Source organism: Molossus molossus, unplaced genomic scaffold (genome assembly GCF_014108415.1).
Source record: "Molossus molossus isolate mMolMol1 unplaced genomic scaffold, mMolMol1.p scaffold_m16_p_21, whole genome shotgun sequence".
NCBI lineage: Eukaryota > Metazoa > Chordata > Mammalia > Chiroptera > Molossidae > Molossus > Molossus molossus.
Window position 1 is genome coordinate 8,847,924 of NW_023425357.1, and position 69,947 is coordinate 8,917,870.

Sequence of the window (69,947 nt, forward strand, 5' to 3'; positions counted from 1 at the left end):
CTGAGCCACACCGCCGGGCTGGGAGAGCTCAGACTTAAATACAGGAATCTCTCCAGGGCCGGGCGGGCCAGGCAGCCTGGATGGGGTTCAGTGTTAGCCTGTGATGAAGAACACAGGGAGTGGCTGGGATACCTCCGTCTTCCTTGCAGAAGTGGGTGGAGTGTCTGCCTCATGTGATGCCAGAACCAAAGCCGGGCCTGCTGTGGACGCGTCTGCCCCGGACTGATGTAAGGACCAAAGCCGGGCCTGCCGTGGACGCGTCTGCCCCGGACTGATGTAAGGACCAAAGCCGGGCCTGCAGTGAACGGGTCTGCCCCGGACTGATGTAAGGACCAAAGCCGGGTCTGCTGTGAGCGGGTCTGCCCGGACTGATGTAAGGACCAAAGCCGGGCCTGCTGTGGACGGGTCTGCCCCGGACTGAGGCCAAGGGCAGCAGGGTGGCATCGAGCAGCCTCAGTCAAGACTTGCTGACAGGTTGACGAGGAAAGGAATTTCCAGCTTCCGCTCCGACCCGGCCCTGCCAGCCCCCTTCCCTGCGACCCTCTAAGGGCACAGAGTTTGTGACGGGCAGCAGAGCTCTGCCTCAAGAGCCTGCTGACAGGTGGACACGGAGCCGGTCAGCCCCACGCCCTGCTGGACAGCTCCGGGGAGCCTGAGAGGGATGGGAGAGGGAGCGGGACTTTGGCTCCCAGCCCTTGGAGGCCCTAACGAAGTGATCAGCCTAATCCGAGCAGCTCTGGCGGCTCTACCATCTGAGACAAGCTGACTTACAATAATGACTTTATTTTAACATATTTAATTACAGACATAAAATAGCTGGGGAGGGGTAGGCCCCAGCCTAGCCCCACCCCGGGGCTGCCAGGAGGAGGTACAGGCAAGGTCTCCCTGATGACCCTCCTTCCAGGGTCTTCCTATGGCAGGGCCCTATTGCTTTAGCAGGGGAGGGGCCATGCAAACAAGGGGGTGGGAAAGCCTCTGGGCCCCACCCCTCACCATGGCAGGCCTCCCCGAAATGCCCAACAGAGCCCCAACCCAGCCTCTCCACCTCCTTTGTCCAGGGAGCAGACCCTCTGGCCAGCCCCCCCACCCCCTCTGCAAACCTAAAGGGGAATAAATACAAACTTTACAAAGTAAAAGGGGTCCAATGTTGCCCTGGACGGGCCCGGGGTCAGGCGGGAGTGGGGCCTGCAGCGGGGCCTCACATCATCCCTAGCTGCAGCAGTGTGCTGGCGTAGGCCATGGGCTTGACGTCGGGGTGAGGCTGTGAACCAGACACAGGGACAGACTCAGAGGTGGGGCAGATGCAGACCCCCACCTGCCGTGCCCCCAGCCTGGGACCTCAGCCATTCCCCAGGCAGAACTGGGCCGAGGGTGACTCACCACTGCTGTGAACTGGTGGAACTGGGGCCGCAGGTCCGAGCCCCGGAGGTGGATGTAGGAGGCTTTGTTCCCCATCTGGTCACTGTGGGGACAGGGCCAGAGTGTCCAGTGAGGGCTTGGGCATGGCTGGGGGATGGAGAAGGGCTGGGCAGAGACGAAAGAGAGGGAGCCAGAGGTGGAGGGGCAGGAGATGGAGGGTCAGAGTCCCTGGCAGACACATGGAGAGACGCCGAGATGGAGTCAAGGACAGAGACAAGGTGGGAAAGGGAGAGGAATCCAGACAAAGGAAGAGGGCACTCGGAGGAGGGGAAAGGGGAACAAAGGGGCAAGTGAGACATGAGGGCTTAGGGGCAGGGAGGAGGGTGGCAGGATGGGCAGGGGTCACCCTCAGTCCCAGAAGACAGAGGAATGTGGTGACAGGCCTCGAGATTGGAGCACAGGCAACTTGGCAGGACAAGGGGCCTGGTTTTCAAGCAAAAACCAGCAAGGGACAGGGAATGCGAAGATGAGGAGACTGAAAATGTGGTCCTCGTTTGGGTCCCAAATCAACTGCAGAGACATTTGTGAGATATGGGGCAATGGCCCTCTGGCTGGGGTTGGTGACTTCGATGAGCACCCGACAGCAGTACTGGGGTTATGTACAGAAAAGGTCTTTCGGAAACACTGGGAAATCCGTGGGTGGGAGAGATGATGCCCGGGGCTTGCCTCCCAACAGCCCGCGGTGGGTGCAGTGGTGAGCGCCAGTGGCCCGGGCTGGTCCCGCGGAGCCTGGGGGATGGGCACGCAGGCCTTCACCACACTACTGCGTCCCCTCCTGGTGTCTTTGGGATTTTGTCATAGAAAGTAAAAACCAGTGGGCTGGGGAGAGGCTCTGATGTGTGGGGGCGACGGGGACGCACCAGTAGTTGGGGGCAGAAAAGACGGTGACGCAGCGGCCTCCATGTGCCACCTCGTAGCCCTCGGCCTTGACCTCATGGCTGCGGATGATGTAGTCCAGGTGGTTCTCCTCCAGAAAGGCCTTGGTGACATCGGGCCCAAACTGGCAGCTCACGCCCCGCTTACTGACCGAGCGCCCGTTCTGGGGATACAGGGAGCTTAGGGTGCCTGTCCACACCCCAAGCCCTTGCCCATACCTGCTGTCCATGGCCCCTGGGCAAACTGACCTGTGGCTGTGGGTCTGACCAGAGCAGGTCGCACATGGGACCTGGAGGGGATGTAGAGAGAACATCAGGGATCGGCCTGCCTGCCTGGGCCTGGGGGCTCCCAGCACAGTGTGCTGGGGGCTGGGCAGGGGGCTCTCCTGTGGATGGGCCTGGGGACTCAAAGGAGGGGATTCTGAGCCAGCTGCCCCAGCCTCCCCCAGACCCACTTCAGTCCACTACAGCCTCACAGCCAGGTGCTCTAACGTCGCACTTCACACAGGTCCCTCCTGCTCAAGGCCTCCCGTGACCCCGCCCCCGCTCTGGGAACGAAGACCAAGCTCCTCACCCAGGCCCGAGGCTCCACAGGCTCAGGCCTCATCAACCCCCTTAAAGCACTTCCCCCTCACCCCCAAACCACTGGCCTCCCGGCTGTCCCTCCCACTGCCCAGGCTTCCCCTGCCTTGGGACCCCGAGTTTGCTCAGATGCTCTCTGCGCAGCGGGCGCCCTCCTATCTTTCGTGTGGGCTGCAACGCGCATTTCCAGAGGCCTTCCTGGCCGCCTGGCACACCTCCCTACCCCGCCCTCCCGAGCACGTCCCATTGGTGCGTGCCCACACACGCGCGGGTGTGAATCCTCGGCTGTCTGCCCCAGTAGCTAGAATGGGGGGTCCCACTACATCACCACACGGACCAGGAGCTGAGCTCACAAGTAAACAAACGCCTGAGGCTGCCCTGGGCCGGGCCAGCGATGCCCTCACCAGCACGGCCCCACGACAGGTGTTCTGACCCGGGCTCAGGCTGCTGTCCTTGCCAAGGGCACAAAGCTCACCCAGGCAGGACCCTGGAGCAGCAGCTCAGATCTGAGCCAGGCTGCTTCCCTGCTGGAGACACCGAGGCCCCAGGAGAGAGTGGCTGTCACCCAGCCCACCCAGTCACCTGAGTCTGGGGGCTGCCGGTTCCGCTCAATCTTCCTGATGTCGTCCAGGGTGACACCGTCCTCACTGAACAAGCCGCCGTGCATGATCTGGGGTTCAGAATGGGAACAGCTGTGTGGGGGGAAGCACCAGACACATCCCAACCCCGCTCCCAGCTCACTTCCCCAGCACATCTGCCCATGTGTGGCCCGATGGGTGGTGGGTGGGGGAGGGAGCCCGTGGGGTCCCGGCTGCTGCCCTCACCAGCACTTTGCCGTTGATACACTGGGCCAGAGGGAGCCACTCAAACACCTCACTGAAGAGCTCATACATCTGGGCCGTGTACTTGGCCTTCACCTCGCCCTCGAAGCCATAGATCTGGTTCATGTTGTCTGTTTCATGGTTGCCTGGCCAATAGCAGGACGAAGAGAAGCCTCAGCCCCTGCCCCCAACCCAGACTCGGGCCAGGGGCTCAGGGGGCCTGTGTGGTGGCCCCAAGCCAATGGTGTTCACGCATCAGCTCCTTGGCTCCCTCCCAGAAGACGACGAGGTGCAGACACTGTTCTCAGCCCATTTTCTGGAGGCGTGCACGTGGGCACGAGGCCACGCGGGCACGAGGCCCACGCCTGCGGCAGTCACCATGGGCGTGGCCGATCCTCTTAGTCTCACAGTCATGTCCAGGAATGAGCTCCTCATCTCCGGGCCCACACACCCTGCTCTCTGTCTGTCTCCCGTCTGTCAGTGGCAGCCACAGGCCTCCAGGTGCCCCAGGCACAACCACTGCCTCTGCCCTGGCTGGCTTGGCTCAGCGGTTAGAGCATCAGCACAAGGATCGAAGAGTCGTGGGTTCAATTCCTGGTCAAGGGCACATAGCTCAGCTGCAGGTTCGATCCCCAGCCCCAGTCATGGTCATGCAGGAGGCGACCAACTGATGTGTCTCTATCATGTCAATGTTTCTCTCCCCCACCCTCTCCCTCCCCCTACTCTACTGAAAAATCAGTGGAAAATACCCGCGGGTGAGAATTAAGAAACCACCGCCCCTTCCCACCTCTGGGACGAGCGCCCCGTCTCCTGGCTTCCACCCCTGGCCTTGGTCCGTTCACCACATGGAGGCCAAGGGATCCTGTGAACACTTGGTCAGCCCGACCCTCCTCTGCTCAGCTCTCGCGTGACCGAGTCCTCAAGGCCACAGAGCTCCGTGCGCGATGCCGCCGTGAGGCGCACCAGCCGCCCGACCTTAGGGGGCAGCCCCGTGCACGAGCTCCACGCACACGGCACCACACAGCCGCACCCGTCTCCTGCTCCACGGAGAGAAAAGCCAGGGCCCTGCCAGGGCCCCACACCGACCCAGACGCCGCCGCCTCCCAGCTCACCTCGAAGTAGGTGAAAGTGCTCTGGGTACAGGAGCTTAAAGCCGAAAAGGGTGAGGATCACTTCTACGGAGAAAGAACCGCGGTCCACAAAGTCGCCATTAAATATCTGCTCTGCTAAGGAAAGCAATGTAGAAGCACCCCTCCTTCCCGTCTCTCCCTGCCCCCAGCTCCTGCCAACACCACCCCAGGAACCCGGATGTCAGCAATCGGGGCGCTTGCTTCTCTCCTCGCTGCGGCTCTGGCCCAGCCGCTTGGCCTCTCAGCCTTAGCAGGATATACCGAGGTCCCTACCTGACCTGTTTCTCAGGGAAACAGGGTAGGGGCACACACTAGGTGTTCAGTCTGCTTCAGCTCTCCCCCAAATACAGGCCCAAAGCCACAGGGGAAACGGGACACAGTTCCTCACACCCAACACTGCACAGGCCTGGTGGCCCTAACAGTGGCCATACATCAAGCAATTAGCATAAAAACATATAAATACTTAGGTAGCACTGACTGTGGGCCACTTAGCACTTCACATATATTAACTCCTTTACTCCTGTCAATATCCCATGAGGTAGGCCCTATTATCCCCCGTGTGCAAGTGAGGAAACTGAGGCACAACAGGTGAAGTGAGCTGCTATGCTCACACAGCTGGGAAGTGGCAAAGGCAGGAGGGAGCCCAGCGCAGGCAGCACCAGATGTTATATATGATCTTGTAGCAGCCCCTCTTCAAGATGAGAAGCTGGGGCCCAGAGACACTGTGCCACCTGCCCTGGTCACACAGCACATGGGACTGGTCCTGGCCTGCACTCCGCCCGCGTCCTGGTGCCAATTGTTCAGGTTTCTCCCTTCCCAGGTCCAGGCCTTTCCTTTTACTGGGGGCTCCTCTCCCATATCCAGGTTGGGGGGCCAGTTAGTTTGCTCTTCTGAGGAAGGATACATAGGGGTTGGTCTCCGAGGGTAAACCGTTTAGCTCAAATATGTTGAGGAGGTCATAGAACTGGCCATGGGTGTCCCCGCACACTGTAATCTTCTCTGTCTGGAAGAAAAGAGGCCACCGGAGAGGGAGGGGCCCAGAGAGAAATGTGGGGAGGGGGTACGGGGGAGGGGAGGGGCAAGAGGTCACGGCAGACCAAGAAGAACCATGCAAAGACACAGGCAGGGGACACAGATGTGAAGAGGGTGGATCAGAGACCGAGAGGCCAAGAGAAGAGGGACATCCAGGGGGACAGACACGGGGCGGGAGGGGAGGGAAGGCAGACCAAGCCAGGTGGGTCTGTGAGTTTCTGAGCTCCGTGGCCCCTCCCCAGCCAGGGAGCCCACACCCTTGGCCCACCCACACACTGCCCCACCGCGCGCACCTCTTTAAGCGTGGTCTCCACGAGCGTGCTCAGCTTGGAGAGGACCTCTTTGACCTGTACCAGAATCTGGAAGGCAGAGCGGCGGTCAGTGCAGCTGGCTGGAGGACCTGCCCTCACCTGGGCCCAGACAGCCTGGACTGACTAGGAGACCCGCTGGGCTGAGGGGGAGGGAGAAGTGAGGAGCAGAGAGGAACGGGCAGGGGAGGCCCAGACAAATGGGTGCTGCCTGGGGCCAGGGGTGACCCCTAACTATAACCGGAATGGCATCTATGGCATTTAAACATCAGAGGTATTTCATATGAAAATCAAGATTCTTGGTTTCTCTTAAAATAATCAGTATCATGAAACACACAGATGAATACAGATGTGGCACATTTTATAGACAACTGGCCTGGACACATCTAAATGACAGTTTCACTTAAGAGCCTCCCCAAAAGGCATGAGACTATTCTAAATGAAGAGAAGTAAAAGGCAGGTCATATGTAATATCCGATCCTCCAATGGATTCTGGATTTTAAAGAGACAGCTAAAAAGGATGTTTGGGGGAAAACTGAACATTTAAATGTTTGTGGAAATGCAGATACATTAGTTTTTACTAACTGAGATGACCTCGACAAGGTCACATGTATCTGACAATGTTTCCAGCTGGTACTGACGGTCTGTGGACCGTTTGTGATAATTAGCAGCATCACATAAAATGCTACGTTTCTAACTGAACTAGTCATGCAGGAGACTGTCCCGTTTTCAGGAGACACAGGTTATGATGCGACGTATCTTCGAATGTTTCAGAGAAAAAAAAAGTTAACATCTGGTAAATCCAGGTGAAGGGTACAAGGGTGTTAACTGTGCTGTTCTTCTGACCTCTGTAGGTCTGACAGTTTTCAAAATAAAAAGTTGCAGGAAAAAATGCAATGTTAAAAGTAGATGTGCACTCTGGTTGGAACATATAAAGTTATAAAAGACTATCACTCTCGCCCTGGCTGGTTTGGCATCGGCCTGCGGGGCAAAGAGTTACGGGTTTGATTCTGGCCAAAGGCATGTACCTCGGTTGCGGTTCACCCCCGACACTGGTCAGGGTCACGCAGGAGGCAACCAGTTGAAGTGTCTCTCTCACATCGATGTTTCTCTCTTTCCCTTTCTCTCTCTCACTCTGTCTGAAGAGTAATAGAAAAATATCCTCAGGTGAGGATTAAAAAACAAACAAAAAAAGACAGTCATTCTTGCCCTAATGATGAAAACAAGCCAAAATCCCAACAAAATAAAAATAAAAATAAAAAACATCTGAGAGCCAAAATGCAGAGACCTAACCGACCCAGCTGCAGACAGTGACAGCCCTTCCTTGGGGGAGGGGACACGCCCGCTCTCACCCTTGTCTCCTGGCAGTTCGGCAAAGGGCAAGTCCGCCGAGGGGGGTGAAGAGAGCAGAGAGTTCATGCCAGGCGAGGGCTGGTGTGTCAGATGAGAGCCCCAAGGAGCCCCAGCCCACACCACCTCTGCCCTCACTCGCCAACTCTCTCACTGGCTGTCCCAGAAAGCAAGGTGCAGCGCAGCATGGTGGGGAGAGACTTCCTGAGGCACAGAAGTGGGGGCGAGACTGGAGAGCAGAGAACTCCCCAGCAACCCGAAACCGGCAGCGGGCCTGGCAATCAGAGCTCCAGCTCTCCCAGTTCCAAAAGCTGGAGGCTTGAAAACATCAAGACATCAAGACATCGCTGGCGTCCCAAGCCCCGCCGGTGGTGTCTGACTCCACTCTAAAAACACCGAGCGCCAGTGGTTCACTTGATCCAACCACAGCTGGCCAGACTGCAGGTGGGACACAGCCCCTCATGCCAGCAGGCTGACAGGACGTCCTCCTGCCAGTCTCTGCCGACAAGTCTGATCTCATCTTTTACCCCGAATGTCTGGCACGCAGTAAAAACTGTGATGAGTGAAGAACAGACAGCAGGAGCAGACCCAGAGATGACCCAGAGGGTGGAATTACCAGACAGAGACTTAAAGCAGCTCTTATAAATGTGTGAAAGGGTCTAGTGGAAAAGGGAGACAACATGTGTGAACAGATGGGGCACAGAGATGAAAACTTAAAAAAGAACCAACTGGAAATGCTAAAAATAAAAGATACAGTGTCAGAAACAAAGAACTCACGATGGCCGCACACTGCCAGCTCAGCAAGCATGAAGCTACCACTACACCTCTCCTCGACCTGCTGTTTCAGCACGGCCCGCGCTGTGATGTCACCCTGCGGTCACAGCTGTGTGCAGCCCCTAACAGATGCATTACCTGATAGGCGCATTTCCGGTGCAATTTCTTCTGGTCCTTGTACCACTGCATGAGCTCCTTCATGAAGGTGATTGTCACCTTGCCGTCCTCCAGCTTGGGCCCACTGTACTCATCCTCGATAGCTGGTGTGGACAGGGGAACGAGTCAGTGGTCACAGCCACTGTGAGGGGTGGAAGTGGGGTGTGGCTCCTAGGTACCGAGCAGACACGGCTCTGAACACCCAGCTTAAGACGGGATGGAGAGAGGATTGCACTCCTCAGCCAGGCCCCTTATGGCCTGCTCCTCCCACTCAGCTCAGCTCAGCGGCCCTCTCCCTGACCTCCCGTTTAGTGTGCCCCCTCTCCCCTCTGCCTACTTGATTTGATAGCACTTAACACAATTAATTCATTTGTCAACTAGTTAATCATCTCTCTCCCCACTAGAACATCAGTTCCATGAGGGCAGAGACTGGTTCACAGCCGAAACCTCAGTGTCTAGAACAGTGTCAGGCCCATAGCAGGTGCACAGTAGTGTCTGTGGCACGAATGACTGAATGATCTGAGTGCCTAGAAGACCTAGAGACAAATCACACAGGAGGCCCTTGAGGAGTGGTGCTACTGCCAAGGAGCTGGGCCCGGGCAGGAGGAGGAGGGGCTCACCCGCACCTCCCAAACTGGGGAACTCAAACCCCAAATCTGGACTCTGGAGTCCCCAGGAAGGCAGGTAGGGAAGCAACAACAGTGGCCTGGGGTCGGGGACCAGAGGCCACCCCTGAGCCCCATCTCCCCACCCCAGTGTGCACAGGGAGAGGAGAGGACCAAGCAAGGATGTGGACTGTTCTGGGCGGGAGGGCGGCAGAAACCCGGGCATGGCTCACTCATGCTCTCGATGTCCAGTGAGTCCACGACGGAGCGCTTGTGCTCGTCACCCGCGATGGCCCGCTCGAAGGCCTTCTGCTTCACGACCTTGTTGCACTCCTGGTATTTCATTTTGGCATCTTTGTCGTGGGGCTTCACCTTCACTACCTGGGCAGGCAGGGGAAAGAGGGAGGGAAGGAAGGGGGAGGGAGGGAGAGAAGAAAGGAGAGGGAAGGAGGGAAGGAGGGAAGGAGGGAGGGAGGGAGGAAGGAAGGAAGGAAGCATCAAGGCTCAGACCAAGGAGGGGGCAGAGCAGTCAGGAGGTGGGGACGCCGCAGCTGCCCACGGTCTGCCTGGCCCATGACTGATGAGCCAGACCACCCAGGCCATTATGCATTAGTGGTGCAATTCCAGGCCAAGGTGTCTGAGTCCCCGAACTAGACTGCACAGGGCTGCTGTGAGGGGTAAACAGGGTAACCCACATGGTTACCTTAACAAATTTTAGCTCTATCATTAGAACTGCCCCATCAGAGGAGCAGCGGTTCAGCCTCAGGTTCCTCGTCGGAACCACAGCAGGCTGAGGCCCACTTTACTGCTGTTATTACGTCAACAGCAAGGTGTATGGATGGACAGGAAAGGATGTGCTGGATTTAAAGTCATGATTAATGGCCCAGACTCATCCGAAGGGCCAGTGACTTGCAGGATGACCCAGATTCCCTGAACCTCAGTTTCTTCATCTATAAAATGAGGGAGAGAGGCTCCACCTGCCAGGGCTGCTGGGCATAAGTAATGAATACAGGGCTTGGCAGGCACAGCGAGCGCTGAGTGGTATCATGTTCTCTGTTTGACCTTGGGCTGTTGGGGAGACCCAGGACAAATGAGTTCCCTCAGTTTCCCCTTCTGAAGGGAAGTGGGCCACAGATACAGGCTGCCTGGTTCAAATCCCATCTCCTCTCTGTGGCTCAGTTTCCTGCTCTGTAAGATGGGAGCGTACGAGAATCCACCTCTGAGGGCTGCTGAGGACTAACGAGGACACCACGCAGTGTGCAGCGGCGTCAGGCCCGTCACCCGTGTAAGCGTCAGCTGTTCCTCATGGCCACTTTCACGGGCTTCTGTGCTGAATAAACGGGTTCATACTCAAAAAGAACATGGCTTTGCTTTGGGACGCAATACGTTCTCCATAAAAGAGCCCATACTCTCCTCTTGCCCCACCTTCTGTCCCACTTCCTACTGATCCTCCAAGCTCAGAAGAGAGGGATGGATTCAGATTCCTGTTCTGCCATTTGCTTCTTGTGTGACCTTGAGCGAGTGGCTTCACCCGAGTCTCAGACAGTTAACTGTAAGTGTTACTGTCATTGTTATTGGTGGCCCTTACAGCTGGTGGAAGGCCCGGCAGTGAGTCAGAAGCCTGTGCAAAGGCTCGCTCACTCACCCAAGGGTCGGTGTGGCTCCTCCAGCCCGGGAATGGCTGTGTAGGGCAGGCATGTGGCAAAGCTGGGTTGTGGCTGGTGATGGCTTCCTCCCTGTCTGGACAGGCTCAGGCTAGGGCACCCTGCCAGGCAGCTCCACCTGGGGTACGGGTGTGGTGCAAGGCTCGGGAGGGAGGCAGAACCAGACATTCCCTGGAGTCCTTCCCAATGGGGAGAGGTTATGAGTCAACACCCCGGGATAAAGTCCAAACCACCACCTGGCCTGGCTCACAAGAACCCACTTTCTCTGTTTGCCCAGCACTGCTCAGCCAGACCAAACTCCCAAGTCCCCATATGCACCACCTCCTCTCACCCAGGCCTTATACAGGCTGCCCCTGGCCCAGAACACCTCATTCCCACCTCTAAGTCCTTTCTAGCCCCTCCTCCTCCAGGTCTCCCCTTCCCCCTCACTCCGGCTGGGTCAGGCACCCTCTCTGGACTCCCACAAGGCCCTGGATTGCCTGGTCGGCCCTGAGCGTTGCTGGACGGGGCGGTCTCCCCACTGGAAGGTGGCCTGTGAGGACGGGGCTGAGGTACATCCCAGCAGTGAATGAATGCACCCGAGTGGACAGATGAACCACTCAGCTTTTCCTCCGAGCCAGCCTCCTTTTCTCAGAGAACTCACAGGTAGAGGTGGAGGATGGGGACAAACCCTGACAACAGCAGAAGAAAAAGAGGAGCAGGGGCAGTAACAGAAGAAGCAAAAACATGGCTAACTTTCTGAGCACTTACTATGTGCCTGACATTGCTGTAAGCAAGTAACTTGCTTCTTTCATCCTCAACGTAGCTCTATGTGGTATTATCATAGTCCCATTTGATGGATGAGGCAACTGTGGACCAAAGAGGTATCACCGAGCCAGGATTCCGCTCTCTCCCTGTGGGGCTCCTAACTTCTACCACACACACTGAGGCGTTTTCCCTTCCCTGCCCAATGCCACCAGTCCCCACAGCACCCTGTACACCCTCCAGGAAGCGTGGGGTAATGGTGACGAGCACCTGCTCTGTGGTCCGGCCTCCAGGGTTAGAATCCAGGCCTTCCAGGGCAAGCAGCTCTGCCTCTAGGGCCTCCCTCAGATTCTAGAAAGTGGGGAGGGTCCCAGCAGCCCTGCGAAGGGTGGCGTGAAATTTAACATCAGGCCCATCACAGGGCCTACCAGCGAGCCAGGGCTCCTTCCGGGGACCTGCGGCGGCTGCTACTACTTACTGTTAGCCGACTCCTGGGGAAAAAGACCTGCCAGGCTTCTGCCCCTGGGGAAGGTCAGTGCTCCGGAGCAGAGGTGCCTGGCGGCTCCTTCAGGAGGTGAGGCCCACTGGGACAGAATGTAATGTTGGAGTCTTCCTTAAAAGTGGTATCTAGCCCTGGCTGGTTTTGCTCAGCGGTTAGAGCACTGGCCTGCAGTCCAGAGAGACCCGGGTTCAGTTCCCGCTAAGGGCATGTACCTTAGTTGCGGTTTGTCCCGGCCCTGGTTGGGGTTGTGCAGGAGGTGGCCACTCGATGTGTCCCTTTCACATTGATGTTTCTCTCTCTCTCTCTCCCTCCCACTCTATCTGAACAAAAATGAAAAAATGTCCTTGGGTGAGGATAAAAACAACAACAAAAAAAGTGGTATCTAGATTGTATCAAGGTCAGTCTCTGATTGTGATACTTATGTAGTTTATGTCACCGGGGAGCCTGGGAGAAGAGGATCTCTGCATTACTTCCTATAGCACTCTCAAAATAAAAAGGTGTTTTTAAACAGCGGTACCTGCAGCTGGGAGGGCTCACAGGCAATCATGTTCAAGTCAATGACATGACAACACAGCTTTGCAATCCCTAGCAGAAGCCGTGGGGACTGCCTGTGTTTGGGAACTGGGAAGTTTCTGGACTTTAGAAAGTTGACACAGTGCACACGCTCCATGTTATATGACACCCCAGCAAGTCTGAGTGGTACCTGGTCAGCACACATACTCCCGTTTCTGCAGCAAAGCCTCTAGTCACACCATGTGGGAGCAATCAAGACCATCAATAGCCTCTTACTCGTTCAGGTCAGATTTTGCTACCAAATGAGTCACCCAAACTTATTAGAACAACTGTGGTTTTCAGGACAGCTTAGGTTTGAACCGAGGGTGAAAGACTATAAACCGGCAGCAGGAGCCAGGCCCCACGCCAAGTGCTCCTGACCTCAGGGGACTTGCATGACAACACGTGATGGGCATTATGATCATTTATGGTGACACAAAGTTGGACATGACCCAGAGAGGCGCTGTGCCTGCCCGAGGCACAGACAGCCAGAAGAAAGCCAGGCTTCTTGGGCAGCCACTGAGCTGTGGTCTTAAGTATGACACCTCGGTTTTCAGCCCACAGGCTAAGACCCTCTAGTGAATCAATTCAGCCAACATTCTTCTTATAATAAAAGAGAAGAGAAAGACCATCAAAGTACACCGCTTGAGCTAAAGGCAAGTACTGTGCCAGGAAACTTTTGCCCATGGCAAACATCCAGTGTTCAGGAGCCTGACTCGGGTACCAGGTTGTCACCTCCTGGCTGTGAGACCTCAGGGGAGTGACCTACTCTCTGAGCCTTGGTTTCCTCATCTGTAAACCAGGGACAACAACAGACCCCACTGCACAGGGTTGCCATGAAGATCACAGGAGTTATCAGGGCATGAAGGTCCCAGCCAAGCCAGGCCCACAGTGAGTGCTATGACTATTCCTGTTACTATCACGTGTCCCTACCTCAGGTATAAACCAGAACATACTTTTACCTGACTGCACTGGTCTATGCTGTAGGAAACCCAAATGAAACCATATTACAAACCAAACCCAGCAAATACTAGAAAGGGGTGAGGGGTGCAGGAGTCCCCCGATCCAGCCTGGGACCACGAGACCACCTAAGTTCTACCACAGACAGGAAAGAACACAGGTGGGGTCTTCTGAAAAGAGGACTTAGTAAAGGGGCAGGAAATCCTGAAGCAAGGGTCCCTCTGAGAGGATTAACTTGGAGATGAGGGAGGTTGGGGAATGAGGGAATTCATTTGGACCTACGGAGAGGGGAGCTCGGTTCCTGCTGAGAGTCTGAGGCTTGACCCTGAGAGAAAGCAGAATGGAAACGCCACCAGCTCCCAGGCCCGACACAGCACTTCCTGTGGGCCTCAGGCTCCCCCTGCACCACCAGGAGAAAGCAGACCAGCCTAAGTGGGGGCAGGCCCCACCCTGAGTGTGCTCATCTCCTCTAACCCTCATGAGCACACTCGGAAGCAGGCCCTACTCTTCTCCTCTTCACAGACGAGGACACTGAGGCTGGGGCACGGAGCCCTCAGAGGGGCTCGGTCACAGCTGGGCACCCTGACCGTGGCGCTGGTGCCTCCGACCGCACTAGGGACCTGCAGACTCTCCGATCATGCCTCACAGTAAAAAATATGTATTTTATATTACACTCAACACACACCTAAATTCACGTAAATGAAATATTTTTCACAAAATTACATATACACAGCTTTCTCCAAATAATGAACTCTTTTCTTCTTTATTGTATTTGATTAAGACAAAGTGCTGGTCTCAAACCATTAAACTGACTTCACAGCCTTCTAACAGTTACAAGCACAGACTTGGGGTATAAGTCCCAGCTCCCCCACTTCTCTGCTGGGTGACCTTGGAGGAGGGGCTCCCCCTCTCTAGACCTGTTTCCTTCCTGTAAAATGAACTGACCTCATACATGCAAAGAGCGCGCCACAGAGCTAAGCCCACAGTGAGCATGCAGATGAGAAACTAGGGTTGAGGAAGGAAAGGCACTTCACCCAAGGGCCCAGGCAGAACCTCGGGCTTGTCTGTTCAACCAAGGTCACATCTTGGCTCCACCTTCAAGGATGCCGAGATGTAAGAGAGGCCCTTCATGAAATTAGCATGTCACGAGACAATTCTGGATGGTAGGAGGTAGAGACTCTGGATGGGAAGCTGCCCCAGGGCCAGGCCCTTCTGCCCTGCACCCACAGAGCCTGATGAAAGATGTCAGAATGAAGAAGGGTGACCAGCCTGCAGGCATGGCGGTGGCTGGCCAATGGTGGGCCAGGCCCAGGCCCAGGCAAGCAAGGACCCCAGGCTCACGTGGGGACTGTCCAATGCTGCTGGTAGGACCCCACAATTAAATGCTGGGTGTGGCCCCACCTCAGGTTGATTTGAAAAAGCCTGTGGAACACCTGCCCCCCTCAACAACAACGCCAGCCCTCCATGACATCCACAAGGCCGGGGATAAAGTTCAGATTTGGTGCACACCAGGATGGCTGGAACCGACCATCAGCCTCACGGAGTATGCAGGGTTAGGCCCCAATCTGGGCCAGAGCCATGGGAAGAACCCTGTTCCCTATCCCAGGAAAAGGCTTTCTTTCCTGCAACCCTGGGAGGGGTGAAGACGCTGTGGTCACATCTCTCCTCGTTTTTAAATGCCCGGTTCCCGGTCCCCCTTGAGGACCCCTCACCCCAACACGGAGTCCCAGGAAAGCCCTGCCTCCATCCACCCCCCACTGACCTGGGTTACTCATTACTGAGTCCTCCAGCCCCGATGACCTTTACTCACACCACTTCACCCGAGCCCACAGCCATTCCTCTCATCACCAGTCTCCAGATGAGCTCCCCAGGGACAAGGAAGAGTCTGACTGAGGAAAGGCCTGGGAGCCCAAGCTGCCAAGGACTCTGTTCTGCTGTTCCTTCCCCCATCCTCCTGAGTGTCACCCCAGTATCCTCTTCCATTTTGCCCGTCTCTAAATTACTCCACTGCACACCTCTGCCCCAGCCCTGACACAGCTGTCCTCTGGCCCGAGGCTTGGTTCAAGCTTCCACGGTGCCTGAAATGCACCCGAGGCCAGCGGCCAGTGGCCAGCCTGGGCAGTCTGACCTGGATCCTTCCATTGCATCCCATAGCTCTTAGGCCCCTGGCCGCCCCTCCCTACACAGCAGAAGCTGCTCAGTGTGTGCAGAGAGGAAATGAAAGGACGGAGTGAGAATGTGTATTGAGGGCAGAATAAGAATTCATTCAACAAACACTGACCAAGCCCCTGCTGGGCGGACACTGCCCCAATGAACAGAACAAACAAACCCCAACTCTCTGGAGCTAACTCTGACGTGGGAGAGACGGGCTGGTGGGCTGGGCTATCTGGGTTCAAATCCCAGCTCTGTCATCCTTCCAACTTGCAGCTGCATGTTGGTGGGCAGGTGACTTAACCCCTCTGGGCCGCAGTCTCATTTGTACAATGGGGGTAACCACAGTTCCCACCTCACAAAGCCACAATAATTCAGCCACTCAACGTGAAGGCTGTAGAAGGTACCCGGCATGAAGGCATGACCTCTGTAAGTCCTTATAACTATCATTGCTACTATTATCAGAGCAACTACAGCACTGGAGTGACAGATGAGAGAGGGGGTCCCCTCCCTCATCACCTCATTACAACACACGCCCCGTTTGCTGTCCCTCTAGAGCACATCACCCTATTCCATTTTCTCCCAGCATGTGTTCTTGTCTGCGCGGATTCTGTTTACATGCTCAATGACGAGGGTTTGTTTTCTGCCTCCTCCAAGCTATCAGCACCACTGGAAGAAAGGCTGTGGCTCTCGTTCACCACCACCAACAACAATAACCGTAACGGTTCACTGTTACAGAGCACTGTGCCAGGAGCTGTTCTAAACGTTTGAAAAGCAGAAACTCATTTATTCTTCACGGCAACCCACAGAGGCAGGTCTTGCTGCTCTCCCATTTCACAGATGCGGAAAAGAAGGCACAGAGGGCCAGGTAACCGAGAAAGTGACGGCAGGGCCAGGCTGTGAACCCAGGTAGTCTGCACCAGGACGAAGGGCCCCACAGGCATTTGCTGGATGAGCGGATGCTGGGTAACTGGTGAATGGCCTCCTCCCACCCTCCCTCTCCAGGCAAGCACACTGAGGCTATCCCTCCCCAGCCCACCCCATCGGCCCTCAGCATCCACCTGGCTCAGGGCGCTGGCCTACTCCCAGAGGCCTGGCTCACCGTCTCGTAGTCGCGCAGGGCAGCTCGGAACTTGCCCAGCGCCATGTTGCTGGCGGCCCGGCGGTAGTAGCCCTTAATGTACTTCTTGTCGATCTCAATGGCCCGTGTGGCATCAGCCAGTGCGTAGCCATAGCATTCAGTACGCAGGTAGGCCAGGCTGCGGTTGCCATAGTAGATGGCATTGCTGGGGTTCAGCTCAATGGCCTGGCTGTAAAACTTGATCGCGTTCTCGTAGTCCTTGGCTGTGGAGACAGAGGAGGAGGAGGCATGAGGCAGGGCTGCCACCACCCAGCAGGAACAAGCCCTAGGCTGGGTACTAGCTCAATCTCTCCATTCACAGATGGGGAAACTGAGGTTCAGACCTGAGCTCAGAAATGTCTCTTCAGCCTGTCCCTCTTCACTGTTCAGATTGTCCCACCTGTCCACCCTAGCACAGGCCCTCTCTCCTTGGGACCAAATCCCTAGGACCCAAGGTCATTTCCACACACCTGCCTACCCAACTATCAGTCCTCCAGGCCCCAGGCCAGGAGATGCTTCTTCCAGGACTTTCAGGAGGGTCTCACTGATCCTCCCCATGGCCTGGAAGGGACATGTTACTGAGCTATAAATTAGCAAATGTGAGTTTGCTCTGAGCCCCTCTACCATCCAGCCCCCAAAGCAAGGACACAAGCCCAAAGAGGGGGCCTAGAACAGGAAATGAGGAAGGAGAAGAAAGCTACTTAGGCCTCAATAAGAAGAGGATTTATCAGTCAAGACCCAAAGAAAGTGAAAAACCAGACTGAAGAAGAGCATTCACGACAGAAGGAATAGCAGGTATGAAGGCCCTGGGAGTGGGGGAATGAGAGGCTGGTGTGGCTGGGGCAGGGTGCAGATGAGGGCATGGAGGCTGGCAGGACAGGTCCTGAAGGTCACAGCCACAGTGTGCTCTGGACATTAATGTTCTAAGTGCGGGACGATAGGAAGTGACATCTGGCTAAGGGGAAAAGATCAATTTTATTTAAAATGAGCTATGGTGCCCTGGCTGGTTTGGCTCAGCAGTTAGAGCATCGGCCTGCAGACCAGAGAGTCCTGGGTTCAGTTCCCGCTAAGGGCACGTACCTGGGTTGTGGTTTGTCCCCTGCCCGGTTGGGGTCGTGTGGGTGGCAACCACTCGATGTGTCTCTCTCACAACGATGTTTCTCTCCCTCTCTTCTCCCTCTCTCCCTCCCGCTCTATTTGAAGATAAATGCAAATAAAAAGTCCTCAAGTTAGGATACAAAAATAAATAAAAATAAAATGAGCTATGGCTGTGCTCTGCACTTTACATCTCGACCCGTGGAATCCTCACATCTCAACAGCATAAGCACCATCTGGTGCTCACTTTACAGATGAGTCTTTAGGTCTTGTTCAAGGTCAAATACCCGGTCTACATTTGAAGAGCCAGGCCTAAACCCCTCCCATGTGGCTATCTGATAGGTAGAAGACCAAGTCTTGCCAGGTCTGGGGGGTGTGGGGGACATGATGTACTATGTGCCAGGTAGGGCTCTTGGTACATGGTCCTTTCACTGAACCCTCACAACAACCTCAAGAACAACTACATTAGCCCCATATTCCAGATGAGCAGACAAAGGCTCAGAGTGGCAAAGCCCATAATTGAGATCACACCTCAAGTGGCAGGCGGGGATTCTGAGCCAGGCCAAGACCTAAATGGCCCCACTCTCACCCTCCACACCTGGAGCCTCCGGGGGAGCCTGGCACAGGGGCAGTAACAGACACAGGGACAGGTGGCCTAGGCCCCATCCCTGGCTCTACCGCTTACCAGCTGGGTGTCCTTGGGCAACTTATATACCCCTCTGGACTTGAGTTTCAGAGGGTCCTCCTAACATCCTGCCGAAAATAGGAATTCCTGCCCTATCTCCCACTTACCTCCAGAGTCATCTGGAAAACCATCAGATTTTTGTTTTGTTTTGTTTGCTTATAACCCATCTCCCCAATTTCAACCTAAGCCAATGAGGGCAGGGGCCCTGTTTGTCTTCTTTTTTTAAAAATATGTTTTTATTGATTTTTAGAGAGACAGGAAGGGAGAGAGATATAGAAACATCGATTAGCTGCCCCCTGTACGTCCCCTACTGGGGATCAAGCCCTATATCCCTGACCGGGAGCCCTGACCGCATGTGCCCTGACCGGGAATGGAATCAGACCTCAGTCCATGGGACGACGCTCAATCTACTGAGCCACACTGGCCGGGCTGTCCTACTTCTTTTTGAGTCCTTGCCCCCTCTGAGGGCACAGCGCCCTCAGCCCTATCCTCCAGGGCTCACAGTGCGGCAGGGGTGGCGTGCGCGCGCACACACACATCCAGCCCCATAAAGTGATAAGCAAGAGTGCTGAGGGCTGGGGATGTCAGAGCTGAGACCTGTAAGGTGAGAAAGAGTCGGATAGAATGGAACAGGGTTCCAAACTCCATTAATTGTTCCTGAACGAATGAAGGAAGGAAGAAATGAAGAAACAAAGAGAAACAGACCAACAAACCAACCAAATAACCAACACTAGAGAAAGAAAAAACTAGGTCCTAGGGAGATGGCTGGGAACAATATAACAATAATTCTTTTTGTAGGCTAACATCTGGCAATCTTTCAAATGTTCAATGTCTCCTCCTTCAGGAAGCCCTCCTTGACCCCCAGGCTGGGTCAGGTACCCCTCTGGGCGTACCTATCCTAGCCCTGCCCACTCTGGATTGTTACCATTAAGTGATGAATGTGTCTCCCCAGGACTGTGAGCCCCACCTGGCAGGCCTTCCCAGAAACAAGCAAGGGCAGAACCAGGCAGCCCAAGTCTGACCGACCCTCCCTGGAATGCCAGTGCCTTCGAGGACTCCTTCCAGCCTCCTGGCGGTGTTCCAGAGGCTGACTGGCTAGCTCTCTCGTCGGGTGAGGTGTTACTTGAATGGTCGTCTGGCATAAGGCAGAAAGCCTGGTGTCTGAGAGTCTGGCATCTGGCTCTGCAGATCTCAACCATGAGACCTCAGGCAAATAGCCTCCCCTCTCTGAGCCGTCTGATGATCTGAAATGTGGATTCACAAACAGCCCTACTTCATGGGTTGGCTAAATTAACTCATGTATGAAATGTGGCTACAGTAGAGACTTGTAAAAGAAGCAAATGAATGACTAAGCGAAGAGAAAGGAGCAGAGGAAATGGGAGGGGCCCCTACTTCACACACCTGCCCAAATACTCCATATCCCAGCCCTGTTCTCTGTGTTTTACAAATTTGAGTGCATTTAATCATCAAGACAGGCAAAGAAAGGTCAAGTCATTTGAGCAGGAGTCACACAGCAGGGAAGAGGAAGAAACAAGATTTGAACCCAGGCAGCCTGAGCTCTTAACCATGTCTACAAACCTGTGGACCCCGGAAGCCTCCTTGGGGGTTAAATACAACCTCTCCCATTTTACAGAAGGGGGTTGATGAGGCCCAGAGAGAAGGGAAGAGAGCTGAATAATATTAGGGACCTACTGCCACAGCCTCTGGAATGGGCCTGAGCTCACAGAGGTGATCCAGCCTTGCTGGGGGAAAGGCAGGCGTGGGTGGCGGATCTTCTGAACCCCTGGTGTCCCTCTTCACCCTGCAGGGGGCCAGGACAGTCAGGGTAAGGACTCTGAATGTGGGAGCCAAGCGCGCGGTGAGGAAGGGGGATATCCGGGCTCTGTGGCTCACACTCTGACCTTGGGCACGTGGTTTCACTTCTGAGCCTCAGCTTCCTCTATAAAACAATCAGGGCTGCTCCTACCTAACTCGCAGTGCTTCAGGGAGGATTAAACAAAGTGGTGTACCTGGCCACCATAGGGGCTCAATTAAGGGAGCTATAATTATTCTTTTTATTGTTATTCCAGAGGCTAAGGCTCTGTGCCTGCCACTGCTTGTCATACAGAGGGGCCTGGACCAGCAGGGGCAGTCTCCATGCCAGCTCAATGCCAAGACCTCTGGCTGCTCGCCCAGCCCCAGGCTCCTGAGAACTCAGATCCCATGTCCTGGGGGGCAAGGGGCCCCTCCCAGTTGCTTACTGTTTCCCAGAATTCTTACTTTGCCTCAGCATCAACCCCCATACTTGCTGTTCCTCCCAAGCCCCATTTCAGGGATAACCCCAACTTCCATGCCATCCCCCAGCTGCAGAATGGGCGTTATCTTGGACACCTCCTGATCCCTCAGCCCACAGAGCCAGGCAGTCACCATGTACCGTCCTGTCAGCCTCCTGAACATCTCTTAAATCTATTAATGTCCATCCCTTTAGCCCCACCCTGCCATGGTCTGGCCTTCATCCTCTCCTGCCCAGGTTCCGGCCCCAGCCTCCAGTCCTGCCCCTTCAGAGGGGTTTTAAAGCACAAACCTGACTTTGTCCTTTCCCTACTCAGAACTAGCCATGGCTCCCCAGAGAACCAGCAGAAAGTTCAGGCTCCTCCTTGCTAATTCCAAAACTAATTCCTCTGGCCTCTTACACTCCAGCCCCACCACCTACCTCAGTGCCAGGCCTTTGGGCTTTGCCATCTGTTCTTTCTGCCTGGAGCTCCCTCTTGCCTCTCTCCAGGCAGCCACTCTGAAACACTGCTTTAGTCAGTTTCCCTCTCTCCAGCCTGGTCCACAGCACCACCACCTTTTACCTGTCCATCATTCTAGTCTCATTCCAGGTCTTCATTCTGACCCTTGCATCCAACCACCACAAGGCAGCTGGGGATCTTTTTCAAATACTAATCAGATCACATTGCTCCTCTTCTAAAACCTTCCATGGCTCCCTACCACTCCAAGATGACATCCATTCTCCCTGACCCGGCCTTCAGGGCGCCACCTCCCCATCGCTCACCAGTCCCACCTCCTTGTCGTCCCAGCCCCATCAAACTCTCCCACTCTCTGAATCTGTCAGTGCTCCCATTGAAGACTAATTCTCCGAGGATTCATTCCACTCCCACCCCCCCCTCCAGGGCTTTGTTGCTGCAAGTCTCCCCTCTCTCCTACAGGATCAATTCTCCCTCACATGCACCAGACTCTAGTCTCTTCCATCCTTAAAAAAGGCAGCTCCCTCCTCCACTTCTCCACTCCCCTTCAGAATACTGGAAACACTGCCAACATTTGCTGCCTCCACTTCCACACCTCCCATTCACTCTTCAGTGCCCTCCTAGCTGGCACCACCCTACCATTCCCCAGAGACTGCTCCTGTCAAGACTACCACCAAACTCATGGAGCCAAATCCAATGGTCAATGCTTGGCGCTCACCTTGGCAGCATCTGACCCAGGGTACAGCCCCAGCCCCCTCCCTCTCATCTTTCCTGATTTTCTTTCTACTTCACTGACCACGGCTCTTCTGCCCCTTCCTCTTCCGTCCTAAACATTAGAATTCCTCAAGGTTCTGTCCTGTGCCCCTTCTCTTCCTGGATGACTTCATCCATTCCTCTGATCAGGCCCCTGTCCTCAGCTCATTTCTATCAGTCTCCCCACTAACCTGCTCAAGTTCCAGGTCCGCCTTTCATTTCCCACCGCAGTCTTTGCACAGGAGGCTCCACCCACCTGGAGCACTCCTCCCGAACTCTCCTGCTCAACCTCAATGCCTTCCCCTCAGTGAGGCCTTCCCTGACCACTACCGACTGCAGCCTCCAACCCCTCCAATCCTTACTGTCTGCTTCACGCTGGTGGTTGTTTTTGTGTTGGTTTTTTTTCCCCCAAAGCACTCATCATAACTTCTAAGTATTTTATTAATTCGTGTAGTTACTCAACGTTTGGCCCTCCTGCTAAATCACGAGCTGTATAAGGGCAGGACCGCATCTATACCATTCCTTACTACATCCCCGGAGTCTAGCACAGTCCTTAGCACAGCCAGGTCCTCAACAAACATGCTGAATGAGTGAATGAATGAATGGGTGCCCCTACATCGTCCTCTTTCTCAAGATCCTGTCATACTATTCTTGGGATCCCCCACGTCTACTCCCAGGGCCTCCCACACATCTCTTTTTCTGGCGTAACCCCACCATCTCCTACGTCCTTGCTCTCCATTCTAATGCTCTATTCCTCACCCCCACCATTCCCTACTCTACTGAGACTGTGCCCTCGAACCCCCACTTGGTGCCACCCACCCCAGGTCTGGGGACTGGGTAGGGCCATCACAACCCCGCCCCATGTCACAACTTGGTGGCGCCCTCTTCAGGTCTCACCATGAACTAGCACCTCTCGGGGTCTCACATTTAGTGGAGCCCTCGTTCCCCTCCCCCCTCCGGCCCCTCACTTGGCAGCGCCCTCCTCAGTCTCCTCGGTTAGTAGCATCCGCTCCGTCCACCACTTTCAGGTATCACCTTTTCCCTCAGGGGCCCCCTCTGTCGCCCCTGGGCAGCGACATCCTGGGCCTCCCCGGCCGCCCCACGCCCGGTCACTTGGTAGTGCCTGGCCCGCGCCTAGGCTGCCGCTCCGCGTTGCCATGGTTCCGCGCGGGCCCGGCGCCCCTCGACCTGGGCATCTCTCCACCCCCCTCGCCCCCTCCGGGGCGGGCGCACCTTTGAAGTAGTCGTTGGCCTGCGTCTTGAGTTCCTCTGCCCGCTTCAGAGCGCCATCAGCCGGGGGTTCGTCTTGGGGGGGCTCAGCACACTCAGCCCGCTCGCCCTCCGCCATCGCCATGCCGCAAAGCGACCCCCACCCTGGCAACGGCCGCCAGCGGCACCCGGCCTAATCGTCGCGAAGGAGTGCCGAGTTACAGCTGCCGCTGCTGCACAAGTGTCGTAAAGCGCGGGCCTCGAAGGCTCCCTTCACGCGCCTGCGCAAGTCTCTTCGCCATAGAGCGCGCGGAGGACAAGGTGACCAGAGGGCCCTCGGACGTCGCCCTTTTCGGAATGAGCCAATAGGGGAAGGTGAAAGGGGGCGCGCGGGGAGAACAGGCCCGGCGTGGCCCCTACTCCTAAAATCGCCACGTTCCGAAGACCGAAGAGTCTCGGGGCTTAAAGTGGGATTTACCCGCAGTCTCCCTGGGTTGATGGGTGATGCCACTGGTACGTGTGGCTGTTCTGCAAGGCAGCACCAAGCCCAGCGCGGAACCGGAGCTGGGAGGCTAGCCCTACTGTCAATTACCTGTGTGACCTTGAACACAGCTTCCTCTCCTCTTTAGGGTTTGTTACCCCTTTCTGAAAAATGGGTTGTTTCTCAAACTAGAAAAAAGTTCCAATCTTGAGGGTCAGTGTTTCTAAATGATTAACTGAAGGACCCCTGAATCTACTAGTCCAGAGCAAGGCACCATCTCCCTTCCTCCTCATCCTTCAGGAGAAAATTCAAGGACTTTGTGATTACCTAAGAGACCCTGACTAACTTCCTGCAACAGGTTCAGATGCCATCCCCACATACTGTACACACTTCCAGACCATCCTTTCCAAGTCCTCATGCCGAATTGTAGCATTAAATCCTTTAGGGCTCTGCTCTAACTCCCTCCTGCAAGCACAAGCTATCCAACCCCCAAATCTTGTGGCAGTCTGACACCCCTCCCAAACACAACCAACGATCATCTCCGTTTTACAAATGAGGACATTGAGATTTGCAAAGGTCAATGCACTTGCCCAAGGTCATACAAGAAGGTGGCAGAGCCAGGACTTGAACCTGTCCCACCTAATTCCTGGGCTGTTAATTCCTGCTCCAGAGCCCACCTTGTGGGATAGATTTTTTTAGATTATTTTGGTATGTGTGTGGGAAGGCTACCATAATGGATTTGAATTCTGGATTCAAGTTCAGCTCAGCCCTTCCCTGTGTTGTGACCTTGGGCAAGTGATCACTCTCTCTGAATCTCAGTTTTATCCTCTGTAAAATGGAGATAATAACCGTGCCTATTATATAGGACTAGAGGAGAGTTTGATAAGATCACATGTGTAAAGTGTTTGGCAGAGGGCCTGACACAGGGTAATTACTGTTTACATTCATTCCATTGTAAATACTCAGAGTGGGACAGAGTACCTAGAGAGCTATGATGAGGACAGGGTGTGTGGGGGGACTCTCAGGAGGCTGTGGGAGTATCTCACCAAGCTGGGGCAAGCAGGGAAGACTTTCTGGAGGAGGGGTGTCTGAGCCTATATCTAAAGTATGAGTAAGAGATAAGTAAGGAGAGGGGGGAAGGGAGAAAGACATTTAAGGTAGAGGGAGCAGCAAATGCCAAGTCTTAAAAGTGGTTTTTCTCCTTTGAAAAGATTCCTTTGTGGAACACAGGAGAGGGGTTATGCGGGTGATACACAGAGACATGACAGAAGAGCCATCCACACATGAATCTGCAATCTTTCTCTCTCTCTCTCGCTCTCGCTCTCACACACACACACTGAAGCACAAAGAATCATGTCACAGACAGACATTAGTGCACAGTTATAGTGTCAAACAATTTTGTGCACGTACACAATCTCAGTACCACACAGACACACACAAGAACCAAAAAATAAACAAAAAACAAACAAACCACAATATCTCACACACTCAGGGCCCCTCACACTCAAAGTAACTAGAAATACATTAGGCAGAAGCATTTCACTCAGACACTAATACACATGTGTAGAAAGTATTACAATGCCCCCTACAGGTTCATAGAATTATGTCACAAAGGCACATACACAGAATGACATCACCAAACACATGTTACATAGACCTACATAGGAACATGGAGTCACATACATACGCATAGAATCACAGTGACATGGACACCTGTCACCTAGTACACTCACACCCCCTGAAGCAACCCCACAGATGAGTCAACACGCAGAGTTCTGGTGCCTACCAAGGCAAGGTCTTTATGGTGATATAGAGATTAGTGGGGGGTTTCAGAGCCAGCATAGCTGGTCCAGTCTCTTCCTGCCCCCCAGCCTAGCACAGTTTTCTTTTTCTTAAATCCTCACCTGAGGATATTTTTTAATTTTATCTTCAGATAGAGAGGGAGAGAGAGAGAGAGAAACATCAATGTGAGAGAGACACATCGATTGGTTGCTTTCTGCACAACCCTGACCAGGGCCAGGGACTGAACTGCAACCAAGGTACATGCCTTTGACTGGAATCGAACCTGTGACTCTTTGGTCTGCAGGCCGATGCTCTAACTGCTGAGCCAAACCGGCCAGGGCCTAGCACAGTTTTTTTGTTTTGTTTTGTTTTTTTTTTTAATTGAGGGCCCAGGTCATCCCCTAAGGAAGGAGGGGTGAGACCTTTCTCCCCCTGTAGCACCAATCTGGACAGGAAATTCCCTGAAAAAAGAAAAACAGAGTGAAAAGTACCCTTCAGAAAGAAGGTGAATGAGGCTAAGAGAGGAAGACCTTTTCCTGTGGAAGACCAAAAGTAGCACCATTGTAGAAAGGAGGCTGGGGACACATGGGTGGTGGCAGAGAACTGAGGAGTCTTAGCCTCACTTACCACCTCGTGATATGTGGATAGGGCTGTGCGTGTGCCTGTGCGGCTGGGGAAGTCTCCTAGATTGTGACCCCCCCAAGGGGGTTAGGGAGCCCCAGGTCCCCAGATACCTGGGGTAAGGTAAAGGTAAGTGCGTATCTGGAGGGCTGAGGTGGGGGGTAGAGAGGGTCCTAGGACAGACAGATTTTAGGGATATGAGATTGCGAATGGAGAGGTTTGAGCATGAAGTCTGTGAGCAGAAAGACCTGGATGATATGGATCTTGAATGAGAAGACATAAGAAAGAGTGGGAATTGGGGCAAGTTGAGTGGAGTGAGAAGGCCAGAATAAAGTTCAGAGGTTGGAGCCTGGAATCAGGGAGTCGGGTTGTAAGATTCAGAACTAAAAGAATCTATAGGGTGAGGTTCAGATTCTAGAATAAGAAGCATTTGGAGGCTGAGTTCTAGAACCATAATAATTTGGATCTGAAATCAGAGGCAGTTGGCAGCTGCGAGGAACTTACAGAGTAAGGACTAGAATTAGAAAAAGCCTAGGGCTGAGTTCTAGAGGGATTTTGGAGTCATAAGATCTAGAATGAAGAGCTAGGAGTATAGTATCTAGAACCAGAGACATTTATAAGGCAAGGTCTATAATCAGAAGATGTTTGAAGGCTGGGTTCTAAAACCAGGGTAATTTGGAGTCATAAGATCTAGAGTGAGGGGGAATTAGAGACTGTGTTTAGGACCAAGGGAATTTATAATATGTGGTCTGGAATCTGATACATTTGAGGCTAAGTTCTAGAACCAGAGAAAAGGAAGACAATAAGATCTAGAATCAGAGGGGCCTGGAAGTTGCAAAGTTTAGAGGTTGTGTTGTCTAGAACCAGTGAATGATAGAGGCCATGAGGTCTAGAATAAAAAAGAACTGGAGCATAGTGTCCAGTTCTGGAGATACTGGTTATAAGATCAAGACATAAAACTCGTTTTACTTCTTTTTGATTGGAAAAGCAAATCTTGAGTGTAGAAAGTTAAAAGGAATGAGCTGGGAATCATGAGATTTGGAAATCAGCAAGTCTGTATTTGGAACCAAATGTGTTACAGATTGGGAAGTGTAGAGCCAATAGGAAGTTTGGGGTTGTGAGGTCCAGAATCAGAAAATAATCAGTTGTAAAATCCAGAACCAGTTGGAATTGGAGAGTGTGACATCTAGAACAAAGATGTATACAGAGAAAGTCAGTGAGTTCTAGAACCAGAGGATTCTGGTGGCCAGGGGTTCTAGAGTCAGATGGAGTTGGAGGTTGTAAGTCCTAGAACCAGACAGTTTTGGAGACCATGAGTTATGAAAATAGAGTTGGAGGTTGTAAGGTCCAGGATGAGAAAGAGCTGAAGATAGTGAGATCTAGAATCAGAGGAGTTTGGAGGACTGTAGGTCTACACCAGACCATGTTGGAGTTGTGCAGTCTAGAAACAGGGGTGTGGAGCTGTGCAGTCTAGAACCAGAGATGGTCTGAAGTTGTGTGGTCTAGAACCAGAGAAGGTTGGGGGGTGCAGTCTAGGACCAGAGATGGTCTGAAGTTGTGTGTTAGAACCAGGAGAAGATTGGAGATCGTATTGTCTGGAAGCAGAGGAAGTTGGAGGCTACACCTGGAATAGGAGAGCCACAAATGAAGTCAGTGTGTGGCAAGGCTGGGGGTAGCAGAAGTCCAGAGTGGAGGGGGTAGGCAGAGCTGGGTGGCTGCTTAGGAGGCTAAGGGCACAATCAGAAGTCACTGGGTTGGGGGGGCATCTGGCCCAGAGGCTCCCTTACCCATTGACACCTGAGTGTGGGGGTGTGACAATTGGAGTCCCACATTCTTATGGACTCTGGGCACTTCATAGCAATTAAAAAGTATCACAAAAACAACAAAAGAAAAATAATAATAAAAGAAAGACAGATGGGAAGAAATGTGATTATGGTTATCAATACACCCCAGAGCCTAGAAACAGATCTGAACCCCAACTTCCCCCACCCCTAATTACCCAAGATAAAGCCAAGAGAGCTGGAGAAAGGATGAGGTAACCAGGATCAAGAACTCCAAGGGAAGTCCTGAGAGAAGGAGGAGGGGTCCAAGAACCCCCTCCCAGAGGTCACTGAGCTGAGACCACCCCAAAAAGCCCCCAGATGGGGGAGGGGTAGAGGGGTGATGAGTGAGGTAGGCCCGAGGTGGGCAGGGGCCACTGTGCATTGGCTGCCAGCTTGAAGTGTTGAGGTCCTTTCTGGGAAGGGGACATGGGAAGAGGGACTGGCTCAGTGGGCTTGGGTCAAGCTTGTCGCTGGTGGGAAGTGGCTCTTGGGTTGGGTGGTGTCCTCATCCGGGTAGAGACAGAGCAGTGAAGGGCCCAGGCCTGTGGAGGAAGATAGAAGGTAAACCAGTGGGGAATTATCACCCCAACTTGTCTGCCCCTGACAGTTAAAAGTGGGTGATGAGGTAGGCACACCTGGATTCAGTGAAACCTTGGGCAAGTTCTGCTCTCCGAACCCCAGGTGTCTAGAATATTTAAAACAGTAGGTAAGAAGCCAAGCCTGGAGCCAGACTCGACCTGAGTTCAAATCTAGGCTCTGCTGTTGTTTACTTGCTGTGTGACCTAGAGCATGTGACTTCACCTCTCTGTGTCTCTGTTACCTCATCTGTATAATGGGCTAATAATAGTGTCTCTCTCCCAAGAGTGAATCAATGTAAAGTGCTTCGAACAATAACTAGGGCTGTTGCTACCTGGAAAACAGAGATGCTTATATCTACCTCACTTATTGAGCACCTACTGCGTGCCAGGCACTGGGGAAGAAGCAGTGAACAGGACGATGAAACTCCATGACCTTGTGGGGCTAGCATTTCAGTTAGGGGAGTCAGTTAGGTCATGTACATAAATTTAGCACAAAGATTGGCAGAGTGAGTATTAGATAAATGTTAGCTCTTCCTTTACAAATATATACTGAGGATCTGCTCTGTGTCCAGCCACTGGCCAGCCTGCCCCTCCCCCTCCCCAGCACACTACAGCAGTGACCAAGACAGGCCTGGCCCCTGCCTTCACAGGGCTCAAACCCACAAGACAGCCAATTATCAAATAACTATGCACACACCTATGTAAATATGGTCTGTGGTGAGTGTTATGAGCCCCGAGCTTGGAAGGAGTACTAGTTGATCAGAGATCTAAAGGATGCAGTCATTAGGCAAGGAATAGATGGACAAGCATTTCAGGTACATGGATCAGCATCTGCCAAGGCCCTGAGGCAGCCTCCTCAAGCAAGATGATTTAAAAGTCTTTGCAATGCCCTACAGAGGGCCTATGTAACCTTCCCTACACCTCTCTCCCCTCCTCACTCTGCTCCAGCACCCTGGCTGTATTTGCCTTCCAAAAGACAGTTACGCCCCTCCACCCCCACCTCAGGACCTTTGCATTCACTGTTCCCTCCACCTGGAATGCTCTTTCCCCAGAAACTGTCATGGCTCACCTCCTCTCCTCCTTCAGGTCTTTGCTCAAATGTTACCTCAATGAGGCCATTATCTAATCATACTTAAAGCTAAAATCCACCCTGGCCAGTTTGGCTCAGCGGTTGAGCGTCGTCCTGCGGACCAGAGAGTCCCAGGTTCAGTTCCTGCTAAGGGCACGTACCATAAAAAAAAAGAAAGAAAACTAAAATCCCTGCCCCCCCCAGAACTCCCTTTCCCTTTGAATGCATTGTTTCCTCCAGTAGCACTTTTCATCTCCTGCACTCTTTACTGTATTTGTCCCTTTATTCTTAACAGTCTCCCTCACTAGAATGTCAGCTCTGCAGGGTCAGGGATTTCTATATGTTTTGTTCACAGTTGTGTCTCCAGCTGTCTGGCATTTGCTCTGTGTTCTATATATATTGGTTACAAGTATAAAGGACAGAATGACTCAAAAGACAGTGGCTGTGGCTGAAACAGAGGATGTAAGGCAGAGTGTGGTCTGATATGAGGCGGCAGTCAGACCCCAGAGGCTTGAGTCCAAGGTGAGGAGCTTGATCCCTCTGAACTGAAGGGCACTAGGGAGCCATGGGAGGATTTTGAGCAGAGGCAGGCCAGGGTCAGATTCGTGCTTTGAAAAGCCCTCTGCCTGATGCCTGGAGGTTCCACATGGAGCTGCGGCTATTGACAGTGGTGCCGGAAGACGACGATGATAGTAACAGAAACCAGGCAGCATGTGTCTCGCACCCTGCGGAGAGCTGTGCATGCAGTGTGGTGCCAAGGTAGGCAGTTCTTGAGCGTTTACTATAAAACAGCTCTCGTGCTAAGTTCTTCCTGGGCAGCGTCTTCACAGGTCCACGAACATCTCCTTAAGTTAAGAACTATTACAATAGGTCCTAATAGACGGGGTGGGGAGTGGTGGGGGTGGGAACCCAGGCTCCAGAAGCAAAAACTATTTCCCAAAGCCACATGCCGGTAATGACTGAGGTGTGACTCAGCCCCAAAGCGTAATCAGAGGCAGCCTTCAGGAGATCTAGGTGCGGAGCTGGGCCCAGTTTCCATGCCTCCCTCAGGGCCTCTTTCCCCCCACAGTACTCCTGGGAGGAGAGAGGGGCTGCACATTTTCACCAGGGTCACCTCCGGGCACTGACAGCTGCCCACCACTTTCAGGATCGCCCCACCCCTTTCTCAGCCTTCCACACCTCCCAGGGAAGAGGGGCCCAGGGCCTCTGCATACCTAGGCTGCTACTCACCCAGGGACTCATTTAGTTCCAGGAGGTGGGTGCTGGGATCCTGCTGTCTGGCTGGGGTGGGTCCTCCTGTCAGAAGGAAACTCTGCAGGGCAGAGACAAAGTCATCATCATCATCATGATCAATATCCAAGGAGGCAGGATGGTGCAGTGGTTAAGGACACTGTGGGGGTTCAGTGGCTGCTTATCAGCTGTGACTTTGGGTAAGTCACTGTCCCAGACACCCTCCAAATGTCCCTCCAGAGCCTCATTTTCCCCTTCTGTGCCCCAGCAGGCTGTGTGTGTGGGCTCCGTCAATGCGCAGCCTTGTTCTGTGTTCTGATGGGGCTCATGCAATGGGAGATGCCAGCAGGTGGGAGGAGGACAAGGAGGGGTGTTTGACCTTCTGGCTGCTGGGTCGTCATGGGTTAGCTGTGTCTCTCCACAGAAGGTTTCAGCTCTTACAAGGTAGACCCTCCTTTCTCCAAGACCCAGTGACCATCCCTTGCCTTGTGCCTTCAGGCTGGAGGTGGTGCCAGCTACCCACACTGCTGCCCTGGGGTGCTGTACCAGCTCTTGCTGATCCCTTACATGTTGCCCACACCTTTGCCAACAGTCTTGTTATTAAATTCTCCTCAACACCCCATTCGAGTGTGCTGTTTCCTGCCCAGACTGACTGGTACAGTTACCTAAACTCTCCTGTGTAAGTGTAGATGATGATGATGATGATATTTCCAGAATGGTCATGGGGATTAAATAATTTACTCATGCAAGGAATTAGGGCAGTCAGTGTCTGGCACATGGTAGACACTCTCAAATAAGCTATTGATACTATCAATCACACCCTACAGGTTCAAACAGCCCTGTTGGGTGAGCAGTCAGAGAGCTCTTCTATGGGCAGTAGGGAACCATGGAAGGTCCTGGGCGGGGGGCCTTGTGGAAGTCACAGTCTAGGCCGGCGTTTAGACGGTGTTCTGGTTGCTGTTGTGCAGAACTGACAGCCAGGGCAGGGAGACTGCGGGGAATGGGGTGCTGCTCTAGTTTGGTTGGTTTTTATACATTATCTACACCCCCCCTGGGGGATGAGCAAAGGGACTGATTTCACTGGCTTTTCATGGAAGTCCGTGATATGTAACTATCCCACTTTCCAGATGAGGAAACTGAGACTCAAGAGTGCTGATATCACCTGCCCAAGGTCTCAGTTATTAGGCGGCTGACCTGGGACTCGAACCCAAGTCAACCTGATTCTAGTGTCTGTACTCAACACTACTCTAATCATCCAAGGCCAAGACCTTTTCTAGGTTTGGAAAGGGCCCACAGGAGCAGATACTACCCCCTTGTGATTTCTCCCCTTCCCCTGTTTAAATTTCTTAGTGCTTCCTACCAATTACATAAATGTGCATAACCCTTTCATACCCATTACCTGAGCTGTAATACCAAGGTCCTAGCTTCAGCTGGATTATTAACTTTCCATTTGCCCATCAGCCAGCCCCTGTCCCTTCTGGTTTTCCAACCAAAGAGCAGTAAGCTTAAGCCTGCTGGGTTCTGAGGGCCAGAGAACCCCGCAAATCTCCACACATACCAGGCTGAGAGGAGGCAGTAGAAAGTTTTCAGGTTCTGAGCTGGGGGACCGTTTGGGGGGTCTTACTCCCAGCAGCTCCACCCCTTCGGCCCCGTTCTCTGAGCTCTGGGCCAGGGGCCTGGAGGAAAACAGAAAAGAATCTCAGAACATAGCAAACATGGGCAGGTGTGGGCACCAGTGTGCGTAGAGGATAAGTGTTCATTCACTCCCCCAAGCACCTATTTATATACTCCTCTATCCCCAGTCCATCCATCCACCCACCGATCCATCCATTGATCCATTGATCCACTGATCCATTCACCATTCCATCTTCCCATCCATCCTTCCATGCATCCACCCACCCACTGGTCTATCTTCCTATTCATCTATCCAATGATCCATCACCTACCCACCCATACAACCTCCATCTATCTATCCTCCCATTCATTCATGTACCTATTCATCCACTTACCCACTTGTCATCCATCCATCATCTATCCACCCCTCCACCTACTTTATTCATTAATTTCCTCCCTCATTTAACAAGTCTTTGCTAGGCACCCACTGTATACCCAGTGCCAAGCCGGGAGCCTTGGGGAATACTTAGATGTGTGCACAAAAGCCTGACATGGACAGTAAAGAGACCACTCTGGAGACTAAAGGGGCACATGCCCACAACTTGAAGAACAAAAACTTAGGTATTAGGAATCTAGCATCTTTGGAAGAGGGACCTGGACCCTCTGAAATTATATGCAAAATGTGTGTGTAAATATTCCTGAGAAAGAGTCCAAAGTTTTCAACATTCTCAAAGGTATTCGGAAACTTAGCTCTAGGAAGTTTCTCTAACCTTGTGGCAATATCCTTTTAACTATGACAAAAACTATCACTAGGCCAGATACAAGTATGTTGCAAAGGAGAAGGCCCTGGTTGACTGGTGGGATTTGACTAAACAATGAGAACGGTGAAGGGCACTCCAGAGGGAGGGCATAGCCTAGGCAGACACGTAGAGGCTGGAACATGCATGCCATGCAGGGGCACCGAGGGCGCGGCCAGGGCGGAGGTCAGTGTAGGAGGGATGACGAGAATGAGGCTGGAGTAGGAGGCAGGAGCAAGACGGGGTCAGGGACCCCCTCTCTGCTCCCTTGACATTCCTCCTCCTCTGTGGCTCACCTCTTCCGAGCCCCAGCCATGGATGGGGCTGAGGCGTTCCTTCTGGAAGGGCTGGAACAGCTCAGGCGGGGGTCACTCCCCCAGCGGGGCAGCAGGGAAGGCTCAGGAGTTGGGGGTGACAGGCCGTGGAAGCTCCGAGCGCGGGGCCGGGGGGCAGCCCCCGGAGGTCTGTGGTAGGCCCTGGGTACGTGCTCGCTGGAGTTGAGCTGGAAGTCATCATCCATGGAGATGTAGGGGGCCAGCATCTCCAGATCCAGGGCATCGGCGTCCTGCGGAGGGCAGGAGGGAGTTAAGAGCCTGGGGTGAGCCTGGGCTATTGTCCCAGCTCCACCACTTCCGAGTTGTGTGCCTGAGTTCTGAGCTTTAGTTTCCTCATCTGTAAAATGGGGATAAGGACTCTGTGGTAACCAGTCACCAACATTACCCCCAGGGATCCTCTCCTCTTGGTACTCATGCCCTAGTGTAGTCCCCTACTGCAGTGACTAGGGTTGCCCTGGTAACAATAGGATATTGTCAAGGTGATGGTGTATGACTTCCGTTATTAGGTTATAAAGACACTGTGGCTTTTGTTTTTGTTGTGCTCTCTCTCTCTCAGATCACTTGCTCTGGGGAAAAGCCATGTCCTGAGCAGCACTATGGAAAGGCCCACATGGCAAGAAGCAGACCTCTTGCCAACAGCCAAGTGAGTGAATGTACTCTAGTCCAGTCAAGATTTCAGATGACTGCAACCCTGGATGACATTTTGACTACAACCCTGTGATAGTCCCTGAGTCAAAGCCACACATCTAAGTGGCTCCCAGACCCCTGGCCCTCAGAAATTATGTGAGGTAATACATGATTGCTGTTTTAACCTTCTAAGTTGGTTTTGTTGTTGTTGTTGTTAATCCTCACCCATGGATATTTTCCCACTGATTTTTAGAAAGAGTTGAAAGGAGGGAGGGAGAGAGAAAGACATCGAAGTGAGAGAGACACATGGACTAGTTGCCTCCCTCATGACCCCAACTGGGGCCGGGGATTGAACCTACAACCCAGGTACGTGCCCTTGACTGGGAATCGAACCTGAGACCCTTCGGTCTGTGGGCTGACACTCTTACTGCTGAGCCAAACCGGCCAGGGCTAACCTTCTAAGTTTTAAGGTAACTTGTTATCCAGAAATAGATTGCAAATAAGATTCTGGTATCAGGAGTCGGGTGCTGCTATAACAAAAGCCCACTGCCCGGAAAAGCCCGGTGGAGAAAGCCTAGATTACCTTGAACAAACTATTAATAAAAATCTAAACCAAGAGGAGCCTGCCAGTGAGGGCTTAAAGGGAAGTGAGGAACATGTTACTGGAAAACAGGAAAGGGGATTTGTTGTTAGTCCTCACCCAAGTTTATTATTTCCATTGATTTTGAGAGAGAGAGAGAGAGGGAGAGAAACATTGATGTGACAGAGAGACACTGATTGGTTGCTTCCTGCATGTGCCCTGACTGGGCCTGGGGATCAAACCTGCAACCCAGGTATATGCCCTTGACTGGGAAACCGAACCCACAACCCTTTGGTGCACAGGCTGATGCTCTATTCGCCACACCGACCAGGGCAAAGGGGAATTTTGATGTGCAGTGGCTGAAAGTTTAGCAACACTGCCACCTGCAGCTGTATGGAAAGCAGAAAATGTTACGTGAACTGGGTGATCTAGCTAAGGTGATCCTAGCCAGACTGTCAAAGGGGCTGCCTGATTTCTCCTTGCTGCTTGGAGTAAAAGGCAAGAGGAACCCTGGCCGGTTTGACTCAGCAGTTAGAGCGTCGGCCCATGGACCAGACAGTCCCGGGTTCGGTTCCCGCTAGGGGCACGTACCTCAGTTGCAGTTTGTTCCCGGCCCTGGATGGGGTCATGTGGGTGTCAACCAGTCGATGTGTCTCTCTCACATGGATGTTTCTCCCGCCTCTTCCTCCCTTCCTCCCTCCCACTCTACCTGAAGATAAATGCAAAAATGTCCCTGGGTGAGGATAAAAAAATAAATAAATAAAAGGCAAGAGGAGAGAGAAGCTAAAGGAAGAAACGTTACACATGAAGGAGCTGGGCCTGTAAAGTCTTGAGAACTCTCAGTCTCTCTGTGTATATTGAACTTTATCCCAAAAGAGGTTTGACCTTTTGACCTGGCTCTTGGGAGGTAACATCTAAACCAGCGGAGTTTCCTGATTGATTGGTGTGTCTTTGCTGTTCATGGTGGGCCCCTTGGACATGCCTGATAGTTTATGCTAACAAGATGACTCTGGGTGAAGGCTGGCTGTGCCGGAAAGGTCAACCATGTGGTTAGAGGGTTGGGGTTTGGGCCACGTGAAATCAGCCTGACCTCCAGGGAAAGTGTGGGTCTTTGGGGAGGAAGAGATGGTGATCAAGTTCAACTACATGGGCAATAACTTGATCAGTCATACCTGTAAAACCTTAACAAAACTTTGGACATGGCTCAGACCTTTGAGTAGACTTCCTGGAGTGGCAATACTCCATGTACACGTCGCCACACATCAATGTCAGGAGGGTAACACCTCCCCGGGAACATGGAAGCTTTGCATTTGGCACCCTCCAGTCCCAGATTATACCCTGTGCATCTTGTCCTTTGGTTATAATGGTTTTTGCTATAATACAATTGTAATCATAAATGTTATGCTTTCTAAGTTCTATGACTAGTTCTAGAAAAAGAATGAACTTGAGGGAGTCTGTGGGAATCTCTATATTTTCATCCAGATAGTGTGCAGCGAGGGTGGCCCTGAGGACTCCTGAACTTGGGCAGACTTGGGAGTCTGGAGGACAGTGTCTTTGGCCTGGGGTTTAGCTAACTCTGGGAACTCCCTAGGTGGCAAATAATGCTAAAATTAAGAAATGGGCCCTGGCTGGTTTGACTCAGTGGTTAGAGCATAGGCCTGCAGACCAAAGAGTCACAGGTGCAATTCCTGTCAATGGCATGCACCTCGGTTGCAGTTTGGTCCCCGGCCCTGGTCAGGGTCATGCGGGAAGTAACCAGTCAGTGTGTCTCTCTCTCATCGATGTTTCTCTCTCTCCCTCCTTACCACTCTATCTGAACATAAATGGGAAAAAATATATCCTAAGGTGAGTATTAAAAAAAATAATAAAATTAAGAAATGGTTTCTGAGCAAAGAAGGGCACCCTCAGAAAAGCATGGCCTAAAGATGAAGCCAGAGTGTGACCATAAAATTCCTTGTTAAGACCTCAGAAGGATAAAAAGTGGTGGTGCCTAGCAGTATCCTTCAGTTAGACAAATGACTCTCTAGAGCAGCGGTTCTAACCTGTGGGTTGCAACCCCTTTGAGGGTCCAATGATGCTTTCACAGGGGTCGCCTAAGACATAACAGTAGCAAAATTACAGTTATGAAGTAGCAACGAAAATAATTTTATGGTTAGGGGTCACCACAACATGAGGAACTGTATTAAAGGGTTGTGGCATTAGGAAGGTTAAGAACCACTGCTCTAGAGTTTAGAGATGTGCCTCATAGATCTTATCAAACAACAGGGCTTCTATTAGACTTCAGGGCACTGTCACTCAGCTATCTCAGCAGAAGCACAAGGTAGACAAGGATTTATCTCAATGAGATTTGTGGGTCTGATTTTTGTTTAATGGTGTGAACTCCAAAGAGATTCACACGGTTAATAAATTTTCACAGCCCTTGCTGGTTTGGCTCAGCGGTTAGAGCGTCAGCTCATGGACCAGAGAGGCCTGGGTTCGGTACGTACCTTGGTTGCAGTTTGTCCCCGACCCCTGCAGCCAGTCGATTTGTCTCTCTCACATAGATGTTTCTCTCTCTCTCTTCCTCCCTTTCTCCCTCCTGCCATATCTGAAGATAAATGCAAAAATGTCCTCGGTGAGGATAAAAATAAAACACACCTTTAGCCCGGGCCGGTTTTGCTCAGCGGTTAGAGCATTGGCCTGCGGTCTGGAGAGACCTGGGTTCGGTTCCCGCTAGGGGCACGTACCTCGGTGGCAGTTTGTCCCCGGCCCTGGTTGGGTCGTGTGGGTGGCGACCACTCGATGTGTCCCTTTCACATCGATGTTTCTCTCTCTCTCTCTCTCTCTCTCTCTCCCCCTCCCACTCTATCTGAACAAAATATCGAAAAATGTCCTCGGGTGAGGATAAAAAATAAATAAAGAAATAAAACATACCTTTAAAATAAAAACAAAAAAAATAAATGTTCACACCAAAATAAATTTTTAAGAGAATTATATGAGTAGAAAGATTGCCAGTTTGGGCTGAAAGGGAGAGAGATGACACAAAATGAAAAGAGACCTCGGACCACCAAAGTTCCATAAGCAGGAAGCCAGTTATGAATACCACTCAGCTGCAAACGCACGTTGCATTTTATGAAAAAGGAAGGATGATTGAGAGTGAGGAGCCAAGAGTCCAGACAGCAGAGCCAAGAATCACGAAGAAAAGCTCCTGGGAAGTAGTAGAAATGAGTTCTGATCAAGGAACTTTTGATATTTGCCTAACTGGATTTCAAAACTGCTGTGGACCAGTGACACCTGTGTATTCTCCTTTCCCTTTTTTTGAACAGGATACATATAGCAGTTATTCTATGTGGGTGGCAGACAGTTTGTCTCTTCAGTTCACAGGCCAACAGACTGAGATGGAATGTACTTGAGCTTCACTGCATCCAGACCTGATTTAGGTGAGCAGATTCTGGAATTCAAGCTGATGTTGTAATGGGAAGTGACTTTTTGATGGAGCCCCAATGATCCTTGCATTTTGGTGTTCACACTTGTATGCGGTTGTCTTTCACATTGTACTAGGATTGGTATGTATGACAAATACATTACAGCAAAAGTAATGTGTTGGAATGTAACTTCTAAGGTTAGGTTATAAAACACAGCATTTTCTGTCTTGGGCTCCCTCTGTCTCTTGATTATTTGCCTTGGAGAAATCCAGCTGCCATGGTGTGAGGACACATAGGCAGCCCACATAAAGGCCCACGAGGTGAGGAACTGAGGCCTCCAGCTAAAGCCAGTGAGGGACTGAGTCTTGCCAACAATCATGTGCATGAGTTTGAAAGTGGATCCTCTGTGGCCCCAGGTGACTGTGGCCTTGATTGAGAGCTTGACTTCAGCCTCATGAGAAATTCTGAGCAAAAGCCACACAACTAAGCTGCTCCCAGATTCCTGATTCTCAGAAACTGTGTGAGTTGTTTTAAGGTACTGAGTTTGGGGATAATTTGCTATATAGTAATAGATAATTAATTCATCATGCCACTGTCATTTATCTATCTATTCAATCAATAATTCAAACATTATCCATCCATCTGTCGTTCATCCAATGAACCAATGGTCTATCTAGCCAACTACCCATCCAAACATCCCATTCATTCATCCATCTATCCATCCATCCATCCATCCTTCCAAATATCTGTCTAAACACCAATCCATCTATCCACCATCACCCACCTAATGAATACAATGATCCGTCCATCCATCTATCCATCCACTCATCCCTTTAATCATCCCACTGCCTTTCTCTAAAGCCCAGGTATGTCAGCCCCCATGCCAGCCCTCACCTGAGTTATATCTAGATCTGTCTCCACTACCTCCATGTCTTTCCCAGAGGCCAAGACTTTGTGTGCATTCTCCACGTCCACGAGTAGCTCATCTGGGAGATCAGCCTGTGAGGAGACAGAGTAGAGACTTAAGGAAATCTTGAGCCTAGATGGTATCAACAGTAAGACAGTCTAGACATTTGAGCTCAGAAGTAGAAGTGAGGGTCAAATATTAAACAGCTGGACACCAAGGGGGTCAAATGCAAATGACTTCTGAACCTGGGTGTTCAGAGAGCCTGGGTGTAGAGCAATAGGAAAAAATCAAAGGTTTGAAAGACCAGAGTCTGAAGCCAAGACATTCAGGCCTGCTTGGAGCCTGGGGGAAAATCATGCAGAGCCCAGCTATCCCAGGGGTACAGGGTGAGGTCAAAGGTCACAGCCTAGTTCTCTGGTGGAGAGAGGCTGTTTGGGGGCGGGGCATAGGGTCGGGATGAGGAAAGGCAACACCAGATAATGTGGACCAAATAGTCAAAGGTCAGACTACCTGGACTCTTCTGTGAAAACAGTAACCTGTAAGGTCTACTGAGCACCTTCTAGGTGTCAGGCTCCTACTAAGGTCTTCCCATGAATAATCTCATTGAGCCCTCACAATAACCAATGACGTGGCTATTTGTTACTATTCTAACTTTACAGGTGAAGAAACTGAGGCCCCACTTGTCCAGGGTAACACAGCTTGTAAGTGGCAGATTCAGGATTTGAATACAGGTTTGTGTAATTTAAGACATTAGATGTTCTTGACTCTTTGAGGTCAAAGTCCAGAGAGCCTGAGTGTTTGATCACAAGCCAGGAGGGGTCACCCATGCCAATCCCAAACACCCCAGGTTTTGGTCCAGATAACAGTTAAACAATCTGGAATCTAGGTCTTAAGGAAACCCCAGACCCCATCTCATCCCAACCTTCCCACTACACAGATGGAGAAACTGAGGCCCAGAGAATGGCAAGGTTCAAGCCAAAGGACAAAGCAGCCCGGATCCTGAGGGCTCCAGTGTGAGGGACTGCTTACCGGAAGGGGGCTCTGGGGGCACCTTGAGGCCGGGGGTGCGCTGGGGGTGGTGGCTACTGAAGTCCCATCTAGAATAGGTGCCAGGAGGCGACGGAGATCAGGGCTACAGAAACGGCGGGGGTCAGCGGCCAGCGTGGCCTCGCTCAGGGCAGGGGGGTGTAGGAAGGCCAGGATCCGGGGACCAGAGACTGCTGCAGGACACATCAAGATGGGGAGGACACAGGATGGTCACCCATGGCAGAGGGGCAGAGCCCTCCACGCCATCCCCAGGGAGCATAGCAGATGTCTTCAACAATCAATCGGGGTGGACACCATTCACAGTGCTGGGAAGCTGGGCCAGGTGCTATCCCTTTGATTGTCAGATTATGGCAAGTCCCTGGAGGGTCCTATAGGAGGAGACAACATGGGGTGAGGGGCACACAGTAGGCTTGAAACAGTAGCAGTTGCCCAGTGGTGGGGAAATATTTTAAGGTTTAAAATCAACATGGCTAGACCAGTACACATAACTGACCCGATTCTCCAGCGGCACAGAACAGCATCCGGCCATTCAGCTGTGGGGGGAAAGACTGACCCAAGGCCCTCAAAGAAGTTCTAAAGTCTCCTTGGCCTAAGCCAGTTCTGAGCCAGAAAAGAAAAGGATTCCACGGACCACATCCCACACCCAGGGACATGGACTGCCAGCAACAGCTGGGAGAAGGTGAGGCCTTGAAGAACAGCAAACAGGGAGGGAAGCTTGTCCAGAATTGGGGAGACAAGGGAATGGGAGGAGAAGGAAGAGGTGGAAAGGAACCAGATTTGGGAGGTCAACATTACTGGAAGCCAAAGAGCAGTGAGGTGGGAGGAGGGAACAAACTGAAGGGTGGGGGCAAAGGGGAGCCATGGCAGGATTCAGAGCAACAAGACTGCAGCAATCATCCCAGGGACACAGGAACAGAGGGAGGACAGAAGAGAGGAGAGCTTTCAGGGCAGAGGAAACTGCATATGCAAAGGCCCTGAGGCATGAAAGAGTTTGGCACGTTCCGAGAGCACTAAGGAAGCTGGTGTGGTTCAGAGTAAGAAAAGGAAGGAGGCAGGAGGCAGAAAGTAGGTCACACAGGGTGAGCCACATTAAAGCACTTGGGCTTTCTCCTAAGCATCCTGGGGACACAATCCCTCCCCGCCCCAGCCCTGCCCCATACCAAGGCTGTCCCCAGGATTAGGGGGATCCTTCTGAGAGGGGGTGGCCCGCTGAACGGGTCTGCGAGAGTGTCGCTCCATTTGCTCCGAGGACAGCACCACTCCAGTCTCTTCCACCCGGCTGGGGTACAGGGCAGAAAGGGGAGTGGGAGTCAGGGAGGGTCGTTGGCCCCGGCCCAGGCAGCCCCCTCAAATGATGTCCTGTCATAGGAGGCAGTCCTGTCAGGGGCAGGAGGGTAGCGTGCAGAAAAGAATTTGCCACATTTACTTGTTTCTTTTAAGGATTTAATTTTTCTCAAATGCTTTTTATTCTAATAGCATTGAAAAGAAAGTTAAGTGTGTCTTCCCAAGCTCCCTCTGTGGAAGGAAAGACAGAAGAAAGAGTTGGCATTTAGTAGGGCTTGGGTAGAGAGGGGAGGCTGAGAGGGTGGGGCACTGGGGGCAGAGAGCCGGGAGAGTAAAAGGTGTAAAAATGAAATATTCTCTTTATAGATATTCACTCATAAACATTCATAAAAATGTATTAATGAAGACTATAGCGTTAACATTCCAATGTTCCCAAATGTGAAGAATTCATAGGGATATTTTTTAATGAGTAAGATTTTATTTATGAAGATTCTATTCACAGACATTCAAGGGAATTGATTTATCAAGACATCCTTCTTACGTCCCCTCCCTGCAGTATCTAGCGGTAGAGACAATCCAAATGTTCGCTGAGCAAATCAGCTTTTGGTGAATTGGTCTGGGGCTGAGGACCAGGCCCTCGTTTGCATCTCATTTGCATCTCATTTGCATAACACTCTCCAGGACAGAATGTGGGTGGTCCTCCTGCCAGCTCTTAGAGAAGCTATGATCCTTTCCCACCCGTACCAAACCCCTTCTGGGCTGGAAACATCCCAATTTAGGCTGGACCAAAGCCACTCCATCCCCTTTGAAAAACACAAGCACACACACCCGGTACACACAGGCACAAATGGCAACACTCATATACGCCCATGGATATACACGGACTGGTAAGTGCACACGCTCCATTCACTCAGGCTGGCACATGGAGTTCACTCCCTCCTTCGCTCCACAAGCATTTCCTAGACAATCGGTACTGCTTAGTCAGTAGTTGAGAACAAGGGCCCTGCAGCCAGTGTGGCCTGGTTTCAAATCCCAGCTCTGCCACTTACAAGCTGTGTAACCTTGAGTGTGTGGCTGAACCTCTCTGGGCCTCGTTTTCCTCCTCTGTAAAGAGGGAATAATAATAGTACCTCCTCCCCAGGTTGCTATGAGGCTTAAATGAGTTAATATAGGTACAAGGGGGGGAGAGTAGACTCTACACACACCAATAGCCACACCACCGCACACTACACAATATGTACACGGCGCTAACGATTAATACCGTAGGCTCCTCAATTCACTGTTACTAAGTAAATACCTATCATTCCTCACCCATTTTCTGCCAGTAAAACTGAAATCTGCTCTTTTTTTAGAGTGCAAAAAATGGAAATCTCAGGGCCTGGCCATAAAAAGGCAGATCCTCATAATGAATAAAAGGAGTTTCCCTCTCTTTCACTGTCTATAAATTATTCAAAGATTCTGATTTGAAAAGGTGTTGACATGAGAACATTCAAAAGATGGTCAGTTTGTTTTCTTGTGCAATATAAAGATGTGTATGAATCCTCCTGTTACCAACTTCTATTTTCAAAAGGGCCCGGGGAAAATTCCTAAAATGTTAGAAATTGGTGCCACATCCTAGAAGGTAATCTTAAAAGAAAAGCTGTCATTCCGTCTGTCTTATGGGATAATTTGTTGTCTTTGTCACCATGTTATGGTGGAAAACTTCTAAGATACACAATGGAGTGGGGGGAGCTTATGATTTACTATCACATTTCTATTAGAATGGCTAAAATTAAAACCAAACAAGACAAAAAGAGACAATACAAAATGCTGTCAAGGATACAGCTGGAACCCTCTCATACACTGCTGATGGGATGCAAAATGGTACAGCCACTTTGGGAAAACAGTTGGGTAGTTTCTTACGAAGTTAAATATACACTGACCACATGACCCGTTCATGCCACTCCTGGGTGTTTACCGAAGAGAAGTGAAAACATATGGTTTCATAAGGTCTTATACCAGAATGTTTACAGCAGCTTTTTTTGCAATCACCCAAAATAGGAAACAGCCCAAATGTCCTCCAACTGGTGAATGGATAAACAAACTGGGGTCCATTCCGATTTAAACCACAGAATACTACTCAGCATTAAAAAGGAACTAGTTATACACACCACAACATAAATTGTAAATACATTATGCTGAGTCAAAGAAGCTACATATTGTAGAATTCCATGTACATGACATTCTAGAAAAGGCAAAATTCTAGGGTCAGAGAACAGATCAGTGGTTGCCAGGGAGTAGGGATGAGGTGGGTTCACTATGAGAGAATTTTGGGGGTATTGTGGTAATGGCTACACAATTCCATGCATCCGTCAAAACTCAGAACCATATACCAAGAAGAACAAATGTTCTAAATATAAACACCTCAGTTTTTTAAAAAAGCAAAACAAATCCCCATGAATCTGCTAGATTTCTTATTTTAACTTGAATGTAGTCCTTTTAATTTAAATTAATAGCATACACACTGATGACATTTGTATGCACACATAGATTCATGTGTGGGTTCAGTCACACATGTTCCACATACATGTGTGTTTACACTCTCACACATGTGCACAATATACAATCACACTTGTGCATACCCACATACATACACACACCTGTCCACACACATGCAGATCAGACCTCGGTACACAGTCACCCCTTCACCCCCCACTTACCTGATCAGGAAGTGGACGCAGATGATACTCTCAGACTGGGGACCCCGGCCCCCTGACACCACTGTGGCCTGGGTCTGGGTCCACAGGTAGCCACCACTCCGCGCCAGGAAGCGATATCGCCCCGTTACTGCCTGTCCCTTGCTCAGCACTGGGGAGGGGGAGGGGAAGGGCTCAGGGCCTTATAAAAGGGGCAACTGAGGAGAGAAAGCTTGAGGGGGGGCGCAGGGGTTAGGTCTGAAGGGACCAGGGAAGATCAGGTTCCTGGGGGGTTGGGGAGCAGGGAGCTAGCTGGTATTGGCAGGCTCAGGCCCAGGGAAACAGAACCCGAACACATACGGCTGTGGATGCTCTGGCCCACTGCATCCGAGTCCAGCGCGTGGATATACTGGTAAGCAGAGCAGCCAATCAGATCCTCGGGGCTGTAGCCAGCAACTTCGGCGATCCTGGGGTGGGTATAGTGGAGCCTGGTCCGTTCAACAGGCTGAGGTAAGGGTGGGTGGAGGGAGGGGGCAGGGGGACCCAGGGATCAAGCCAGCATGACAGACAGACACAGGGTTGTAACGAAGAGAAAGGAAGAGATTAAGAACTAGAAAAAGGAGTGTGTTAGGTGGAATAAAGACCTCCAAAGATGTCCTGTCCTAATTCCTGAACCTGTGAGTATGTGTGCTTACATGGCCAAAGGGATTTTGCAGGTGTGATGAAGTTAAGGGTCTTTAGATGGGGAGATTGTCCTGGGTTATTTGGGTGGGCCCGATGTAGTCACAGGGGTCCTTACAAGAGGGAGGCAGGCGATCAGAGTGAGACTAGGAGATGTGATGATGGAGGAAGAGGTCAGAGTGACGTCTGAGGACAGAGCAAGGGGCCAAGAGCCAAGGAATGCGGGGCGTTTTCAGAGGCTGGAAAAGGCGAGAGACGGATTCTGCCCTGGAGCCTCCAGTAGGAACAGGGCCCTGGATTTTAGCTCCACGAGACTCATTTCAGACTTCTCACCTCCAGAACTCGAAATAAGGAATCTGTGTCGTTTGGAGACCCTGGGTTCATGATAATGTTATAGCAGCCACAGGAAACTAATACAAGAGGAGAGAGTGTGTGGAAATGGAGGAGTGAAGAAAAGAAAGGGAAAAAACATGAAAGAAATAGGAGAGGGGCCCGGCCGGTGTGGCTCAGTGGTTGAGCGTCGACCCAGGCACCAAGAGGTCGCCAGTTCGATTCCCGGTCAGGGCACATGCCCAGGCTGTGGGCCCGATCCCAGTGGGAGGCGTGCAGGAGACGGCCAGTCGATGTTCTCTCTCATCAATGTTTCTATCTCTCTCTACCTCTCCCTTCCTCTTTCTCTCTAAAATAAAAAATAAAAATAAAAAGGAGAGGGGAAGAGAAAGGATGAAAGAAAAATCACAAGAAGATCAGAAAAAATGAATAGACATAAAAAGTAATGATGATGCCCTGGCCAGTTTGGCTCAGTGATTAGAGTGTCAGCCTGTGGACCAAAGAGTCTCGGGTTCGACTCAGGTCAAGGGCACGTACCTCGTACCTCGCTTGTGGTTCAGTCCTAACTTTTTCACATGAACTGACCCGTTTTAGGACAGGGAGGGAGAAACGAAGAGGAAGACTCAAAGAGAGAGACAGAGAGAGAATCACAGATAAAAAGGAGCCACAGAAAATTCAGTAACTTGGACAGAACGAAAGAGGAGCTGGGCACCTCTCATCACAGTAGGTGAACTTCATGTCCAGGCTGTGGCGGCTGAGAAAGGCCCCCCGGCTCAGCGGGGGCTCCAGGCTGTCCGGGTGGGGGATGGCTTCACAGATGAGGACCAGGCATTGCAGGGGTGGCTCTAAATTGGGGGTCCCGGCTGGGGAAGGCTGTGGGGGTGGCTTGTAGACCCTCATGTGTCCAGAGCAGTGTAGCACCTGGTGGAGGAGGGGTCAGGTGTGATGCCCAAGGGCCTGGGGAACCATGGGGCTGGGAGGTATGTCTCTGGGCCCCACAGGAGCTGAGAAGAAGAAACCCCTGAGGACTGCAGAGGCCCAGCTCAGAGAGCCCTGGGGCCCCCCAGCCCCAACCCCACAGAGACCCAGCCTAAGGAGGTTATGAAGATTTCCAGATTTTGAGGACCCCAAATATTAACCCATGGAGACTCTGGACCCTGGAGGCTGGGACCCCCCCCCCCAGACCCACAAAGATCTGGACTAAGAAAGAATACAAGGATCCCCAGCCCCCCGACTCCATAGACACCCAACCTTCAAGATACCCGAAGGGCCCACCAGACCCCCCCTAAGAGCCCCACAGGATCCCTGACCTCGGAGAACCCTGGACTTCAACCCACTGCAAGAAGGTTCGGGCTCAGGCCCAGCCCCAGCAGGCCCTCGTCTGGGCCAGGCCCTGCCCACCTTCCAGGTGGCCGCCTTGAGGTTGAGGGTGCGCCCTCGGCTGGTGAGGGTGCTCTTCATGCGCAAGGAGAAGCACCGCTCCGTGGGGACCTCCAGCTTCTTTTTGGACAGGCCTGGGGAGGGCCATGGGGTCAGGGGGAGAAGCAGGTCACCGGGGCAGCTGTGCGTAGGGCCCAGTTCCCTCCAGCATCCGGTTACTAAAGTCTCCCTAGCAGCCTCATCCCCCAAATAGAGGCCTGGACCCAGAGAGGGTCTCCCACGGGGTAGGGTGTGCTCCTTCAGACTCCCCAGGGCAGGGCCACATCCTCCTCTTCCCATTTTTGAAAATCCAGTATTCCAGAGGAAGAGGGATATGCCGAGGGTAGGGCAAAGCCTCAGTTTCTGTAATTTGGGGACAAAGGCCTCCAGGGAACTCACTCTGCCGGGGGGTCAGGGCATCCTGAAGCTCCTCCTGGTCACAGGGGTGGATGAAATCAAAGATACTGTGTCCAATGAGCTCAAGCTGTGAGGGGGGGAAGCAGAGGGCTGTCTGGGAGGGAACGCGTTTTACTAAGGCCTCTGGCCTATCTCCTCCTTCCCAGCGTCATCACCCCAGCCCTCGTTCCGGAGCCTGGGCTATGTCACCAGTCTCCACATCCATGCATTCATTGGTTCATTGGTTCATTCGGTCATTTATTCCTTTCTCCAGCATACTATTCGCCAGGCCCTCGTTTACATGGTACGGGCACAGCAGTGACCACAAAGACAAAGTCCCTGCCTCTCAGAGCTTATTGGCTAATGAGGGAAGACGGCCAGTAAACAAAACAAAACACATATTTATAAAATAATATAATAATAAATATGGCCCAGCCGCTGTGGCTCAGTAGTTGAGCGTCGACCTATGTATGCACCAAGAGGTCGCTGGTTCGATTCCCCGTCAGGGCACATGCCCAGGTTGTGGGCCTGATCCCCAGTGGGGGGCATGCAGGAGGCAGCCAGTCAATGTCCTCTCTCATCGATGTTTCTATCTCTCTCTCCCTCTCCCTTCCTCTCTCTCTCTAAAAAATCAATAAAGAGGGGGGGAAAAAAAGAAATATGAAGAAAACTAACGCAGGGTAAGGTGATGAAATGAAGAGATGCTATTTTAGTCAGTCATCAAGGACAGTTTCTTTGAGGAGGTGACATTTAAACAAATTGCTGAACAAAGCCAGTGAGGTGGTCTTGTGGCTTTCTGGAGCAGAGTATTCTGGGAAGCAGAACAGCAAGTGCAAAGGTCCTGAGGTGAGACCCCATTCAAACCCCAGCTACTGGGCAAGCCAAAGACTCAACTCCTTTTTCCATTCAGGCCATGAGCTTGGTGCTGGCAGGAGGGGACACAGCTGAAAGGGGACCCACATAGCTCACAGTTCCATTGTGATGGGAAACAGGGGAAGGGTGAGGTCTCCCTCCTCCAACAGCACCTCTTGCTGCTGGATTCGAATCCTGAATCTTCCACTTTCTAACTTTGGGACCTTGGGATATTCACCTTTCTGAGCCCAAGAGCTCAAGCTGAAGGACAGATTGGTACCGGAGTGGGGTCATGAGGCTGGGAAAAGGAACAGATGCCACTTGGAGCCCATTTATGTGAACTAGGAAAGATGCTGGTAACTTGCATAGGGCTTGCTATAAAGATGAGCTGGAACGAGCTCTACTCCCTAAGTGTCTCTCGTCTGTCTTCCCATCCTCAGGCCCTGAGGCCCTGAGCCAACTCTTTGAGGATCTCCCAGCTTCTAGTCTCACTTGCTCCAATTCTATCTATGCACACTTACAGGGATCTTTCTAAATGTAAATCTGATTCCACCTCTCCGACACAACCTCTCTTTTGCTTAAAAACCTTCCATGGCTCTCCAGTGCCCTGGATAAACCTTCTAATTTGGCCCTAATTCTCTAGCCCCTGCTGGCTTTTTTTTTTCTTCCTTCTCCCACTGAAAATAAAGACAGGATAAATGTCTTTATTTTCCCAAAATGTTCTGTTTATTCTCACTTCTGGGTCTTTGGATATTCTGTTCCCTCAATTATCTATATTCCTAGTCTTTGCTGGTCGCATCCATTCTTCATACCTTGGACTGGAGTGAGCCCTTCAGGTTTCAGCTCGGATGTTTCTCCTGGAAACCCTCCATTCCCCGCAGGTTGGGTCAGGTCACCCCCTCCCCTGGCTTGCACCCCAGCCCAGCCCTGAGCATTCTGATCTTCCTGTCTGGTGACATGTCGGTCTCCCTCCGTACTGGGAACCCTGTACAGGCAGGGCTAAGGCGGTCCTGGTCACGTCTGCGTCCCAGCATCACCTGCATGGACCGGGCACAAAGCAGGCAGCTCTTCTCACCTGACTGAGGCCCAGGTGTTTGCTGACATTCTCCGACAGGTAAGCCATGTCTCCCTCGGCGGTAAGCACCATGACGAAACCCTCCAGGGCCTTCAGGTAGCAGGCATCCAGTGGTTCGTCCCCTGTTCCCACCTGGTTCCACTCCCCTGGTGTCCAGGCCCGTGTGGGTGGGGCATCTCTAGTCAGCCATGGGCCCCACTGGCTCGCTTCCCTCTGCCTTCCCTCACTCAGAAGAAATTATGGGTACCCCCAGGTGAGGGGGAGACATCCCAGTGGCTTGGAATCCCAAGGAAGAGGGCAGGGCCACCAGGGATTGGAATTCTCAGGGAGCAGGGCCTCCCAGGGGGACAGAATTCTAAGGTGGTAGGGGTCTCCCAAGGGACTAGAACTCTCAGGAGGACAGAATTCTAAAGGGATGGAATTCCAAGTGGTCAAAATTCTAAGGGTCCAGGGCTTAGGGCAAGTCAGAATTCTAAGGGGGCCAAGCCTTACAGGGGTTCTGAATTCTTGGGGCAGAACTTTCCAGTGGGGCGGAATTCTACAGAAACAGAGTCCTGAGTGAAAGAATTCTAAGGGGGCAGAGCCTCACAGAGAAGTAAAAATCTCTGGGGCAGGGCCCTGGCCGGTTTGGCTCAGCAATAGAGCTCCAGCAGCGGACCAATGAGTCCTGGGTGCGATTCCAGCCAAGGGCACATGCCTTGGTGTGGTTCGTCCCCAGCCCTGGTCGGGGTCATGCAGGAGGTAACCAGTCGATGTGTCTCTCTCATGTTAATGTTTCTCTCTCCCTGTCTCTCTCTCTCTCTCTCTACCTGAAGATAAAGGAAAAATATCCTTCGGTAAGGATAAAAAAAAAACAACAAAAAAAGTCTCGGTTTCGATTCCTGGTCAAGGGCACTACCTCGGTTGCAGGTTTGATTCCCAGCCCCTGTCAGGGTCAGGTGGGAGGCAACCAATTGATGTATTTCTCTCACATCAATGTTTCTCTCCTCTCTTTCCTTTCCTCCCTTCTACTCTATCTAAAAAGTAATGGAAAAATATTCTCGGGTGAGGATAAAAAAAAATCTTTGGGGTGGGGAAGTTTAACAAGCAAAGCCCAAGAGAAAATGACTCCTCCTTCCACATAACAATCTTTTCAAGGTCCTGGGATTCCAAGCGTGTGTGTGCGCGCGCGCATCTCCTGCAGAGCGCAATTCTAACTGGGTGGCAATTCAAAAGAATAACTACTTCAGGGGACAAGAACTAGAACTAGGGAGCTGAGGAGGGGCAGGGGGACTTTCTCAAGTAATTAAAAATTGGGCAGAAAAGCCTCCAGGGATATTTACTATAAGGGAAAGAGGCCTAGCCCAGAAGGTCTCCCGGGGGACCAAATCTTTAGGGTTGAGGCTTTAGGGAGTCAGCTGGCCTCCTATTCCATAGATTTCTAAGAAGACAAAGCTTCCAAAGGGTGCATTCCATGGGGCGGGGCCTTACAAGTGATAGACGTCTACGGGGGGCGGGCGCCGACTGCCCAGAACTCGAGCAGGGCGGGGCCTCGCCGGGGAAGTGGATTCCAGGGGGACTGGGGCTCCGCAGGGAAGACATCAGGGGGCGCGGCTATGTCGGGAGCAGGATTGCCGGGGGCGGGGCCTCCCCGGGGCGTCGCTTTCCGAGGGCGGGACCTCGCCCAGGTGGGAATTCCCAGGGGCGGGGCTCACCTGCGGCGCAGAGGCGGTGCATGCGCAGGTAGCTGATGGTGAGGCGCATGATGGAGGCCTTGTCCAGGTGCGCGCTGACCCCGCGCGCGAAGGGCAGCGTGTGCGCCAGCTGGTACAGCACCTCGGTCTCCTGGCTGCGCCGGCTGCGAGCCGCATCCCGGGACTTCTCCTTGCGCAGCTCGGTGCTCGACCTGCGGGCGAGGGCAGCGTTCGCTGGCGGGCCCTGGGCAGGGGAGAGCGGCGGCCGGGACGAGCACGTGGGGCGCCGCCACATGGCGCCGGGCTGGCTGTGTGGCGGCGGCGAGTTGCCGAAGCACTCTGGGCCTGGAAGCGTTATACTTTGAAGCTGCTTCTAGCCTCGGGTTTTATCTGCTCTCCTGTGCCTCACAGGCCCGCGCTGTCCCCTCCCTGACTTATCTACAGTTTATTCCCTGGCTTAGGACGCCAGGGGGACAGGGAGGCCTCTTGCTGGGAGGGGGCTGGCTGAGCTGGCGCGGAGCCAGGGAGGGAAGGATCGGAAAGGAGATGCCTGTGCAGCCTCCCAGACCCCCTGCCCTACAGCCTCCCAGAATCCTGTCTCCTGACCTTCCCCCTCAGTTGAGCTGAGTCCTCAGAATCTTCAAGCACAGATCTCAAAGTCCAAGGACCCACCAACAGGGGCCCCACCAGGGTGACACAGCAAACCGACCTCCCGGGGCTCTGTCCGGCTAAACACTCACCCCTGCCCTCTAATCCACTCAGAAGCCTGGTCCTGCGAGTGGGGTTGGGTGTAGAAGGATGAGAATCTTTTTGTGGGAAACATATGCCCCTTATTCAGCTTTTACTTTATGTCAGTCCCTGTGGCATGTGTGTTGCATTAACCCATTTAGCACTCAGACAACCCTAGAAGGAAAGTAATGTCCCCAGTGAACAGATGAGCAAACCGAGGCACAGAGCGTGCAGCGTTTGCCCATCAGGAGTGAAGCCAGGGATTGAACACGTCTCTTTTCTCTGTCTCTCTGGCTCTGGGTTTATCTAGTGCTTACCCCTATTTCTACCACTGTCTTTTTAAAAAATCCTTGCCCGAGGACATGTTTTTATTGATTATTAGAGAGAGGGAAAAATACATCAATGCCCTGGTTGGTGTTGCTCAGCGGTTAGAGTGTCCACCCACACACTGAAGGGTCATGGGTTCCATTCCTGGTCAAGGACACATATCTGGGTTGCAGGTTCGATCCGGGCTTAGTCCGGGTGCATGTGGGAGGCAACCAATCCATGTGTCTCTCTCACATTGATGCCTCTCTCTCTCTCCCTCCCTCCTTTTCACTCTCAAAATCAGTGGAAAAAATACCCTCGGGTGAGAATTAACAAAAAAATTATAGAAAGAGAGAGACATCAATCAGTTACCTGTTGTATGTGACCCAACTGGGAATCAAACCCACCACCTTTTGGTGTACAGGACGAGGCTCCAACCAACTGAGCTACCGGCCAGGGGTCTACCCCTGTCTTAAAAGTCAAACTCCAGGTCTGTCTGAATCCAAATGCTATAGTTTTTTTGTTTTGTTGTTGTTTGTTTGTTTTAATCCTCACCAGAGGTCTTTTTCCCACTTTTTGTTCAGATAGAGTGGAAGGGAGAGAGAGGAAGAGAGAGAGAGAGAAACATCGATGTGAAAGGGACACATCGAGTGGCTGCCACCCGCATGACCAACCAGGGCCAGGGACAGGGACAAACTGCAACCAAGGTATGTGCCCTCAATGGGAACTGAACCCGGGTCTCTCTGGACTGCAGGCCGACGCTCCAACCGCTGAGCCAAACCGGCCAGGGCTGTTTTTGTTTTTTTTTGTTTTTGTTTTTTGTTTTTTTTAATGTTGTAGAGTACATTGCACATAGCATCTATAATCTTATCTATATGTATAATATTGATAAAATCATTAATAATAAGTAGCTATGATTTGCTATGTGTCTGGCACTTTACTGAGTACTCTGCCTGAGTGTACTTATTCAACTTCTAGGAGAGCTCTAGGCAGGAGGTAGTTTGAACCTCCATTTCACAATGGGGAAACTGAGGCTCTGAAAGGTGAAGTCCTTTGCTCAAGCCAGTAGCTGGCAGAGCTGGGATTTGACCTCAAGCAGTGAGGTTTCAAAGCCTTCATGCTTCTAATTCCTGCCTTGTGACCCACCCCAGGGAAGCAGGACTCTAGGAGGGAAGGCTGTCCCTTCCTAGAAACCAGAGGCCACTTCTGGGGGTGGCATCAACCTCACTCCCCAGCAGGAGACCTGCAGCGGCACCTACAGACACTGGGGGGGGGGGGGGGAGGCTGTCCAGTCTGGCTGCAGAGGGAAAAGTCTCCTTGGGGTGGGTGGAGGGTGGAAGGAGCCAGGGATCACCCCCATCCCTTCCCTCCTGGCTGGGGGCTGAGGGGGAGCAGGGGCCTCCAGCCCTGCTCGGCCCAGAGGACATTCCGTCCTGTCCTGTTCTGGTTCTGTTCCAGCCCTGTTTGTCATACTGCCCAGAGGGTAGGGGTGGGCGGGCTCACTGAGCTGGAGGCCTGGGCAGAGGGAACAGGGAGTGGGAAGAGGAATGGGGGTGGGGCTGGCCCCCACCTCGCAGGCAGCTGGGCTCTGTAATCTTCTCCGTGGCAGACTTCTCCCTCCATAGAAGGAACCAGCTGGTGGCTGCCACAGACCCTCCTTCCAGCTCCCAGCTTGTTCTCTGACAGGAAGTGTGGGCCTCCTGCCGCTCCCCAAAGCCTGGGTCTCAGGCCTTTCCCATTAAATCGAGTGGGGGCTGGTTCTTCTGATTTAGGGCTGTAGCCGGGGCTGCATTACTAAGCTGTGTGACTTGGACACGTTGCACAGCATCCCTGAGCGTAATAACACCTACCTCACAGGGTTGTTCTAAAGATTGAATGAGTTAATAAAAGTCAGGGGCTTAGAAGAGGACCTGGCAATTGGTGAGTGCTCAATAAAGTTTATATATTTTTTTATTATTCCTCCTTGTCCACATCCGGGATGGAAGGCGTGGGAGCCTCGTGGGCACTGGAGAAATGGGGCTTTGGTGCTAATTCCGTGGGAAGGTGTCTGTGCGGGTACCTACGTGACTTTGACCCAAGCACTTTCGGGAAGAAGACTAGGTAGTAGCGATGGTGACAATAATGATAGCGTTGGTGTATTGAACACTCATGCAGTGAAAGACCCCATTAAATCCTTTCAGCAACCCTGTGACCTCCCTGTTCCAAGAACATCACAGGCCCTGGGGACCCAGGTGCCAATCCCAGATCCCCCGCCAATGCTCACCCATGTTCAGGCATCTCAGTCTTACCGCGCAGCTACTGGTCCCCCCCCCCCCCCATTTTCCTGAAAAGGAAGCAGGTCGGGGAGGTGATGGAACTTGCCTGAGGCCACACAGCTTTTAGCAGCAGCGCCAAGTTAAAAACCAGGTCTGTCTGTTTCCGCCCAGAGCTCTGTCTGAGTGGAACACGGTTTATTGCATGCCGATGGGGTGTCCTGCTCCCAGAGATCTGTTCCCTCACTGCTCTTCAACTTGATGTGGTGTGGGGGAGGGGAGGCATGACCACTATTTTTCCAGGGTATGAAATTGAGGCTCAGAGAGGTGGTCACTGGCACAAGGCCATGCAGCCAGAAGCTGGTGAACTGGGATTTGAACCCTGACTTTAGGGGCCTGTGATCTTAAATGCCATGCTTTTCTAGGTGTACCCACCCAAGGGACCCCTGCCCTCCCCTCCTTTGCCCAGTGGCCTCAGTCCCTTCCCCTTGTCCCATCCCTGCTGCCTCCGGATTTCCCCAGCTGGACAGTCTCCCCAGCTGGCCCTATGCCCAGCCCTGGTCCAGCCCCCTGGCACTCTGCCCAGCTCGGGACGTGCAGCTGGAACCCTGCCACTTTCCTCTGTTCCAGCAGAGAACAGGGGGCGGGGCCAGGGCCTGGAGGCCCCAGGGTGAGGCCAGAAAACGGGGACTGGAGCCCAGTACCCCCCCCCATCAGGAGAGAGAGAAGCCCATATCTTCTCTGTCCTGAGAACTGGCCACCCATGAGCAAAGGCCCAGAGAAAGTGGGGAGACCCCTGCCCACATTCCGGGTTGCTCTGGGGCCTCTCTTCTGACACCAAGCTGGGTATTGGGGGTCTTGCAAAAAAAAGTGTAGAGGATTTATGGGGCTTAGGCTGTATCTGCCCAGGACTCTTTGGGCACTGCCCAGAGATGGCCTGAAAGACCAGAGTTGGGGTTTGGATTTGAGAAGGGATTTGAGGTGTGAGCTGAGAGGAGTCTCCCTGCTCCCCAACTCACTCATTCCCAGGGATATGGTAATCCAGTAGAGTGCCCATACCAAAAGTCCTGGGGTTCCGGAGACAATAGGACTTTTGGGGCAGTGTGCCCATCAGGAACTTCCCAAGAACATCCCCGATCAAAGTGAGATGGCAGTAAGCCCAAGCTGGAAGAAAGGAAGGGGGTGAGGGGGATGGGGCGCTCACTCACCATCACCCAGGCCCCCTTTGGCCCAAGTGCCATCCTAGGGGTGCAGGAGGGGATGGAGTGTGGCCGGGATCTGGGTGCGAGTTATGCGTGAGTGGTGCGGGGTGCTGGGACGACGCCGCAGGAAAGGGCTGGCTTTGGGTGGAGAGGGGAGAGCACTCCTGCTCAGCCAAGAGGGGCCTCCACCCAGCCAGGAGGGGGCGCTGGGAGGGGCTGGGCTGGGGCTGGCCCAGAAGGGGTGGGATGGAGTTCCCTGGTGGGCCCGGAGCCAGAGACTGGAATAGATTGGGGGGAGGGGATGGCCTGGAGGGGGGGCGGTTGAAAAACATCGGGGTGTGGACCGATCCAATCAGACCTGGGAAGCCAGGGAGGAGGGAAGGGGGTGAGGCTTCCTGGATGCCTCAGATTGGACAGGGGAAGCCAAAGGCCTGGGACACTTTCCTAGGTCCCCAAGCAAACACTGCAGGTAGGATCCTTGGCAGTGGACCCAGAGCACAGGTTCCCACTGTCCCAGCAAATCTGCACCTGCTGGGAGCTCTGCCTAAGGTGACCCAGCTGGGCAGGTGGCAAGGGTGTTTCCATGAGGCTTGCACTGAATCGGGCACAGCACTCTCCTTTGGGTCGTTCCCCCCAAAGCTTGGTGCTCCCACTCCATAGTCACAGGGACTGGGTGGGGTGGAGGAGGGACATAAGGCCCTAAACTTGGACAAGTGGGTCAGGCTGTTCCCCTGTTATCAAAGGGGGTGACCCTACCTTTCAAAAGGATAAAAAAAGGCCCCTGGGGAGGGTCCCAGGTAGCTTTTGAAAGGTGACTTCCTCTGAGTACTTCTAGGGATGGCAAGTTTGGGAGACTGTCAGGGAGCGTCCAGTTAAAGGGGATCTGTCTTCCCTTGAACTCAGGAGCTGACTTCCCATTCCAAGGGACTCCCTATATCTGGGAAGGCTCAATTTGGGTGTATCCCATATCCCTTAGGATCTCAGGGGTCTGGTGGCAAAGAACAACCTCAATTTTGGGGGTTCAGAGGCCAGAAGGGTCAATATGTGGAGGGAGAATGCCTTCCCGAGAAGCCAACGAACCGCTCAAACGCAACACTCCCAATTCCATGGGGACCCCGAATTTCATCCCCAACCAGAAGGGGAAGCGAATCCGGAGCAGCAAGAAATCGGGGATCGCAACTCTAAAGTCGCTCCTGGCAAGAGAGGCGGGGCAGCCGGGGACGTGGGGAAACCCCCGCACACTTGCAACTCCCTAGGGTGGAGGGTGCGGCAGAGACGTGCCTCCAACCGCCCGTCCCGGGGAGTCCTCGACTTGCACCCAAGCATTTCCCACCCGGGTGAGGGGTCCCTAAAAGAAGAACCCCCCAATTTTCATCATTCCTGCCCCTGAACCCCAGTACCTTGCGCGCTGCAGCCCCAGCGCCATGGCTCGCGCGTCGCGGCTCGGGAGCCCTCGGAGGCCCCAAGCCCCCTCCCCTGCCCGGCGAGCCCCCTCCCCAGCTCCTCCCCCGCCGCCTTATTGGCTGCTCTGAGCCCGGCCCGCGTCTCTGATTGGCCGGGCAGCCTGTCACTTCCGAGGCCAGAGACGAGGACTTGGAAGGCGGGGGGTGGGGAATACGGAGGAACACACACCCCCTCCCCGCCACACCCCTTGCCCCCCTCTCAGCTGCGTCGCCAGCCTGGGCAGCGGCCGCGCCTCCTGGCCTAGCCTCCCGCGACTTTCCGCCACCAATACTCTTCTGATCACCCGCTTAACTCTGTTCCTTACACCCGAGCCCCCACCCTCTAACCCCTCCATTTCCTACCCCTGGTTGGGCCCCTTCGACCTCCAGTCCCGCCCCCTCCAGTCGCCCCTCTCCCCCCTTCCTAAGTCCCCACTTCTCCCCGCCACCCGCCCACTCCCAACCCCACCCTAGTTCTAGGAACTCTCCCCTCAGTACCTCACCATTGCCTCTCAGCTCCCAGTATCTGCCTTCTGCCCTCACCCCTCCAGCCTGGCACCCTCGGCAGCCCCGGCCCTACCTGCTTGCGGTTCCCACCCCCTTCTCAGGTTCCCGCTGCTGAATGTCAGGTTCATGTCACGTAAATCTGTAAAATTCGATCCCACTCCCTTTTTGAAAGAGCAGCAGAATGGTATCTTTCTACCAGTGAAGTAAGGAGGGAGAGGTACTAGGTCACCAAGGAGTGGGGGAAGCGTTGCAACTGGAGAATGAATGAACAGCGTGTGTGTGTGTGTGTGTGTGTGTGTGTGTGTGTGTAGGGGGGTCGGTCTATGGCTGCCCAGTATTCTGGTTGCAGCTTGGGGAATGGAAGGGGACCCTATAGCAGAAGTCTGTGGGTTTGCCCACCCAGTACCCACTCACTTGTCTTCTGGGGAACCATTTCTGTCCCCTCAGACTATTTGAGTAGGGCTGGCCATTAACCTCTACCAGCTCCAGGGACATAGGATTCAGACCCAGCCAATCAGTTTATTGTGTTTCCCTGGGCACAGTGATTAGTTCAGGGAAGACATGTGCCCTAACCCAGCCCAGTGAGAACCAACCCTGAGACATTTGATACAACTATCAAGAAAGAGGTTTTCTATTTCTTCCGGAGTGCCAAGCTGGTGGGAAGTGAGCCAGAGTGATGGGCCTCACTCTGCCACCAAGAAAGGAGAGGATTTGTGGGAGGAAAGTCAATACAAGGGAAAAGTAGAAGTGAAAGTTTGTGAGGGATATTCTTGACACTAACACGTGGGTGCCTGGATTCAGCCATACCTGAACTCCAATTTAATTCTTAGAACCTTTATGCGTTTTTTGTTCGTTGCCGTTGTTATAAATACGGCCTTATTTATTTACTGTATGCTTAGATTAATTTGAGTCGATTTTAGCTGCTCGCACGCAAAGGAACCAAGAGATAAACAGAAAATATCTCCCAAGCCTCTGTGTGGAGGCATGTGGAGTGTGAGAAAATGAGAGGCCCAAATTAGAAAGGGCCACAAGGGAAGCAGTGTGCTATTCTGGGGAGCAGGGGCTATCTGAGTCATGGCAGGTAGCCAACCTGAGGGATTTACAGTGCCCAAGGAAAAAGGGCACCTGTTATACAAACATTAAAGTAGAACTAAAACACATACATACACTAATGCACCAGACACCTACGATCTGGGTTAGCATTAAACTTCACCCTATCGGAGATGGGAGCATGGGAGGCTTTTGAGCAGGGAGGTGACATCCGAGTTAGGTTTGAATGACATCCTCTGTCCTCCAGGTGGGAAAGAGCAGGAAGCTCTCTAGTTTACCAAACAAACCACCCCAACGAGAAGGTTTATCTTGCTCATGAACCTGCCGTCTGGGCAGGGTTGTGGTGACAGCTCATCTCTGCCCTGCTTGGCATCAGCTGGAGAGCTGAAAGGCGGTGGGATGGAATGATCTGGAGCATCTCACTCACCTGCCTGGCAGTTGATGCTGCCTGTCAGCTGGGATCTCACCTGGAGGCTGTGGCTGGAACACCTGCATGTGACCTTTCTATGTGGTTGCTTGGGCTTCCTCACATCATGGCGGCTGGGTCCCAAGGAGCAAGGAGACAGGCAGAAGCTGTGTCTCCTTTGTGACCTCGCCTTTGAAGTCATGCAGTGTCACTTTCATTCTTTCCATAAAAGGCGATCACAACGTCCTGTCCAGCTTCCAGGGGGAGGAAAACAGATTCGACTTCTTGATGGGAAGAGGCAAACTTCCACAGCAAGAACACATGAGACCGGAAATGTTACTGTGCCCGTTGTGGAGAAATATCTGCCACACTCTGCATAAGACAATATCTCGGAGCTCTGTCTATGAGCAGCGCCGTGGAAATGGATCTTTGGCCACAGGATACTGGAGAAAAAAAACACTCGTGTTATCAACAGGGAAAGAGTTCAGCATCAAGAACCCAGAACGGTGCACACACCCAGTTCTGATAGCCCAGTGTCTCTGGTTACCATCTCCTGTACGTCTGCTCAGACGTTTTATCTGCTGATGTTCACCTCTGTATGACTCACCCTCCCTCCTGCCCAAGATGGGAATCGCTCCAAACCTCTCCTCTCTACAGCTACCTCTTCTGATCTGAATTGTTTTTTGATCCTCACCTGAGGATCTTTTTTTTCTCATTGATTTTTAGAGAAAGTGAAAGGGAGAGGAAGAAAGAGAGAGAGAAACATCGATGTGAGACAGACACATCAACTGGTTACTTCCCATACGCGTCCCTACGGGGGCCAGGGATTGAACCTGCAACCCAGGTACATGCCCTTGCAACCCAGGTACATGCCCTTGCAACCCAGGTACATGCCCTTGACTGGGAATCAAACCCTTGACCCTTTGGTCTGAGGGCCAATGCTCTAACCACTGAGCAACAACTGGCTAGGGCATTTCTGATTTGATTTTATCTCTATTCTCCCCCCCCGACTGCTCATACTGTGGGTTCATAACGGCCAGCTGGCATTTCTGGAGCATTGCCGAAGGCAGAAGATCCCTCCAAACTCAAGCCAAGGCCAACCTGGAATTAGGTGATGGAAATAAACAGCTCCAGTCCTGAGCAGCATGCACGGGTCCTGTGCCAAGAGCTGTCCTCAGCACTTTGCGTTCCTGCTTGCACTGGGCACCATGGCGGCCCGGCTGGGTGACCCCACTATTTCCCTGTCGTGTAGCGGTTTCCATCCAGGGCTCTGGAGCCAGCCTGCCGGGGGTCAAACCTCGGCTTTGTCACTTTTCAGTTGTGTGACCTTGGGCACGTTATTTTCTGTGACTCAGAATCATTTCTGGAAAATGAATTTCATAAAAAATAATAATATCTTTTGCCTTGGCCAGTGTGGCTCAGTTGGTTGGGGCATTGTCCTGTGCACCAAAAGGCTGTGGGTTTGATTCCTGGTCAGGGCACATACTCAGGTTGTAGGTTCAATCCCCAGTAGGGGTGCATGCTGGAGGCAACCATTGGGTGTCTCGCTTGCTCTCTCTCCCTCTCTCTTGAAAAAAAATCAATAAAAACATTTAAAAAATAATATCCTCTGTGGTATGTTGGATTATTGTTTGCAAATCTTTCACTCCCTCTGTGTTATAGAACTATACATCCATGACTTTACTATGTGACTCTAGAGGTCCCCTTGCGTAAGTCAAATACATTCCCTGGCTTGGTCGTGTGGTTTCCTTTGACCAATTAGATGAGAAAGACTCTGTTGTCATCTCTCTCTCTCTCTCTCTCTCTCTCTCTCTCTCACACACACACACACACACACACACACACACACAAAGAGATGACCAAACTTGATGTGCCCCCTCGAGAAAGACACAACTCCTATGAAATCTTTTCATCAAAATAATTGAACCTGAATCTGATTAAGCTTCCAGATGTAACTACTACTAGTTTGTAGAAAAGACAGTGAAGAGAGGAACAGATTAAACAACACCATGGAAAAACAATCAGCCAAACATAGACTGTGGGAAAGTCTAGACCAGCGTTGTCCAACTGAACATTCTATGATGATGAAAATGTTCTCCATCTCTTCTGTCCAGTAGAGTAGCCACTGGCCACATGTGGCTACTGAACACATGAAATGTGCTGATTGTGATTGAGGAACCGAATACTTTATCTTCATTTTTTGGGATAGCTCACTATTTTTCTGTTTTCATTATGGTGAAATTCATCACATAAAATTAACCATTTTAAAGTGTATGCCGTGGCTGATTTGGCTTGGCGGTTAGAGCGTCAGCCTGTGGTCCAGAGAGACCCGGGTTCAGTTCCCGCTAGGGGCACGTACCTCAGTTGTAGTTTGTCCCCGGCCCTGGCTGGTCGTGCGGTGGCAGCCACTCGATGTGTCTCTTTCACATCGATGTTTCTCTCTCTCTCTCCCTCTCTCTCCCTCCCACTCTATCTGAACAAAAAATGGAAAAAAATGTCCTTGGGTAAGGATTAAAAATAATAATAATAATAATAAATAAATAAAGTGTATAATTCAGTGACATCTAGTACACTCATGATGGTGAGCAACCGCCACCTGTACCTAATCTAGTTCCAAAACATTTTTGTCACCCAAACAGAAACCCCAGTCATTCCCCAGCCCCGTCCCTCCCGCCCCTGGCAACCACCAGCCTACTTTTTGTCTCTGTGGATTTACCTATTTTAGATATTTCATATAAATGAAATATACATTATGTGGCTTTCTGTGTTTGTCTTCTTACACTCAGCAGGTTTGCAAGGTTCCTGCAATGGCCCACCTTGTAGCATGGTCAGTACCTCATTTCTTTCTGTGGCTGAGTACTATTCCATGCATGGTTGTACCACATTTTGTTATCCATTCATCAGTTGATAGACATTTGGGTTGTTTCCATCTTCTGGTTACTGTGAATGGTGCTGTTGTGAACATTCGTGCACAATTACTTGTTACAACAACTGTTTTCAATTCTTTTGAGTAGATGCCTAGGAGTGGAATCACTAGATTTGTACGGTAATTATTAACTTCTGTAGGAACTGCCAAACTATTTCCACAGCAGCTGCACCAGCTGTGAACGAGGGTTCCAATATCTCTACATCCTAATCAAGACGAGGGCTATGGATCCATGATGATGGGGGAGGGAGAAGGACTCCCACCCATACTCCTCTTCCCGAGAGTTGTGTCCACATGACAACCCCCCCCCCCCCCCCAAGTTCACAGGGCCAGGAGTGGCCACCTTGTACAGAACTTCTCAGCCTCACTGGGAGTGTCTGCAGCTCTTTTCTCCTCTGACTAGATGATGAAAGACTGCTTTCTGTTCCTCTAGCTTGCTGAGTGCCTGCCTGGAAAGATGGCAGTGTGGCCCAGGAGTTGGGGGAGGGGATTGTCCCATCACAATTAGGATGGGCCAATGGTTAAGAATGCTCCTTTTAGCCCTGGCCAGTTTGGCTCAGCGGTTAGAGCAACAGCCCCGTGGACCAGAGAGTCCCTGGTTCAGTTCCCACTAGGGGCATGTACCAAGGTTGTAGTTTGTCCCCAGCCCTGGTTGGGGTAGTGTGGGTTGCAACAACTCGGTGTGTCTCTCTCACATCGATGTTTCTCTCTCTCTCTTCCTTTCTCTCTTCCTCCCACTCTATCTGAAGATAAATGCAAAAAAAAAAAAAAAAATGTCCTCAGGTGAGGATAAACAAAAAAAAAGAATGCTCCTTTTGAAGTTTGGCAGACCTGGGTCGAATCCAGACTCTGCCATTTACATGTTATATGGCCATGGGAAAGTTACATAGTATCTCAATGAGTCAGTTTTCCTCATCTGTGCATTGGGTGTCACCATAGTCTCCACGTTATGAAGACCTTATGGAGACCGTGGTATGGATTTATTTTTTTATTTATTTATTTTTTATCCTCACCCGAGGACATTTTTCCATTTTTTGTTCAGATAGAGCGGGAGAGAGAGAGAGGAAGAGAGAGAGAGAAACATCGATGTGAAGGGACACATCGAGTGGCTGCCACCCACACGACCAACCAGGGCCGGGGACAAACTGCAACCGAGGTACGTGCCCTTAGCGGGAACCGAACCGGGGTCTCTCCGGACCGCAGGCCGACGCTCCAACCGCTGAGCCAAACCGGCTAGGGCCGTGGTATGGATTTAATTAGATCAGGCATGTGAGTGCTGAGCACAGCAGCTGCCTCCTGGTGACTGCGAAATATTGCCATTCACGCATTCATTCGTGTGCCCATTTATTCTTGTTTAATTATTAATTTTTTTCCAATTACAGTGGACATTCAATATTATATTTGTTTCAGGTGTACAGCACAGTGGTTACACATTTATATACCTTAGAAAGTGGTCCCCCTCTGATAAGTCTAGTACCCACCTGGCACCATACATATTTATTACAATATTATCGACTATATTCCCTATGCTGTACTTTACGTCTCTGTGACTGTTTTGTAACTGCCAATTTGTACTACACCCCTTCACCTTTTTTTTTTTAATCCTCGCCCGAGGTACTTTTCCATTTTTTGTACAGATAGAGTGGGAGGGAGAGAGAGAGAGAAACATCGACGTGAAGGGACACATCGAGTGGCTGCCACCCGCACGACCGACCAGGGCCGGGGACAAACTGCAACCGAAATACGTGCTCTTAGCGGGAACCGAACCCGGGTCTCTCTGGACCGCAGGCCGATGCTCTAACCGCTGAGCCAAACCGGCCAGGGCCCCTTCACCTTTTTAATCTATCCCCTCAACTCCCCTCCCATCTTGCAACCATCAGTTGGTTCTCTTTGTCTGAGTTTGTTTCTGTTTTGATTGTTCATTTATTTTGTCGTTTAGATTCCACATGTAAGTAAAATCATAGGGTATTTGTCTTTCTCTGACATTTCATTTAGCATAGTACCCTCTAGGTCCATCCATGCTGTTGCAAATGGTAAGATTTTATTCTTTTTATGGTTGAGTAATATTCCACTGTACATATGTACCACTTCTTTTTTTATTCAATGGACCCTTAATTGCTTCTGTATCTTGGATATTGTATATGAAATACGCTTCTTTGTCTCTTGTTATAGCCTTTGTCATTCATTCGTTCGTTCATTCATTCATTCACTTGCTCGTTCATTCACTCATTTAAGATGCATCTCTTCTCTGCTGGTTGGAGGGGACACAGAACTTCATCAGAACTTCCCCTGCGGGTCAAGGGGCTCCAGCCTAGAGGGTGGACAGACAGGCACTTTCACTACCCACATGTCCACATGCATACATGTCCATGTGTATGTCACTGTCACACATATAGGTGTTATAAAACATGCTACCATTAACATAGAAGTCAGTATCAACCCATGTGGATTCTGACAACACACATAGGATCGAGATCTATGTCTCAGCCTTAGGCACGCCGCCCTGATATTAGCATGCCCTTGAAGCTGGCACGTGGACGCATGTTGGTGCACGCATGAGAGTGAGTGACTCAGGTGCGTGTCTGGGTTCTGGAAATAAGGGCACCTGTCGTCAATAAAACATGCAAAAGCTCACAGTCATGTCTGTGGCTACACACATGTAATATTCTCATGCATGTCATGGTTCCCCGTGCAAGTGCTAGTGAATATGTTGATGTTGGTGCAGATAACTGCCCCTGGCAGCAGATTGATGGGTATTGTAGCCCAAGTCCCCTGCTCACGTCCTCAGCGCTCTGGCGCCCCCTCCAGGAGAATCTCTCACTCAGTTCTGGGAGGCCAGGGCTCCCTCCCAGAGCCCCCATCCCAGCCCTCCTGCACGAACCTCTCTCAGAGCTCAGTAAGCAAGTCTCCGTGGCCAGAGCAGACCCCGAGGTGTACATTTGTCAGGCTCCTGGCAATGAGTGGCCGAGCCAGGGACGCCAGGCCTCTTGTGACACATTCACAGCCCTGACCATCTAGCTGGTCCCTCTGCTTTTGCATCTCTCATAATCTACAGAGTCACATGAACATTCTCATGTAGCCCTGTTTTCAAAATGTCATCTATAAAGAAAAACAGACATTGGTCGGAATGTTGTCTTATTCCCCTAAAAGCTAACCTTGTGATGCATCGAAGCAGGCTCCGTCGTGTCTGTGGGCATCGGCCTAATGGAACCGCTCTTGTGGATTATCAACTACAGGCTCACCAGCAGGCACCCAAACTGCACGATCCAAATAGCTGCGAAGGATAAACGGTTGTGGAACTGGCTTGGTGCCGAAGCCTGACCCAACACGGGTTACTGTGGCGCTCTGTATTACCCCACTTTCGTGGGACTAGCTCATGTTTCACCGCAGAAATATGAATGCGTTCAATCCCAGGAGTCCAGCTGGGCTGTTGTATCATCTGTGCCACACACACGTGTCACCTTTCTTTGTCTTTATCCTCACCGGAGGACTTTTTTGCATTTATCTTCAGATAGAGCGGGGGGGGGGGGGAGGGGAGAAAGAAACATGGATGTGAGAGAGACACATTGAGTGGTTGCCACCCGCACAACCCCAACCAGGGCCAGGGACAAACTGCAACCAAGGTATGTGCCCTTAGTGGGAACCGAACCCGGGACTCTCAGGGGCCGAGGCTCTAACCGCTGAGCCAAACTGTCCTGGGCTAAAACATTATTTTCTTAAAGGGAAAGATACTGGATTGAACAGAGTTAAGAACAGAAAGGCTAAGTCAGTGGTTCCCAAAGTACAGTCAGCCGACCCCTGGGGGTCACTGAGAACCTTTCATGAGGTCCACAAGGTCAAAACTAGTCTCATAATAATAGTGAGAGGTGCCCTGGCCGGTTTGGCTCAGCGGTTAGAGCGTCGACCTGCGGTCCTGAGAGACCAGGGTTCGGTTCCCGCTAAGGGCACGTACCTCGGTTGCAGTTTGTCCCCCGCCCTGGTTGGTCGTGCGGGTGGCAGCCACTCGATGTGTTTCTTTCACGTCGATATTTCTCTCTCTCTCTCTGTTCCTCTCTCTCCCTCCCACTCTACCTGAACAAAAAAAGCCAAAAAAATAATAATAGTGAGAGGTCATTTCCCTTTCTCTTTCTTCCAGTATTAGGTGAAGTTTTTGAGAGATCATGTGTGATGATGTCATTGCTCTGATTTAACATGTAATAAACTTAGTTTTGCTATTTTTAAATAAAGAAATAAATCTTGCCCTGGCTGGTTTGGCTCAGTGGTAGAGCATTGGCCCACAGACCAATGAGTGGCGGGTTCGATTTCCGTCAAGGGCACGTACCTCAGTTGCAGTTTGTCCCTGACCTTGGTTGGGTCGTGCAAGAGGCAGCCACTCGATGTCCCTTTCACGTCGATGTTTCTCTCTCTCTCCCTCTCAGTTTGAATGTATTTAAGGTAAATATGAGTGGCCCTTACTGGCTGCAGAGAGCCAAATGTAATTTTTAGGCACATGAGCCAGTTGCCAAATATTTGGTAGTTTGCAATGGGCCGTGGTGGTAGTATTTAGCCCACAGAAATGCTTTAGTATGGGGTTATTCTTCCCTCCGAGAGCTAGTTTACTGTAGATAACCCACGTAGACAAAACCATTTGGGGGTCCTCAGTACTTTTTTTTTTTTAATCCTCACCCAAGAGTATTTTTCCATTTATCTTCAGATAGAGTGAGAGGGGGAGAGAGAAACATGGATGTGAAAGAGACACATCGATTGGTGCCCCCAGCACGACCTGGACCAGGGCAGGGACCAAACCTCAACTGAAGTACGTGCCCTTGACTGGAATAGAACCCGCGACTCATTTGGCCAGTGACTGGTTGATGTGTCTCTCTCGCATCGATGTGTCTCTCTCTCTCCCTCCCTCCCACTCTATCTGAAGATAAATGGAAAAAAAGATTCTCGTGAGGATTAAAAAAAACAAAAAAACAAAACAATCTAAAAACCTGCCAGGCCCTAACCTAAACCTGACGCGCCCTCTGGTGGTAGAAATAAGGATGGATGAGAGGATCTACACACAAGCATAGACAACTGAAAGTGTGTGTGTGTGTGTGTGTGTGTGTGTGTGTGTGTGTGTGTGTGTGTATGTGTTTGCTTGTGAAGAAACAGCCCAGAAAAGCAGCAAAACCAGACAAGCCACCCCAGGGCTGATCTCAGGACCAGATTCATTGACTAATGACCCCCTTCCCTGGCCCCAACCAATTCATCGCTGGAGACCTAGACCCTGAAGGGACACACCTGGAAAGTTGCAAATATTCTACTGAAATCTTCCCCTGGGACCTCCCCTAAACTCTCTACCTTTAATACCCTTAGGTCCGAGGACCCAGAATGCTCTTCCTCCTGGGAGCACACTCCAGCCCTTTCCCTCCCCTAACCCGCCACCTCCACGCATCAACTTTACCTTCCTCACTTCTACGCTCCAAGGGCCCTTCCTTTGCCTCTATAACTTATTTCCTAAGCCCTTTTCTTCAGTGAATTACTTATTCTTCCTCTGTGATTTTCCAAATCAATGTTCTCTTATAGTTTGAGTCTTGGCTCTGAATTCTCTCCTAGCCGGAACTCAAGTACCGAGGTTGCTGAACTCAGGTTCTGTCCGACCCCCAGTCTAACCCCTGATGCTGTTCCCGCCGCTGCTAACAGTTTTATGTTCACAGGAGAACAGAGCAGAAAGTACAGAGTTCATATATGTTTCTTGCCCCCACACTTGTACAACCTCCCGCACTATCAACCTCCCAGGTTGTTTGTTTTCTAATTGTTACCAAGCCGAGGAGGGTCTGCCCACTCAAAGTGCAGCAGAGTCAAACACTGTACACCAAGTTTTGCAGTAGGGAAATTCATGCCATGTATTGGCAGGTTGCCAAACCAGGAGACCGGGAGTTAGAGCTCAAAATTCCAGTTCCCCGGTGGGTTTTCATCAAGGGTTTTTAAAGGCAGAGATTACATTTACTGCTTAGGGGTCATGGGGAATCTGATGGGTTAGTTCTTGTGCAAGCTTCAGTGGTTTGTCGAAGTCTGATTAAATCAGTTCCTGGTGTCTGTCACTGTGTTCAGGTGATCTGACGGGGCTGAATAACCAAGACTCTGCAGGATATCTCAGACATGTGCCTCAATGATGGTATCTTTTTTTTTTTTTTTTTTATCCTCACCCAAGGATATTTTTCCATTTTTTGTTCAGATAGAGTGGGAGGGAGAGAGAGAAACATCGACCTGAAAGGGACACATCGAGTGGCTGCCACCAGCATGACCCAACCAGGGCCGGGGACAAACTGCAACCGCAGTACATGCCCTTAGCGGGAACCGAACCCAGGTCTCTCTGGACCGCAGGCCGACGCTCTAAATGGCCAGGGCCAGTGATGTTATCTTTAAAGCAAAAGACAGAAACTGAACATCTCATGACCTTCATTAATATTTAAGCTTTCGTTGCTTTGCACTTAGCTTGCTATATTATTCTATTACCTCAAGCAAAATGTAGTTTTAAATATTTTCCCTGGAACTTGCTTTACAGGCAGGCCTTCAGGACATGACTATCATCTGGTGTAATCTTTGGCTATAAGTGACTAACATGCTTTTTTAACTTTTTCTTTTTTATCCTCACCCGAGGATTTTTTTGCATTTATCTTCAGACAGAGCGGAAGGGAGAGGGGGGGGAAGACAGAGAGAGAAAAACATTGATGTGAGAGAGTCACATCGACTGGCTGCCACCCACACGACCCCAACCAGGGCCGGGGACAAACTGCAACTGAGGTACGTGCCCTTAGCGGGAACCAAACCCAGGACTCCCTGGTCTGCGGGGCGAGACTGTAACCACTAAGCCAAATCGGCCAGGGCACTTTTTCTTTTTCTTACCCTCACCAGAGGATACCTTTCTCTTGCTTTCTAGACAGAGTGGAGGGAAGGGAGGGAGAGAGAGGGAGAAACATCATTGTGAGAGAGACACGTCGACTGGTTGCCTCCTGCATGGCCCCAGGGCTGGAGAGCAAACCTGCAACCCAGGTGTGTTCCCTTGACCAGGAATCAAACTCAAGACCAATCCCCTTCGGTCCAGGGACCAATCCCCTTCAGTCCGGGGACCAACCCTCTAACCACTGAGCCAAACTGGGCCTAACATGCTTTCTTTCTCTTTTTTTGGTGTTATGTGCAACCGAACCCGGGACTCTCTGGTCTGCAGGCTGACGCTCAACCGCTGAGCCAAACTGGCCAGGGCTAACATGCTTTCTTAATCTCTGACTATAAGCTGCGTGACAACCAAAGCAATCGAAACATTTAGTTAAAGCCTATACCTATATCCCCAGACTCGATGATCTAATACCTAAACATGTTTACTGTTGACTGCCGGTTGTATTATTGTTCAGTTTTAAGAGTTCTTTATATTTTTCGGATAACAGTCCTTCATCTCCCCTCTGCAAGCCGTGGTACCAGAAAAGCCAGGGGTATAATTCAGTTTAAATTTGAAGGCCTGAGAGGATCAGGGGTTCCAGTGTCCCAGGAGAAGATGGATCTCCCGGCTCAAGAAGAGAAAGAGGAAACTTGCCCTTCCTCTGCCTGTTTACTCTGTTCGGGCCCTCAGTGAATTGGACAGTGTCCACCTACATTGCTGAAGGCAGATGTCTTTACTCAGTCTACTGATTCAAATGCTAATTCACCTCTTCAGGAAATACCTACAGAGCCACACTCAGAAATAATGTTTCACCAGGTTATATATACAGGCATCCTAGGAGCCGTCTCTCACATCGATGATTGATAGCAATAAACATCACCCTCACCCTTTGCCCAGAACGTTCGTGTTTTCCCAACTCGAACTTGTATCCCACCAAGCCACACGGTCACTGTCGGCCTTGAAGTCCTGCACATAAGTTCCTGCACATTCTCCAGATACATTTCTTTTTCTTTCTTTTTTTTTTTTATCCTCACCCGAGGACATTTTCCCATTTTTTTGTTCAGGTAGAGTGGGAGGGAGCCCAGATACATTTCACTGTGCCCCACAGGGCATGTGGGTGACATGTGGGTGGGAGGTGGATATTGGAGTCAGTACAGACGGTAGGTCTGTCCTGCCTCCTATCTGCCTACTGGATTTTTCTACTGCCACGTGGGTATGAACAGAGATCAGAAGAGAGAGGGTGATGCTCATTAAGCTTTTTTTTAAATCCTCACCCAGGTCATTTTCCCATTTTTATTCAGATAGAGTGGGAAGGAGAGAGAGAGAGAGAGAAACATCGACGGGAAAGGGACACATCGAGTGGCTGCCACCTGCACGACCCAACCAGGGCCGGGGACAACAAACCGCCACCGACATGTGCCCTTAGCGGGAACCGAACCCGGGTCTCTCTGGCCCGCAGGCCGACGCTCTAACCGCTGGGCCAAACCGGCCAGGGCGGCCATTTTTAAATCTATCGTCCTGTCCAGACGGCACTTTTCTGTTGGGCGGGGTCAGCACAGCTGGAATTAGCTGGGGGAGGGGGAAGTGCAGCCCCACCCCTGCCTCCCATGATCCACCGCGGCCCCACCGCGCTATTTAAACCCAGCCCGCCCTCTGCTCACGTCCTGTCCGAGGGCCGCGGCGTCCGAGCCTCCTGCGTCCGGTGCTCACAGCTCCTGAGACCTGGAAGC

The 69,947-nt window shown here is 51.8% G+C and overlaps 2 protein-coding genes across 3 annotated transcripts; both read right to left on the minus strand.

The window, feature by feature from the left end:
- Positions 1-763: 763 nt before the first annotated feature.
- PPP5C (protein phosphatase 5 catalytic subunit) lies at positions 764-23,418 on the minus strand. Of its 2 annotated transcripts, none has more exons than XM_036275875.1 (13): positions 23,238-23,418; positions 16,728-16,969; positions 9,286-9,433; positions 8,430-8,551; positions 6,153-6,218; positions 5,732-5,830; positions 4,810-4,915; positions 3,701-3,843; positions 3,459-3,546; positions 2,544-2,584; positions 2,280-2,458; positions 1,381-1,462; positions 764-1,261 (listed from the first exon to the last, which is right to left on the minus strand). In XM_036275875.1, the coding sequence occupies exons 1-13, from the start codon at positions 23,356-23,358 to the stop codon at positions 1,199-1,201; spliced, it is 1,500 nt and encodes a 499-aa protein (XP_036131768.1). In that variant the 5' UTR covers positions 23,359-23,418; the 3' UTR covers positions 764-1,198. The 2 variants fall into 2 exon arrangements, with proteins under 2 accessions (XP_036131768.1, XP_036131769.1); XM_036275876.1 differs by lacking the exon at positions 23,238-23,418 and adding an exon at positions 20,218-20,318 and having other exon boundaries at positions 771-1,261.
- A 4,946-nt stretch (positions 23,419-28,364) lies between these two features.
- On the minus strand, positions 28,365-50,788 carry HIF3A (hypoxia inducible factor 3 subunit alpha). The gene is made up of 14 exons (XM_036275429.1): positions 50,515-50,788; positions 48,821-48,966; positions 46,897-46,981; positions 46,480-46,592; positions 45,791-45,999; positions 44,428-44,534; positions 44,092-44,239; positions 41,269-41,387; positions 40,091-40,281; positions 39,049-39,153; positions 33,505-33,773; positions 32,356-32,473; positions 30,798-30,879; positions 28,365-28,462 (listed from the first exon to the last, which is right to left on the minus strand). Exons 1-14 carry the CDS (start codon positions 50,786-50,788, stop codon positions 28,365-28,367), a joined length of 2,064 nt encoding a protein of 687 aa, XP_036131322.1.
- Positions 50,789-69,947: the final 19,159 nt, after the last annotated feature.

What these genes read in the sequence shown, in the direction of transcription:
- HIF3A (XM_036275429.1), bottom strand. Translation starts at nt 50,788, where the DNA reads ATGTGGCGGCGCCCCACGTGCTCGTCCCGGCCGCCGCTCTCCCCTGCC. An exon ending in GCACCGCCTCTGCGCCGCAG is followed by an intron (nt 48,967 to 50,514) that starts GTGAGCCCCGCC and finishes CCTGGACACCAG; the next exon opens with GGGAGTGGAACCAGGTGGGA. An exon ending in AACACCTGGGCCTCAGTCAG is followed by an intron (nt 46,982 to 48,820) that starts GTGAGAAGAGCT and finishes CCCCCCTCACAG; the next exon opens with CTTGAGCTCATTGGACACAG.
- PPP5C (XM_036275875.1), bottom strand. Translation starts at nt 23,358, where the DNA reads ATGGCGATGGCGGAGGGCGAGCGGGCTGAGTGTGCTGAGCCCCCCCAA. An exon ending in GTATCAACGGCAAAGTGCTG is followed by an intron (nt 3,547 to 3,700) that starts GTGAGGGCAGCA and finishes TCTGAACCCCAG; the next exon opens with ATCATGCACGGCGGCTTGTT. An exon ending in GGTCAGACCCACAGCCACAG is followed by an intron (nt 2,459 to 2,543) that starts GTCAGTTTGCCC and finishes CTGTATCCCCAG; the next exon opens with AACGGGCGCTCGGTCAGTAA.